The sequence below is a fragment of the Hypomesus nipponensis genome, chromosome 10, assembly GCF_054491055.1.
Source record: "Hypomesus nipponensis isolate SF chromosome 10, ASM5449105v1, whole genome shotgun sequence".
Taxonomy (NCBI): Eukaryota; Metazoa; Chordata; class Actinopteri; order Osmeriformes; family Osmeridae; genus Hypomesus; species Hypomesus nipponensis.
Genome location: NC_140370.1, coordinates 18,536,452 through 18,597,399, shown reverse-complemented (window position 1 = coordinate 18,597,399; position 60,948 = coordinate 18,536,452). Strand labels below are relative to the sequence as shown.

Sequence of the window (60,948 nt, the reverse complement as noted above, 5' to 3'; positions counted from 1 at the left end):
AGGCAGATGAAGCAGCCAGGGGCTGCAGCTCACAGAAGAACAGCTGCTTGTTCTGAGTATCCCCAGAACTCTTACCTTTCACCCACTTAGCCAGTGCTGCAGTCAGTAGATGGTTAACTCTTGGATGCTGCTGGGCTCTGGCTGCAATCCTGTATCCTCCCCTCTCTCTCTTCCTCCCCTCCTCCCTCTCTCTTCCTCCCCTCCTCTCTTCCACCCTCTTCCTCCCTTTGTCCCACTCTCTTGCTTCCATCCTCTCTTTCTTTCTTCCTTCCCCCTCTTCTTCTTCCTCCTCTCTTCCTCCACTCCCCCATCTTCCTTCTCCGCCTCCTTTCCTGCCCCTCTATTCTCCCTTGTTCTCCCTCTCCCCCCTTCCCTCCTCCTCTGTTTCCCCTCTACCCCTCCTTCCTTCTCTGTTTCCCCTCTACCCCTCCTTCCTCCTCTGTTTCCCCTCTACCCCTCCTTCCTTCTCTGCTTGAGGGTGCAGTCTGGGGATGTGGACAGCAGGATAATGTTGGCTTTCTGTGAGCTGTGAACTTTGCTCTACTTCTCACAGTGGTACGGCAGGTCTAAGAGGATCACCTCGGGAGCCCCCCCCCCCCACACACACTCTTCCCCAGCCCCCCCACATACTCCTGACGTCTTCAGGGGGCCTGTGACTTCACCCAGTCACTCTTTGATGCTTGGCTTTCTTACCCCTGCCTGTCTCTCTCTCCCTGTCACTCCCCCTTTCCCGCCTCTCTCTCCCTGCCTCAAGCCCCTTCCTGCATTTCTCCGTACCTACCTCTCTCCTTTCCTCTCCCCCCAGCCTGCCTCTCTCTCTATATATACCTCTACCCTGCCTCACTCTCCCTGCCTCTCTCTCTCCCCCTGCCTGTGTGTGAGAGCTGTGTTGAGACAGTACAGTACAATGTGTAGTAAAGAGATGGAAGACACATCCTTCACTCAAGTAGAAGTAAAGATACTCATGTTTATACTCAATCCACCAGAAGAACATTTAGAACCAAGAGGAACACTCTGCCGGGTTTTGTTCTCTGGTTGTGATGGCACCAGGCAGCATTGTTACATCATGAGGCTCCTCCCACCCTGAAGGGGTTAACAGCAACATGAGAGCCCCTCCCTCTCCCTCAGTGTCAGGCCAATCAGAGCGCCTGCAGGGCTGCAGTGCAGGGCTGCAGTGCAGGACTGAGACAGTATAAAGGAGCGGAGCGTGCTCAGACAGGCACGAGCAGCAGCTCTGAAATCAGACCTCGCTCTGTTGCTCTCTCAACACCATCTCACACACAGAACAGACATGAAGACCAGCCTTGCCTGCCTTACCCTGCTCCTGGCCGTCATCCTGGCCGTGTCAGGGTTCCCCATGGAGAGGAAGGGGGGTGTAGGGGGCCGGGGGAAGGAGCGAGCGGTGCAGTATGCAGCCTGGGAGGACGTCAACGTGATCGCCCACGGCCTGCTGCAGCTGGGCCAGGGGCTTAAGGAGCACGTGGACAAGACCAAGATGCAGATGAGAGACATCTCAGCCCACATGAAGGCCCTGGATGCCTCTGTGTCGCGGCTGGGGGAGGAGGGCCAGAGGCTGCGGGAGGAGGGGGAGCAGCTGCAAGCGCGGGTGCAGGGGCTGGAGCAGCAGGGGCAGGAGCAGCAGGGGCAGGAGCAGCGGAGGCAGGAGGAGGAGGGGCAGGAGGAGAGGAGGAGAGTGGAGGAGAGAATGAGACGCCTGGAGGAGAAGGTGGACGGGATGATGCAGGGGGAGGGGCTGACAGACATCGCCCCGGGCAACGGCAACTACACTGAAGCTCTCCAGGTAGGAAGAACCCTAACCCTCGGTAACCCTGGAGACCAAGCCAAAACCCTTGGTAACCCTGGAGACCTAGCCTTAACTAGCTGTGTGTGCTGTAAAGCATGCAGTTGCTGTGTAGATGGATGATGTGTGGATGAATGGATGATGTGTGGATGGATGAGGTCTGAGAGTGAGGCAGATGAGGATATGTGCTGCTGTTGTCTGGAGCTCCTCTTGGCCAGGTTATGGGTTAGGGTTACGTTTGAATGGGTTAGGGTTAGGGTTACGTTTGAATGGGTTAGGTTTACGTTTGAATGGGTTAGGGTTAGGGTTACGTTTGAATGCTAATACATGCTTATTATTGTACGCTAGCTATTTTGCACAGTACTGCTTACTAGCTATCTTCAGTACACAGAACTGCATGATATTTATCTTACATAGTACCGTATGCTAGTTACTGTAAACAGTACTGTATGCTAGCTACTTTACAAAATACTGTATGCTAGTTACCTTAGGTACACAGAACTGTATGCTAGCTACCTTACGAGTATTGTATGCTAGCTATCAAAGTTACAAAGGACTGTATGCTGGCTTTCAAACTTGCACATTCCTGTATGCTAGTTACCATACCCAGAACTGTATGCAAGCTACCTTACAAGAGGGCAGCAAGGTTAGGCCAAGGAGAGACTGGTAGAGAGAGGGGTAGGGGGAGAGACAGGGTAGGGGGGTAAGGCAGGGGGCTGGAAAGGGGGTGGGGCAGGGACGTGCATTGTGTGGGGGTATGGGGTATACGTGCAGAGCAGCACAGAAGACTGGAAGATAAAAGAACAGTAGCATCTGAGTAGAGAATGTGTGAATAATGTTTTACAGCTGCTTCATATGAGCTGACCCAGTTAAGATGGAGACCTACGTTACGATGCTCCAGAAGATCCTGGCTGCCGAGGAACACTCTTATGTAACAGCTGTGCTGGTTGGGCTCAGAGCAGGGAGAGAGAGCAGGGGGAGGGCTAGGAGGGAGAGCAGGGGGGGGGCTAGGAGGGAGAGCAGGGGGAGGGCTAGGAGGGAGAGCAGGGGGGGGGGCTAGGAGGGAGAGCAGGGGGAGGGCTAGGAGGGAGAGCAGGGGGAGGGCTAGGAGGGAGGGCAGGGGGAGGGCTAGGAGGGAGAGCAGGGGGGGGGGCAGGGGGAGGGTAAGGAGGGAGAGCAGGGGGAGGGCTAGGAGGGAGAGCAGGGGGAGGGCTAGGAGGGAGAGCAGGGGGAGGGAAAGGAGGGAGAGCAGGGAGGGAGGGCAGGGTAGATGTAGCTGGGAGGATCTGGCCTCTGTAACTTGCTACAAAGTATCTTGTGGTTGTCAGGACAAGCATATTAGCATTCAGGGAGCTGTGTATCATGCAGAGCTGTTCTGTGTAAAAACTATAGGCTGTCTAACTAAGAAGAGGTCATTCATAAAGTGTGTGTGTTGCAGGAAACATTAACACAGGTCTGTATGTATATGTGCTGCAGTAGGCATTAACATGTGTGTGTGTTGCAGTGGATGCTGGAGAACCAGAACAAGCGCATAGACGACCTGGTGGATCGTACCCGCCTGCAGCAGGAGAAGCTGGACAAGCAGACCATCCGCATCAGAACCTTGCAGAACCAGGTCAGCTGGTCCTAGCTTTCACACCCTTTAATCTTCATCCTGTCCATCTTCATCCTCTCACCCTCTCATCTTCATCCTCTCACCCTCTCATCTTCATCCTCTCATCGTCATCCTTTCCGCCTCTCATCATCTCATCCTCTCACCCTCTCACGTTCTACCCCTCTCTACCTCTCATCATCTCATCCTCTCACCCTCTCACGTTCTACCCCTCTCTACCTCTCATCCCCTCATAGATCCAGGTGACTAGAGCGAGAGCGTTGAAGCCAGAGGACAAGGTTCAGCCTGGCACCGTGGAGCAGCGGGACACCCCCAACAGTGAGTAACACTCAAGTTCCCGTTAATCCCCGTTAATCACACTGACTTTAAGATCCTGAGACAAGGACTGATGAACCATCTGCTCTCTGAGCTGTAAGCGCTTTACCTCCTCCCCAAGTACAGTTAGACTTACACACGCCTACACACGCCTACACACACCTAAACACACACCTACACACACCCACACACACCTACACAAACCCACACACACCCACACACACCTACACACACCCACACACACCTACACACACCCACACACACCCACACACACCTACACACACACCTACACACACCTAAACACACACCTACACACACCCACACACGTACCTACACACACCTAAACACACACCCACACACACCTAAACACACACCTACACACACACCTACACACACCTACACACACCTACACACACCCACACACACCTACACACACCTAAACACACACCTACACACACCTACACACACCTACACACACCTAAACACACACCCACACACACCCACACACACCTAAACACACACCTACACACACCTAAACACACACCTACACACACCCACACACACCCACACACACACCACACACACACCCACACACACCTACACACACCTAAACACACACCACACACACACCCACACACACCTAAACACACTCCTCCCCTTCACCCATCTCCCTTCCTCTCCTCCCCCTCCTCCCCCTCCTCCCCTACCTCCTTTCCTCTCGTGCCCTCCCCTCACCTCCTCTCCCATCTCTTCTCTCCCTCCTCTCCTCCCCACGACAGCCCAGAGGGCAGCTGGGAGGGATTACACTGAGTGGGGGAGGGGGAGGAGGAGAAAGAGGAGAAGAGGATGGGGGGAGAGGAAGGGAGAACAATTAATTCCCCTCCTTTCCTCCTTCTTCCCCTCCCTCAGTCCCCCACCTCCCCTTCCTCACTCCCATTGATCAATACAAATACCAGTACTAATATATATATATGTGACATTGATAAATGAATATGAACGTTCATAGTCAATAGGATCATTGGTTCATAATCTGAACCAATTAGTGTATACACACACACATCCACACACACACACCCACACAGCAGCAGCAGCCCATGCAGGCATCAGTCCTGAGCATGCGGCGGCCATGCAGCCATGCCTGGGGGACACGTGAGGGAGGAGACAGGATATGAGGAGGGGGAGGATGGAGGTGGGAGGGAGGGAGGAAGGGGGGAGGGGGACAGGAGGGGGGAGGGGGACAGGAGGGGGGAGGGGGAAGTAGAGGAATTTGAGGGGTTTGATGTGTAATCAATAGTCTTGGCAGCTGGGGGGGGGGATGGGAACTGGGGGAAAGGTCATGTTTACTACGACCCTCCCCTCCACTGACACACAGAAGCACCCATGCAGGCATCACTCCCTGAGCATGTGGTTCCCATGCAGGCATCACTCCCTGAGCATGTGGTTCCCATGCAGGCATCACTCCCTGAGCATGTGGTTCCCATGCAGGCATCACTCCCTGAGCATGTGGTTCCCTTGAGGAAGGCATGTCTGGGCTTTCACGTGAGAAGTGTGATGTGTTATTAGCTGGAGAGGGGTGGGGGTTGGGAACTGGGGGAAAGTTCACATTTACTACGAACCCCCCCACCCCCACCCCCCCTACCCCACCCCTCCTACACACATACACACACACTAACCCTACGCACACACCCTACCCCACCCCTCCTACACACATACACACACACTAACCCTACGCACACACCCTACCCCAACCCACCCCTTGGACACACACAACTTGTTTATGAGAAGCTGCCTTAAACATCAGCCCAGTTCCCTCATCATCATCAGGTGGGAAACCTGATCCACAGTCAGCAGCAGGACTAAACCATGTTGTTTTCACACTATGAACATTGAATCACTTTCTGACTGTGATTCTGAGTGTTCAGACCACTGGCCCCGATTGAGCTGGCATGTAGCAGTGTGCTTAGCGTGTTGTTGTGTTGTTGTTGCAGAGCTGGCATGTAGCAGTGTGCTTAGCGTGTTGTTGTGTTGTTGTTGCAGAGCTGGCATGTAGCAGTGTGCTTAGCGTGTTGTTGTGTTGTTGTTGCAGAGCTGGCATGTAGCAGTGTGCTTAGCGTGTTGTTGTGTTGTTGTTGCAGAGCTGGCATGTAGCAGTGTGCTTAGCGTGTTGTTGTGTTGTTGTTGCAGAGCTGGCATGTAGCAGTGTGCTTAGCGTGTTGTTGTGTTGTTGTTGCAGAGCTGGCATGTAGCAGTGTGCTTAGCGTGTTGTTGTGTTGTTGTTGCAGAGCTGGCATGTAGCAGTGTGCTTAGCGTGTTGTTGTGTTGTTGTTGCAGAGCTGGCATGTAGCAGTGTGCTTAGCGTGTTGTTGTGTTGTTGTTGCAGAGCTGGCATGTAGCAGTGTGCTTAGCGTGTTGTTGTGTTGTTGTTGCAGAGCTGGCATGTAGCAGTGTGCTTAGCGTGTTGTTGTGTTGTTGTTGCAGAGCTGGCATGTAGCAGTGTGCTTAGCGTGTTGTTGTGTTGTTGTTGCAGAGCTGGCATGTAGCAGTGTGCTTAGCTTGTTGTTGTGTTGTTGTTGCAGAGCTGGCATGTAGCAGTGTGCTTAGCGTGTTGTTGTGTTGTTGTTGCAGAGCTGGCATGTAGCAGTGTGCTTAGCGTGTTGTTGTGTTGTTGTTGCAGAGCTGGCATGTAGCAGTGTGCTTAGCGTGTTGTTGTGTTGTTGTTGCAGAGCTGGCATCGGACTGCCATGAGGTGTTCCTGAGGGGAGGCAGCAGCAGTGGAGTGTACACCCTCCAGCCCCCCCACACCCTCCAGCCCTTCCAGGTCTACTGCCACATGACCTCTGGTGAGTTCCGGCTCACCGGCCCACACTAACCCCCCCTAGCCCACACTAACCCCACCCTAGCCCACATTAACTCCCCCCCAGCCCACACTAACCCCTCGTAGCCCACACTAACTCTCCCTAGCCCATACTAACTACCCCCAGCCCACACTAATCCCTCGTAGCCCACACTAACCCCCCCTAGCCCACACTACCCCCCCCTAGCCCACACTAACCCCTCATAGCCCACACTAACCCCCCCTTGCCCACACTACCACCCCCCAGCCCACACTAACCCCTCGTAGCCCACACTAACTAACCCCAGCCCACACTAACCCCTTGTAGCCCACACTAACTCCCCCTAGCCCACACTAACCCACCCTAGCCCAAACTGACCCCCCCAAGCCCACACTAACACCCCCTAGCCCACCCTAACCCCCCTAGCCCACACTAACCCACCCTAGCCCACACTAACCCCACCGTAGCCCTCCTTAACCCCCCCTAGCCCACACTAACCCCGCCCTAGCCCACACTGACCCCACCCTAGGCTAGGACACCCCAGACAAGACCTCTGTGACTAAGCTAGAGAACACATTCTCCCCCCCCCCACTAGATGGAGGCTGGACGGTGGTCCAGAACAGACAAGATGGCTCAGTTGACTTCGACCAGCTGTGGTCGGCCTACCAGACAGGGTTCGGGAGTCTGAATGGTGAGCATATCCTCCTGTCCATCATCATCATCACTGGGCCGAGAGGCTCTCTCTCTCTCTCTTTACCTCTCTCTCTCTTTTTCTCCCTCTTTCTCTCTCTTTCACTCCCTCCCTCTCTACCTCTTATCTATCTCTACCCTCTATTCCTCTTCTCTCTTTCTTCTCTCTCAAACACACACTGAGCTACAGTCCTGGCCATCCCATCTATTTCCTGAGTGTCCCAGGGAGGTAGATGAGGAGCACAGTTTGACAGAGGTGGATGAGGAGCACAGTTTGACAGTAATGCTGGGATGCACAGCTCAGGATGGTGAGAGGGAGGGGGGGGCGGAGGCTGGTGTGAGCTGGCCTGGCAGCTCCATCATGTAATCCCCACACAGAGGGAGGGGGGGCAGAGGCTGGTGTGAGCTGGCCTGGCAGCTCCATCATGTAATCCCCACACAGATCTCCTCTTTCTGGTGGATTAGGACGCCCAGAGTGACAGAATCCCATGTCTGTCTCTCAAACCCATTAGTAGATTACCAGTCCTGTCACAATCAAAGATTGGTGATTAAAGAGGATGTAACTAGGCACATGCACACATGCCACCTCCACACTCTTAAAGTTAACCCACCTCCACACCATCTCTGTTCTCCAACAGAATTCTGTCTGGGTCAAGGCTCAGAGTTTAACCCTGTGTTGTTCTCCAGGAGAGTTCTGGCTGGGTCTGGAGAAGATGTACGCTGTGATGAGGGACTCAGACTACCTCCTGAAGATCCAGTTTTCTGATTGGAGGGGCGACTCTGAGACACTGAGCTACAGGCTCCGTCTGGGCGGTGAGGATAGCCACTACGCCCTCCGGCTGGAGCCTGGCACGCTGACCTCTGACCCCGAAGGCAGTCTGCACAGTGCTCTGACCCCGGACCATGCTGGCCTGCCCTTCTCCACCCGCGACCAGGACCACGATCTGAAGAACAACGCCAGCTGTGCCAAGCAACTCTCAGGTTCGAGTCACCTCCACTCTCACTTCCTCCTATCCTGGTCTCCTCCTCTCCTCTCCAGATCTCCTCCTCTCCAGGTCTCCTCCGCTCCTAACCTGGTCTCCTGCTCTCCTCTCCCAGCCTCCTCCTCTCCTCTCCCAGTCTCTTCCTCTCCTAACTTGGTATCCTCCTCTCCTCTCCAGATCTCCTCCTCTCCTAACTTGGTATCCTCCTCTCCTAACCCAGTCTCCTCCTCTCCTAACCTGGTCTCCTCCTCTCCTAACCTGGTCTCCTCCTCTCCTAACCTGGTCTCCTGCTCTCCTCTCCAGGTGTCCTCCTTTCCTAACCTGGTCTCCTGCTCCCCTCTCCAGATCTCCTCCTCTCCTAACCCGGTTTCCTCCTCTCCTAACCTGGTCTCCTCCTCTCCTAACCCAGTCTCCTCCTCTCCTAACCTGGTCTCCTCCTCTCCTAACCTGGTCTCCTCCTCTCCTCTCCTCTCCCGGTCTCCTCCTCTCCTAACCTGGTCTCCTCCTCTCCTAACCTGGTCTCCTCCTCTCCTCTCTTACCTGGTCTCCTCCTCTCCTCTCCTAACCTGGTCTCCTCCTCTCCTCTCCTAACCTGGTCTCCCCTCCTTTCCTCTCCTGGTCTCCTCCTCTCCTAACCTGGTCTCCTCCTCTCCTCTCCAGGTCTCCTCCTCTCCTAACCTGGTCTCCTCCTCTCCTAACCTGGTCTCCTCCTCTCCTCTCCAGGTCTCCTCCTCTCCTAACCTGGTCTCCTCCTCTCCTCTCCAGGTCTCCTCCTCTCCTAACCTGGTCTCCTCCTCTCCTCTCCCGGTCTCCTCCTCTCCTAATCTGGTCTCCTCATCTCCTCCTAACCTGGTCTCCTTCCCTCTCGGCAGGTGGCTGGTGGTTCAGTAACTGTGGCAGGTCCAACCTAAACGGCCGCTACTTCCAAAGCCCACTTCCCAAGCAGCGGCACCAGAGGAAGCAGGGCGTGTTCTGGAAGACCTGGAGGGGGCGCTATTACCCCCTGAAGACCACCCGCATGATGATCGCACCTGCCCAGATACACAACAAGTCATAGAGGGGAGAGGCGCTCCACACTGAACTGAAAAACCCTGAGAGACGGGTTTGCCCCCCGAGGGGCCCCCAGCCCATAACAAAGGCCCTATAGAGACACACCCTCTCAAATGACTGTAGAACTTACAACGGAGAATCTGTGTCTTCTAACCTGTGCTTCTAGAATGTTCAACCCTGCTTCTAGAATGTTCAGTGGTCTAAAGAAACCAAGACTTATGATTCTGCATTGGTGTCTGGTTGAGTAAAGTGTGCATGTAAGAAAGAGAGCTAGAGAGAGAGAGAGCAGCACAGCTCATGATATGACTAGAAGCCAGAATGCTAAAACAGGCCCCAGCCTGTGAGTCTGCCATCTCAGGAACACATGCAGTCTGTTCAGACCTGCCCTACCCAAATGTACAATACCCAACTGTACCATACCCCAACTGTACCCTACCCTACTGTACCCTACCCTAACTGTACCATGCTCTACTATACCCTACCCTACCCTACTGTACCCTACCCTACTGTACCATACCCCAACTGTATCCCCTCCTCCTCTCCTCCCCCTCCTCCTCTATTATCCTGCTCTTCTCTCCTCCTCCTCTCCTTCCCCTCCTGTCTTCTCTTCCCCTTCCTCTTCTCCTCCTCCTCTCCCTCTCCTCTTCTCCTCCGGGTCACGGATGAAAGACTACTGTTCTGCAGTTGTTATTTTGAATCAAAGTAAACTCCACTGTAGTGTGTGTAGGTGGCAGTCCTCAGTCATATTGACTGCTATTAAAGATGTTTCCTTCCTTCTCTATGTACACTGATGCTGCCTGTCCTCAACCCTCACTCAGCCAGAAACCTGCTTCCTGTGTGCCACTATTTAAATGTTTTCTGTTTCCACTTGGTTATAATTTATATTGTGTATTTTAAGTTTTCCAGATGTTCTGTTGGTTCAGTTTTTTAGGAGGAGAAAATGAACCTTTGGCTGGATTAAGCCAATAAAAATGATTTAAAGGAACATCTTGTCTCTGGTCTCGCATAACTCCCTCGTCACGCCATCCAATCACGACTCAGAACTCCCTCCAGCTGTTGTCAGCCTTTTAACCTCTGGCTGGCCGCTGGCTGGCTGGGTGAGAGGAATGTCCTGGCCCTGCTCAGGCCTGTCTCTCCTCCAAGCAGAAACAGACCTCAAGCAGCTGCACAACACAGCCTCCCCAGAGAGAGGGCGCCTCCTCCTGCTCCTCCTCCTGCTCCTCCTGCTGCTCCTCCTCCTTCTGTTCCTCCTCCTCCTGCTCGTCGTCTTGCTGCTCCTCATCCTGCTGCTCCTCCTCCTGCTCCTCCTCCTCGTCGTCCTGCTGCTCCTCGTCCTGCTCCTCGTCCTGCTCCTCTTCCTGCAGGTGTGTGTGGTACAGGAAGACTTCCAGGGGTGTGTGGTACAGGAAGACTTCCAGGGGTGTGTGGTACAGGAAGACTTCCAGGGGTGTGTGGTACAGGAAGACTTCCAGGGGTGTGTGGTACAGCGAGGTCTTACAGCTCTGTGTCCTGAAGGCACATGGACCAGCAACTTCTCCTCTGAGCTGCAGGAGATTTTTTCAGCTCAACTCTCCTGGCCTGCCGCCCCCCCCCCCCCACCAGGGTGAGCTGCCATGTCTCACACCTACTAGCAGTCAGGATTACAGACAAGGTGTTTCAGACTGTGCTTCTCTAGCAGGGAAGGTGACAGGGAAGGTGTCCAAATCCAGGCCAGTGTCAGTGACTGGAGCGTGTTGTTCTTAAAGAGCCTGTAAAGCAGAATTGAAAATTAGTTTTAAGTTCATCACACCACAGAAGTATGTGTTGTTAACTACCCATCCACATTCAAATGGTATCAAAAGATATCAGAACCCTACCTGCAGCCTGGCATCTAGTGTGTAATGCTGTAGGCTGTTTTATGCTTTCAGGAACTCATTTCACACCTATATAATGTACTAAGAAGCAAATCATAGAATTTGCTTTACAGCATCTTTAAATAAGCAGTTGGTACCGTGACTTACCAGAGCTACGCACTCGTCTCAACAGGGAACGTGTCAGTCATCTAGTTGTTATTTATTGAAAACTGAAAGGGAAGGCAGTACTCTACAAAGAGAAGCTTCTTATGAACATAAATCGCTCCCGCCTCCTCCTCATCCTTTTTTACAAGACACAAGCATCATTCATTGGTTACCATGGAAACACTATTCCGAGAACTTTTGTGATAGACTACCAGTATGTTGGTAGCCAATAATGTTATAGCAGACTAGTAGAGCATAGTGCTAGCCTATCGCAAAAGTGGATTGGTTATCCGATATACTCCATTGTAACATGATTGGCTACCAGAATGCTCTGTTCTAACATGATTGGCTACCAGCATGGTCAGTAAAATAAGAATGGAACATCTCATGTAACAACGATCAACAGATTTCTGATGAAACTACCAATCAACAGATCACACAGTGATTATAATGATAAAAGTGAGAATATTTGATAAATCCAGAGTTCCAACAGACAGAAGTTGGATCTGCCCAGAGCCACTCTGATCTGCCATAACCAATCGCTAGCGTTTGCCTTAGCCAATTCCTTCACCACTACTGTAACAGAGCTAGCTGCCGTAGCTGGAAAAATTTCCCGAACCCCGTGGGGAGGAGGGCCACAACATCATGGCCACCAACAAAACTCAGCAAAACTTGTTCTTGCTCCGGCTTTAGCTGTTGGATATTCGGCATCGTTGCCACAACGGACTGAATGGCTTGGCTTGCATCTTTCTCCACCGCCATTACGGAACTACAACACAAACTAGCACACAACATCAACGTCATCGTTCTCAGCCACTCCCTCTGTTCGCTGATTGGCCGGTTAAAAAGTAACCTGCAAAATCTGACTTACCCACTGAACGGCCAGACCGAGTACAGAAGCAAAATCCAAATTGAGCGGAAGTACGTAGGTCGGCAGAATCAGGCTACCTGTTAGGGATCGTTCAGTAAATCATTTAGACTGTCCTTACACAAACACATATTAAACATATAAGTTCACACACATCCATACTACTGAAAACTCACATCCATGTGTGAAATGCAACCCCCCTAAAAACTCTGACTAGGAAGGTGCACATGCATTAAACTTACTCAGTTTACTCATTCTAGTCCCCTCAATGTTCAATAAGAATCATCTGATGCTGGAATATACAGAACAGAAAATACATGGGGGTGCATTTCAGGGCAGGGCTGTAGAAATTAAGCGACCGCCATAAGTCTTTGCACTCAATCAAATTCCAGAACCCTGCTTTCTTTACTTTTTCTAGATCTGTTTGTTTGGTCACCTAGTTATTAAAACTTTTCATTCTAGTTTAAAGCTATTTTGCTCCTGTTTATTTACAATTTCTATACTACTGAAATGCCTTCCGGATAGACTGAAAATGTTCTCACACTCTTACATACTCAAAGCTTCTTACTCATCCTTATGACTTGAACATTTACAACCCCAAATCAAAAAATGTTGGGACGTTGTCTAAAATAAAAAAAAAACAGAATACAATTATTTGCAAATCTCATAAAACCATATTATTCACCATATAACTTATCAAATGTTTAAACTGATTAAAAAATACGGTAATCGGGGTGTGCTTGCCAAACCGTTGTTCTCATATATATTTATTATATTTATTGAGCCTATTATTATTTTCCCACCCTTAACCAAAACTTGAATATTTGCACTAGATAGACAACGTCGGTGTCAAAATGTTCGTCTTGGTCCCGATTGATTTGCTTGTATTCGCGTGAACGTTCTGTTTGTGGCCGGGGTCAGATGGCTGATGGCTCAGATGGCGGTTAGGGAGTCGGGCTATTAATCAGAAGGTTCGATTCCCGGCTGTGCCAAATGACGTGTCCTTGGGCACTTCACCCTACTTGCCTCGGGGGAATGTACCTGTACTTACTGTAAGTCGCTCTGGATAAGAGCATCTGCTAAATGACGAAATGTAAATGTTTGACGGTTTAGGCTTGAATTAATTTTTTGTGGCACAAAGGAACTCAGTGCTAGCCTAACGTCACAACGTCATCACACGTTAGCACACTGTGCGTGTGCACACGTGCCTAATGCTCTCAGTCTCCTGAGCAAATCTCCTGAAAACTGGTTTTAATATTGGCATGCTAAACAGTTGGTGTTACTTTGTAGATATTACAATAGATTTGGCAATGATAGCAATGCTGTTGGACTTTAAAAGCAGTGTATATGGTTTGGCCGGGGCTAGTTTAAGTTTTGATATTGGGCTGGTTTTTGTGCTGGTTTTATTGGCCATTGGGCTGGTTTTGTGCTGGTTTTGATTGGCCATTGGGCTGGTTTTGTGCTGGTTTTGATTGGCCATTGGGCTGGTTTTGTCCTTCAGTAAACTCAATCATCAAAATGACTTGTGCTCCACAATGAGCCAGGACAGACTCAATCAAAATACTCAGGGGCGTTTCTACACAGGTGCCTACAGGGGCCAGTGCCCCTGTAAAAATGTCCCTGGCCCCCCCTGAGCTGACAAAAAAAAGTATTTTTTTGTTTGTTTTTTTAAAACTTTTTTTAAAAACGTTTTTCTTCTTCTAGTAGTCATCATGAACCGAGGAAGGGACATTGCAGCCTTTTTTGCCCCAGTAAATAAAAACGTTAGAGAAACATATCAAGGTATTGAGAGAGTTGAGGAGCTGGAAGAGGGAGAGCCAGATCATTTTGCATAATTCTAATGTAAAGCAAGATTAAAGTATTTAATGTTTAAATATAATTTGTTTCCGTTTTTAATGTGCCCCTCTGATTAAACACTGGCCCCTCCTTGGTCCCCCCCCCCCAGTCAAATTAGTCTAGAACCGCCACTGACATTACTTGCCATTGAGTGTGAAATGCTAAACAAATTGACTTCAAATACATTATAAAAGCCTTTGCATCCAGAAAGACAAGGAAGATGGCTGTATAATAGGTAAAGATGAAGGCAGGTAAATTGCATTTTATACCAGAAAATGTGGTGCGAGTGTAGCAGATCTCAGTGTGTCAAATTGTTATTTTATGTGTGTGTGTGTCTGGCCTGGCGCCACACAAGTTGTTAAGGCTACTCAGTTATATTTATTAAACTTTATTTTTAAATTTTATGTATATAGATGTATTTGTTTTGCTATAATGGAGCTCCCATCACTGAGTAAGTCTCTCTCAGTTTACATATGTTTTATGTAGGAGAGAGAGTACACATGTGCATGCATTAATATAAGTAAAGACCTATTAGGGGGGGGGCATTCATTTGACCTTTTCAGGGGCCCAGCCATTTCTATGGACGGCCCTGTGTGTATGTAAATGTTCAGTAGAGTGAAGGCTGTGTGTATGTAAATATTCAGTAGTATGAATGTGTGTAAACATTTCACATGAATGATGTGAGTTTTCAGTAGTATGAATGTGTGAACATTTCTTATGTGAATGTTTATGCGTTTCATGTGTCTATGTAAAGACAGTTATGTTAAATAAAGGTTAAATAGGTTTTAGGTTAAATAAAGTCTTTAACGGCCCCTCATAAGGCCCTGCCTCTCTGCTGAAGACCAACACTGCCCCCTGGAGGACAAAGAAGCTGCAGCGATGGAGTGTGGTGCGGGAGCCAGTGGCACAATCCCAATCCCACAGAATTTGAAGCACGTTTTCGCTATATCTGTGAGGGTTTAGGGCTGTCCCCCTGTCAAATCGTCTAGTGCACGAGGGTCCTCTTGCAGACATTTTGAGACCTTTATGCACCCATTTCATATGTCCACATTTATGTAGACTTTGAGGAAGACAGAGATCTCTGACAGTCTGGAGGAAGAAACAGATTTGACCTCACCTGTCTTCACACATGAGGGGGGTCAGGGTGCCTTGTACATGTTGGGTCTCCAGATGGACACCATCCATGTGAAGCTCATGTGGTGAAACCTGTGTGAAGAGGGGGAACCCTACAGAACCCTAACACCAGTAGGTTAGGGTTAAGTTTATGGTCACATCTGCATCACAAGGTCAAAACACCTCTTCTCCCACTGATCAGAGATGGTACACTCATCCTTCATTCAAGTAGAATTACCGATACTAATAAAAAATACAGATAATAATAAAAAACCTGTGGTCAAAGTGGAAGTGCTGACAACACTAAAGACACGCAGATCATTTGCCAGGAATCCTTTTTGATGCCCCCTTTAGGCATTGGCCAGCTACCAAGCCAGACATGGTTAGTATCAACTCCATTTAAAACATGCTTTTTAGCGCTCCCTATCAAGCACTGAATTAGTGAATTTGAAATAGGGTTTTGCTAATTAAATGTATCTTCAGTATGTCTGGTCTATGCATTGTATATTATTGAGTCTAATGCATTTAATGGATTTGTGTATGACTGTTGCACCAACTGGACATGTTATATTAACATATACATTTGTTCCAAATGTGCAGTAGTCAACAATGGGATGTGGGACCAGGTGAGGGTCGACCATGGAATAGAGTTTTACCTGTGCCTATACATGCATGAAATCCCCCGAAAAACAATGAAGCTTTCAGCCATCTTGAACTGAATTCCACGGTCAAAATATAACAATAACGAAACAATCAAAAAATTTTCTGTTTTTCAGTTTTGGTTCTGAAACACAAAATCCGCTACAGAACTAGTGATTTCTGTCGTTCTTTCCCCGTTTCTCCGTTCTGGTTTTTAAACAGAAAAAAAAAAAAAAACAGAAAAATGAAAGAACAAAGTGTACACGGATTCATCACTAACCACTATATAATTTTTCAATTAAAAAAAAAAAAAAAATTCACACAGTGAAAGGAGAGAACAGAAAAGCCTAAACAGAGTAGAGTAAAGCAGAGTACAGTAATAGTACAGCAGTGTATAGTGGAGCCCTCATCAATGATGCAAACATTTTGGGGGGAATATCTTTCATCAGCCTTTAGAACATTTGTTTTTTACCTTTCAAACCTTTTTGTTTGAAAGATTGTTTTCATTTTTATCACACACAGTGAAAGGACAGAACAGAGAAGCATGAAAACATGACTGAGCTGTTCCAGTGCTGCCTCCCAACTCTGACTGAGCTGTTCCAGTGCTGCCTCCCAACATGACTGAGCTGTTCCAGTGCTGCCTCCCAACATGACTGAGCTGTTCCAGTGCTGCCTCCCAACTCTGACTGAGCTGTTCCAGTGCTGCCTCCCAACATGACTGAGCTGTTCCAGTGCTGCCTCCCAACATGACTGATCTGTTCCAGTGCTGCCTCCCAACATGACTGATCTGTTCCAGTGCTGCCTCCCAACATGACTGAGCCGTTCCAGTGCTGCCTCCCAACATGACTGAGCTGTTCCAGTGCTGCCTCCCAACATGACTGAGCTGTTCCAGTGCTGCCTCCCAACATGACTGATCTGTTCCAGTGCTGCCTCCCAACATGACTGATCTGTTCCAGTGCTGCCTCCCAACATGACTGAGCTGTTCCAGTGCTCCCTCCCAACTCTGACTGATCTGTTCCAGTGCTGCCTCCCAACATGACTGAGCTGTTCCAGTGCTGCCTCCCAACTCTGACAAGCTATTTCTGCGATGCCTTCAATTGTATTATCTTATTTTAGCATTTTTTGTCTCGCTGTGCTTTTTAATAATTGTGTCATCTCCACTGTACTGTCCTGTCTGCAGTGTTGAATGTATCCGTTTTCAAGCTATTGGTGCAGAACAAATTCCCCTTGGGGCAATAAAGGTTTTAATTCATTCATTCATGAGTGAGCCATTCCAGTGCTGCCTCACAACTGACATGAGCCTCAAGTCTGACATTATTTTCACTAAGTTTCCAAAGCTTCCCATAGAAGCAGTGTTGCTTCACTCCCAGCGGAATGCTGTCACAAGCACCATACCATCCTTAGAAGACAGGGGGCCAATCAGCTTTACAGGTACCTCAGTCCCACTGACTCAGCTCAATCTTCTGTCCAGCCTGTTGAAGCCGAGGGGAGCTCCCCTCCACATTTACCTCTTGATTTTACTTTTCTAAAGCACTGTAACTAAAAACTAGCGTTATAAATCAAGATCAAAACCTTGGGTAAACTCACGCACAAGTTACTGTATCCAAGAAAAACACACCAGTGGAGAAACCAACATTTTATTATTCCACAGACTGCTCTACTTCAGAGGGATGAAGCGGGAGGAGTGCGTGGCTCCAATACCAGGGCGCCCGTGCTTCACCGGCTTGTATGTGATGGAGAACTCCCCCAGGTAGTGCCCACACATCTCAGGCTGGAGGACAGAAGGAAGATGGGTTAGGAACCACAAGACTCACATCAACCACACCTGCTATGTGACTGCTGTTCTACACTCTCCTGTGTTATCACAAGCAGCATCAGCAGGAACACATTTGGTTTCCTAGTTGTTGACATCCTGGCTGATCTGTTCAACCTCTTGTCTGAGGAATGACATCCCAAACTCAGCGGGTCCTGACATATGTACTGTACAGTGTTATATTAGGATTGAGATGTTGACACTCTTAGAACTATACTTTTGACCCGTGTGTATGTCTTTAGCCTTTTCCTCATGCGTTTGTCATACTGTTTTGTATCTGTGCTGTTTGTGTCACTTGTGTGGACTGTGCTACTGCCTCTCGGACAGGTCATTGTAAATGAGAATTGGTTCTCAATTGATTTCACCTTGTTAAATAAAGGTCATATGTATACCCTTGATCTACTCCATTTTCTATTTCTTATAAACCCTTCAAAAAAAGTTCAGAAACATTATTCAGTCAATTATTCCTCCTCTTCAATAATACCAATTGGTATTGTATTTTTAACGTTGGAAAGCCTGATTAGTCACCTTTACAACTTGGAAGGATCGTGCATTCGTAGAATGAGCAACACAGCTATCCGTGTGTAGCCTGGGTGCCAACCGAACTTACCCCGCCCACAAACAAATTTGGTCGCTCGGTTGGGGGAAAACATTGTCCGAACAAGAGCTGTTGGGACCAATCAAATTTTCAGAATGGGCTTTAAACGATGATTGACAGATGATCAACAGTAACGTAGTCAACCACGTCACCAAAGAGCGCTTGGGTTAAATTAGTTTAACAAACATACTACGTTGCTCTGATTCGGGTGGGGATCCGGGTTTGCTTGAAACACGCCCCATACTCACAGCCCAATGGAGCGGTATCAGACTCATTCTAACTAGAATTATAAGTATGACGTCAGGCTAAACCGTGTGGGTAGCGGCCCAAATTTCCTTCAATATTCTGTTGGTAATCACTCTCCTTTTGAGCTTCAAGTGGGACCAGCTTGGGCATGCTGTATGTGCCAGAGTGACCAACGCAAACATGCTGGCTGACTTGCAACAAATCCTGGTCGAGGAATGGGATGCCATCCCACAGCAGTGTGTGACCAGGCTGGTGACCAGCATGAGGAGGAGGTGCCAAGCTGTTGTGGCTGCGTATGGATCCTCCACACGCTACTGAAGTCCCTGACAATTCATTTTACACTAAGTGTAAATATGGCCAGCTTGTTGTTTTTTCCTCCTTCCGTACCTCCTGAATTTACTAACTATGGCTTGGCTGTGATTCGTCAGTATTAAGAACTGCTTGCGTCAGGGGCGGGGTTGCCGTGATAGCAGGACGAACCGAATCATTTGACCGCCATATTTCATCTTAACAGTACATGTATATCAGCATCTGAATTAAAGTTACGAGAAATGGGCAGTGTAGTTGCTGAAAATGTGCGTATTTTATTGACGAAACTACTAATTTGTAAATTTGCGCCGACTTCTCGGTAACCTAGGTAAATAAACACTCAACGACTTCTAAACAAAGAAACAGTGCGTCTCCTACTCTTCAGGGTGAATTGTTCTCAGCACCCACAGCCTACGGAGAACCATAAACGCAGTCTATCAGTCTGTATCCGTGCGCCCGCCCATCCGTAAACAGACGCAGAAGCATATTTCAACCTTTAGCTGTGTTGCTCGTCAACAAATGCACGATCCTTACAAGTTGCACCTCGTTGTAAAGGTGACTAATCCAGGGTATATGCAGGAATCCTGAAGTTAATTTCAATACCTTTTTAAGACTTTTTGAAGACCTCAAAATATTTTAAGACCTCATCGCCACTTCAAGTTCTAATCTGCAAAAAACCTTAAACTTAATAAACAGTTGTAGTTTGCAAATAAATCTGTAGAGCACAACCATACAACAGAACTCAGATAAGCTCGGAAGAAACAAAGCTCAAAATAATAAATTAAAGAATAAAAGGCAAGGTTTATAGAAATATTTGAATGTTTGAGTTCAGTGAGCGGTGATTCACCGCAGTATTGAGACACCAGATAACCTCCGCGCGCATCTTTGATGTGCCACCCATAGCCACCCTGATGTCGGCAGATGATGGGGCAGAGGTCGCTGTCTTAGCTGTTTTGACAAGTTCAGCTGTTTTGTTGGGTGGTGGTGTCGCTGGTGGAGCACAGAAACTGGCAATGGACAGCTGCAGCTGCTATCTGCGGCCAAGACTGCGTTGATGCCCATCGAAGCTACGCTAATCTTTTTACAATATGTACAGTAAGCCTGTTTTCAGGGACAGGCTTCAGCCATTGTATAAACTCATCCTTCTCCAACCAGGAGTCCGCAAATGTACATTTCCCCATTTCTGAGTTTGTTTCGCAACATGTGGAGGGCGACACATCACCTAACCGTGCATTTTGCAAAATACGTGACTCGCTGACCGAGCACGTTGTTGTTTATAAGTCATGGGGAAAATGCATATATTCATGCATTTTTTTGAGTCAAACTCTTTGGACAAAGCGTGAACAAAATGTAATACCTTGTAAAATCGGGATTAAGACTTTTTTTATACCTTTTAAGGGCCTTAACTTTCCCTAAATGGATTTATCAACTTTTAATACTTTGTAAGACCCCGCAGATACCCTGTAATCAGGCTTTCCAACAATATAACATACAAAACCAATTGGTATTGTTGAAGGGGAGGAATAATCGACCAAAATAACGTTTCCAAACTTTTTTTGAGGGGTTTATATTAGGGTGAAAGCATCTGCTATATGACAACATTAAACAGAAAAGGTCAGAGCTCCTCCTGGGTCTCCTAACAGGCCGTACCTCATCCTCACGAGGGGCCTTATTTACAAAGTGTGCACAGGATTCCTTTTTAAGAGTGTGGCATACAAACTAAACACTGCTCATGTACGTTCTCCTGTCAAGAAGGCTGAGGTGATGCAATGTTTACAAGGCCCCTGGACTCTGCCATCACCTCTAAAGCATTCGTTTTGTCCTCCCCCCACTATACCAGATGAACCCTGTCCTCCTGTAGTCCCTCACTTTGACCTCCACCTAGTCTCACCCCCACTCACCTTGATCTCCACCTGGTTGAAGGTCTTGCCGTTGTAGACTCCCACCATGGAGCCCACCATCTCTGGCAGGATGACCATGTCTCTCAAGTGAGTCTTCACCACCTCAGGTTTCTCCATGGGCGGAGCCTCCTTCTTGGCCTTGCGGAGTCTCTTCAGGAGGGACTGCTGCTTGCGGCGAAGCCCTCGGTTCAGCCGCCGGCGCTGGCGGGCACAGTACAGCTGCATCAGCTGCTCACTGGAGGAGGGAGTCAGATGGATGTGTTATTCAAGTGTGTGTGTATATACACACACCCACACACAACTAGTATATAGTGATACAATCTACTCCCAACCTGATACACGTTAATAAACAGTGGATGAAGTGGGAATTAAAACCTTTAAACCGCCATAGTTTATGATGGTGGGATGGAACGGGGGTTTAGGATTGTCTGATACACCAGAAGCTTCCATCATACAGCAGTTAGACTACAGGGAGCCAAGCTGTGCACAGTAACAGTAGCTGGGTGGATAAGCTTTCAAACTGCCTTTATAACTTAATCAGCAGGTTGCAGAACAGACCAGTTCATAAACACACTAACAATTACAAAATTCACGAATTAACAGTGGTTACAAGATTATACCCTCAAACTATTTTAGCTCAGGACTACAGGAGGAACTTCCTAATCTTTGTATCTAGACCAACAGGCCGTACTGGAGCGAGCTGCCTCGAGAGCCTTAGTCCGACCGTGAGGTCCCGAGAGGGGCAGCACTTACTAGGACATGTCCAAGAGCTGGTCCAGATCCACGCCGCGGAAAGTGAACTTCCTGAAGGTCCGCTTCTTCTTGATCTCGGTATCCGCCTGAGGACGGAGAAAACGTTGTCAGGCGAAGGCGCGAATTGACAGCAGACACTAACAGCGTATTCCTTCATTATTGAACCTTCTGCTACATCGTTGTGTGTAATATACGGTTTAGTGAGGCGATCCGTGCCGTACGGAATCTATGTTCTTAGCTTTGAAAGACGAACATGGTGATATAGTTTTAGGCTAGCTAACTAGCTAACCCGTATGACCAAGACTACATCCAATAAATATAAGGCAATCGTAGTCTGTTGACCTAAAATACACCAATAGATAGAACGCTGAGGTATTTTACATTAACTGTCTGGTTTACAGTAACTTTGGTGTTTTAATATGGCTCAGATGAAGAAAGATTTTGATGCAAGGGTGACTGGATTTCTCTGGTACCTACCATCTTGTCTGATATTCCGGAGAAAAGAACATCCGGAAGTCTCGTTAATCCTCATATCGCGCGACCCTCTTTCATATCCGGTGTGTTGAGGTCAACTTCTTGTGTTTCCTTGACTTGGGTTTTCTCGCTTCTCTCTTTATTGCAGTCTGTAGATGGCGATGTTGGAAAATAAATTTACGCTACGTGTCGCGTGTTGTAGGGTTAGTGTGTGTGTGTGTGTGTGTGTGTGTGTGTGTCCAGTCCGGGTGTAGCGTGTTTGTGTGTGTGTCCAGTCTGGGTGTAGCGTGTAGTATATAGGGAATAATTATATGGAAACTTGTTTTTGTGCATTTTAGGAAAGAAACATTGCCTCGGGATTCTTGTGAAGAAATACATCAGGCTTTTCAATGATAAATTACAACAAATGACCATTATAAATTCTTGTAATTTTTTATCTTGAATTTTCTTTTACCTATTTAATTTACGAGAGTAAAAGGCGAATTTAATTGCAGTTAAAAACTTAACTGACCATGAAGATATTAATATAAATGCTTATTAATATGAACGTACTAAAAGTACTGGAGTCTTAACAGTTCTGCGCTTTTTGAAAACATTTTTACCCCTCATTGATGTTCATATGGTGAGATTGCAGAATCTTCCATAAGTCACCTTGAAGAGATGACTCTACACATTGCTGGGGAACTCTGCACTGTAGTCGACTAATGGAACACCCTTGACTCATTTAAAGATGCTAATGGACAAGTTTCCCCAAATTCGTTAAGCTCTTAACATTACATTTATATTTAGTCATTTAGCAGACGCTCTTATCCAGAGCAACTTACAGTAAGTACAGGGACATTCCCCCCGAGGCAAGTAGGGTGGAGTGCCTTCCCCAAGGACACGTCAGGCACGGCAGGGAATCGATCCGGCAACCTTCTGATTACTAGCCTGACTCCCACATGCTTAACGCTAAGAGCTTCTTAGGAGCGTTCTAAGAGCGTTCTAGAGCGTTCTTAGAACGCTCTTAGGAAGCTCTTAGCGTTAAGAGCTTCTTAACTAATCTGGGAAACCCAGTCAATGTCTGTAGTTATACATATACAATAGGCTATTTGTATCATATATAATAGGCATTTGTATCCATATCTGTCTTTGTAGTTTGTAACCAACTGTTACAGGTTGAACTGTGGGTATGGTTAGAGGGGGGAGGGATATAAGTGTAGGGTTGTTACTGTGTGTGTGTGTTACTGTGCATGTGTGTTACTGTGCATGTGTGTTACTGTATGTGTGTGTTACTGTAGGTGTGTGTGTGTCTCTGGCTCTTCTGTGATGTGACCCTCTGACAAGGCAGGCTCAACAGACATCACTTACTGTATTACACTTTATTCACAATCCAACTTGAACAAATGTTCCCATCATCATGTGAACAAATTCATCCATAATAACTCTGACCCCTCCGCTGACCCCTCAAGGTTGTAACAGCTGGCTTCCCTTCTTATGTTTACGGTATCAAACACAAATAATGACTTGATAAGATTCAGTTCAAATGTAATTTTGGTCTCTCTAATCAACCACTGATTCCATATCAAATTACACAACAGAAACTCTTCATGTTCTCCAGTATTCAGGGTGGAATGTGGACCTGTTTCTCCAAACAAAATTTTCTCCATCTTAAGAGCTGTCATTCATGTCAATGAATGCTATACTGAACACAAGGAGGAATAACAAATTCACATTCTTATTCACATATATTATGAAAATATAAAATGTTTACAGTTTATAATATGATTTAAATACAAAGATGAACTTATCTATTCCAGCCATAGACACAGCCACTTTATCATAAAATCTATAAAAACAGCTGTTGGAATCAGACTGGATTAGCACGAGTCAATATGGACCCAGCGAGTATAACTACGGCCTTCATGTTCAAACAGACCCAGAGAGGGGCTGTAGGCCTCTCACCAGAGAGGGGCTGTAGGCCTCTCATCAGAGAGAAGGTCGAGCCTGGTCATAAAATAGTGGCAACATTATAAAAACACTGAAATTACCATGTGTTCAGAATATAAAAATCTACGCAAGCAACCTGCTGTGCATTCCATCTGTGGTACATTTGGAATTACCTTCAATCACATTATCACAGCAGACATCACACACCATTTCCAAATGTTAATTTAACAACAGGAGTATTTATACAGGTTAATCTCTTGAAAGGAGACAAACACAACAAGTAAAATGAAAACTCCCAGTGTTAAATTGACACTCTAAATTGTCTGTGATCAAACACTAATGTTGATATTCTGCATTCCGGAACTTCCTAATACTCTGGCCCCTCCTCCTGGTATACCACCGCCTCCTCCTGCTGGTATCCTTGGTAACCCTCGTCATGGTAGTCAGGGACATACTCCCCGGCCCCTGCTTCGTTATCCTCCCCCTCCTGGTTCTTGGGGCAGTACTTTGCGTTGTAGATCTGGCGGCCCAGCCCAAAGTTCTGTCCACTCTGGCTGGCTCCCTGGTTGGAGCCCATCTGCAGCGACACAGTGCTGTTGTCACACTTATCCGTGCCCAGCTTCTGGTCGTAGATGGCACGCCGTGTCCCTGGGGCTGTCATGCCTGCCTGGGGGGGGGAGGGAGGGGGGAGGGAGAGAGAGAGGTTACCTTGAGGAGTGAGGAGTGAGAGCATGTCCTAGCTAGCAGGCCTACCTGGCTGGCCCCCTTGTTGGTTCCCATCTGCAGGCTGATGGTGGAGTTGTCCATGGGGGGCAGGATGTGGGCCTTGGGGTCGTAGAGGTGCCGCCTCGTGCCGTAGGCATTCATGCCCGCCTGGCTGGCACACTTGTTGGTGCCCATCTAAACACACACACAAACAGTTTAGTTCAGTTCAATCAACGTCCTTTATCCTCGTACAATCAGTATCTACTGCTGTCATCCAATTACACACTGTCTCTTGCCCTGTAGTCCAATTACACACTGTCTCTGTAGTCCAATCACACACTGTCTCTGTACCTGTCATCCAATCACACTGTCTCTGTCTCTGTCATCCAATCACACACTGTCTCTGTACCTGTCATCCAATCACACTGTCTCTGTACCTGTAGTCCAATCACACACTGTCCCGCCTTCATCTTCTCGTCGTTGAAGGCCCTCTCCTGTTTGTCAGCGTACTTTACTCCGATGTCCACTCTGGACAGCTGACCCTTGGTCTTAGCCTGCAGACAAACAGCAGTGTGTTCATGTGTGTGTGTGGTGTTTGTGTGTGTGTGTGGTGTTCATGTATGTGTGGTGTGTGTGTGTGTGTGTCTAACCATGCCTGCCAGGGCCAGCAGTGTGGTCTGGACTTGGGTCATGTTGCCGCTCTCAAACAGGTCGTTGGCCTCAAAGATGTCGTGGGGTTTCAGACCGTACATAGTGATGGCTTTGATGAAGTTGGTCAGGTTCTCCAGCTGCAGCCAGTACACATCATCATCACACAACATCATCATCATCATCATCATCACATCAACAACGCAAACACGTCTACCAACCAGCCACTCAGAGCTCAGACCAGAGCAGAGAGCTAGACTACTTCTTCTCTCTCCACTCGGAAAGAAGCACGTTTTCTCTGGAACACTGAAGTACAGATCTCGAGATAACACACACACACACCCCAACACACACACACCCCAACATGTTCGCACACACACACACACACACACACAGACACATTCACACACAGCTCACCTGGTGCCAGTTCATGGAGGACTGGTTTATCTTTTTCACAGAGCCCGGTTGGAGTTTGTTGATCAGGCTGGGAGAAGAGAGGGGGTGGGGGGAAGGGGAGAGAGAGGTAAGGGGAGAGGGAAGGGGAGGAGGACAGAGAGGGAGTGGGGGGAAGGGGAGAGAGAGGTAAGGGGAGGAGGACAGAGAGGGAGTGGGGGGAAGGGGAAAGGGGGGAGGAGGAGAGAAAGAGGGGGGAAGAGGAGGAGAGAGAGGGGGGGGGAGGGGAGAGGAGAAGAGAGGGAGGGGGAAAGGGAAGAGGGGGGAGGAGCAGAGAGGGGGGAAGGGGAGAGAGGTAAAGGGAGAGAGGTAAAGGGAGAGGAGGGGAAAGAAGGGGGAGAGATGGGGAAGAAACAGGGGAGGGGGGAGAAACAGGGGAGTGAGGTGGAGAGTGAGTGAAGGAGAGAGAGGGGAATAGTTTACTACGTTGAACATTGTTATGTACCAGTGGATGCAACATAATTCAGTACCAGGAAATGATGTAATAAGAGAGGTGAGAGATGAGAATGAGATACAGGGTGAACTACGGGGTGAGATGAGCGATATAGAAGATAAAGAGTGAGAGATTAGTGAGATATAGGATGAGAGATGACAGATATAGGGTTAGGTATTGGGTGAGATGTAGAGTGAGATATAGGATGAGAGGTGAGGGTGCTCACTTGCACAAAATGACTCCATTTTTCAGGCCTTTCTGGAAGTCGTCTCCGACAGAGCAGCCTGTCACGTCCTCAATCCAGACCCTCAACTCCTCCTCCCTCTGAGAGTCGTACTTCTGAGCAATCTAGGGGTCAGAGATCAGTCACTCTTATAAGAGCCCTATTTCTCCGCTCTGCACCTCATCTCTCTCCTCTAAACAGTGAGCCATGACACCATCTCTTTTTGATGCTGGAGATTATTCCAGTCAATATGCTGCTCGATATTATATACTGCTACAGATAATATCAATCTGTATGATGCTAGAGATGCTACTATATGATAGAGATGATACCAGTCTACACTATACATGCAAAAATTTGATTCCCGTTCACCAGAGGTCTACAAGGGGGTCTGTGTTTGTCTCTTAGTCCTACAATACCTCACATTTCACAGAACTTCCTACGTCACACTGACAGGAAATGCCAGAGATGTTCTCCTGTTCTCTGCCCCGCTAACCTCAGCAGCAGGGGAGGGACCAGGAATCTCCTCACATTCAGAACACTTTGTTCTGAGGACCCAGGCCCGAACGGCTTTCTGAGGTTCACATGGGTTCTGGTCTCTACATGTGTGCAGTACTGGAGACTGGATGTCCTTCTAACATCGCTGCAAAGCAGGAGCGAATAGGTTCCCATTTTTGGGGGGACTAAGCCCCTAGATAAAACCTATTATTTTTCCTGTGACCCAGCAAAACTAGGGGGGTCTGGGGGCATGTTCCCCCAGAAGTAATTTTTGAAAATATACTTTTAAAATAGTGTCCTCCAGGGGTTTTAGGTAGAGAAATGAACAAATTTAGATTTAAAAAATGAAAGATTTAAAAAATATATATATATATATATATATATATATATATATATATATATGTAAAAACTCCCAAACCCCCTAAAATTAGGACTAGATACGCCCATGTCAGCAAAGCCGTCATACATATGGGTCGTTGTCAGTGATGCCACCGGGAACTTGAGCGAATACGAACAAATACATTTGCGCTGCGGAAATCAGATCTAGACTTACTCCGTCCAGGACAGCTGTGTCTTGTTATTGTTTAGTGGAACTTCAGAATGACTCACTGTTTATGAGGATTTTAGAATCCCAAGCCTGACATGTACCCCTCCTGCTCGAAGCTTTATAAAAAATAAAATAATTTGAAAGCTTTATCTTCTTTCCCTGTGTCCTTATCTGTTCTAACTATAGCCTAGGTTCATAAATGGGACACCGGGGGAAGATGACGCCGTCATCCTTGATCAGCTGACACAGGTGACTGATAACAAAACTAGCCGTTGTACCGAACACTTCGCCCGCTACCGCGACATTCAGCCGAAACTGCAATTTAAGACAACGCCCATGAACCACTTTTAAAGCACTCACCAATGCGGCCCAAATTCTTCTAAAGCCTAAACTAAAGGACGTTTTCCTTCACACATTGACAGAAAAGTCAACAATTGAATGTTTTCATTAAACGGGACTATGGTAGGCTAGGCTACCTAATAAAACATTTCCTGGTAGACCTGTAGACACGTGAAAGGAACAACAACATAGGCTCTTAATGGATATAATAGTAGGCTATTCTACTCCCGGTCTATTCATTTGATTTAAAAACGGTTAGACTATTAAAACAATTAAACATCCTGTTTTATTTGAACTTTTTAACTAACTTCTGATTGACTTACCTTGCTCTTTACTTCCGCGGAAAACCCATAGGCAGGTCCTCTATTAAAGCCCGACATTTTTTTATTTACTTTTCACTGAACTGTCCTGCTAGTAGGCTGAAATATTAGCGCTTTTTACAAAGATGGAGGTCAACTTTTATTTTTGTTTCTCTTCCAATGAAACTCCGTGAGTGAATTAAATACTTCCTTTCTCTTTTCTTTCCACCAATTAAAACTCTTACCGGAGTTAGAACGCTTCGTTCATCGATCCGAGTCTCCGCCTCCTCCTCAACTCGCGCGCTGTGATTGATATAAAAAACTCCTTATATGGAAGGAAAGTCCCGCATTCCTGACTGGTGGGAGTATCCTCGAAGCCCGCCCGACCCGTCAGACGGGGAGCCGGGGGGGGGGGGGGGGGGGGGGGTCAGGAGAATTTGGAGTAACTACCGAAATACAAAAGCTACTGACGTTATGATATCACCATTGAACCTTAGTGTAAACAACACAAGAGGCGGAACTCATTCCAGCGCTGTGAGCCATTAGGGAATGATGAGAATGTTGTGAAATCAGCATAAAATGTGTATAACGTTTAAACATGCATTTAGATATGAACATGTTGAGGCTAACTTTGTGAACTAGCCAGTTGAGTTCCTTGTCACATTTCTATCAATTATGGAACTTGGGCCAGATCCAGACCTGTACAGGCCCAGCTATGCTCTCAACACCAGCCACACCTTGTATGTACAGCCACCACACATAAATTAGGGGAGAGGGGGAGGAGGATAGGAGGTGAGGAGGATAGGAGGTGAGAGGAGGATAGGAGATAAGAGGAGAGGGGTAGGAGGATAGGAGGTGAGGAGGATAGGAGGTAAGAGGAGGATAGGAGGTGAGAGGAGAGGGGGAGGAGGATAGGAGGTGAGAGGAGGATAGGAGGTAAGAGGAGGATAGGAGGTGAGAGGAGAGGGGGAGGAGGATAGGAGGTGAGAGGAGGATAGGAGGTAAGAGGAGGATAGGAGGTGAGAGGAGAGGGGGAGGAGGATAGGAGATGAGAGGAGGATAGGAGGTAAGAGGAGGATAGGAGGTGAGAGGAGAGGGGGAGGAGGATAGGAGGTGAGAGGAGGATAGGAGGTAAGAGGAGGATAGGAGGTGAGAGGAGAGGGGGAGGAGGATAGGAGGTGAGAGGAGAGGGGCATAGGAGGTGAAAGGAGAGGAGGAGGAGGATAGGAGGTGAGAGGAAGGAGAAGAGGCACTGGGAGGAGTGGAAATGAAGAGAGGAGATGAAGACATGATGATTAGGTGGTTAGGGAGGAGGAAAGCAGCTGGGAGGAGAGGAGGAGGTGAGGAGAACAGGTGAGTATGTGTGGTGATGATGCATGTGTGCTTCATGAGGTAATGTCTTGTTTCACATCAGACAAGATTTCACCCAGGCAAGTTTGCATGACATCAGGATAGCATGATAAGTTCAGGGAGTCAGGTGGCTGAGCGGTTAGGGAATCGGGCTAGTAATCTGAAGTAGGGCTGCAACAACGAATCGATTAAATCAAAAGTTTAGTTGAGCGCGGAGCAGAGCGGAGGTTGAGGAAAGGCCATCGGAGAAAAGTTGTTGAGTAACGTTGTTCTGAAACACATGGCGGAGAAATCAGTACGACCTAAGTCATCCAAGGTGTGGGAGCATTTCACACTAAATACATAGAAACAATGTGTTAATTGCCCGAGGTGAAGTTAGTTTTCCTATTCGACATTCGTCTCACATTCGGAAGACGCTATTTTGCAGCGTTGCGCTAGGGACTGGGTGAAAACTACCCATACCATTTAGAAAAATTATGACTTTTAGAAATATTTTTATGAATATAAAACCTCAGACAGACACCACATGAAACAATGTCTGGTATACTTCCACAGCCTTTACTTTTTCAATTAAGTTTCTAATAAAATGATAGAAAATCACTTATCTTTAAAAATAGCTTAATCCTCGCAAGTTTTCAAAGTTGTGTCAAAAGGTTGTGTCAAAAAATCTAACATATACACCAGATTATTCTAATAAAGACTGGTCTACTTCCACAACCTTTCAATTTTCAAAAATGTTTTAAACAAAACTCAAATTGCTCATCTCTGAAAATAGCATTTAATCCATGCTAACATTAATAACCTTTTCAAAATTGTGTGTCTGTTTGTGCACATTCTGAATATGTTTTGCACTGTCAGTACTGTTTTAGAATAAAGGGTTGGAAATTAATGCTTAAGTTTTTAGTTTTTTAAATTTTTTCAATTAATCGAAAAAATCGCTCTGGATAAGAACGTCTGCTAAATGACTAAATGTAAAATAATCGACATCAATTACTAAAATAATCGTTAGTTGCAGCCCTAATCTGAAGGTCACCAGTTCGATTCCCGGCCGAGCCAAAGGACGTTGTCCTTGGGAAAGGCACTTTACCCTACTTGCCTCGGGGGGAATGTCCCTGTACTTACTGTAAGTCGCTCTGGATAAGAGCGTCTGCTAAAATGACTAAATGCAATGTAAATAAGTTAGCCTGACATCAGGATAGCATGATAAGTTAGCATGACATCAGGATAGCATGATGTTAAGCTAGTCATGTTAATTATGATTTCAGGTTAGTATGACATAAAGTTAGCATGTCAGGTTATTGTGACATTTGGTTTATGAGTTGTAATGGTCATTTTGCTGAAACCCTACCCACCATACACTTCTTAGAAACTGCAAACCCAAAGGCCTCCCCCCTGTGGACTCCTACAGTACTGCACAGGTCTCTCCTCTACTGCCTCACTTACTGGTAAACACACTCGCATCTCATAAAGACAGGCTTCTAATGGATTAAGTGTATCAGCATTACAAAAAACAACCAACCAACCATACCATGAGAGAATTTAGATTACTTTATTTTTTCAAAACAACAGAAATGTTGAACACTGAACAAATAAAGAAATCTCAAACTGAGCTGCTCAGGAGGGCGGCGGAGGGGGGGGGCGGGGTTAGTCCACCTTCTGGTCACACCCCCAAGGGGGGGGGGGTCTGGTCACACCCCCAGAGAACAGTCTCTTCCTCTGGCAGTGCCCCCCTCCCCCCAGGGCAAAGTCCCCCTCCCCCAGGCAAGCGTTGAGCAGAACGGTGCATTCCCCAGGTGATCAGACATGGCATTAGGAGTCAGAGACCTGGGTCTTGGCTAGGTAGCTCTGTGGAAGCAAATCCAGACATGGAAGGCACATTGGTAGGAACACACACAGCAGCCCTCTGGGACACAGCCCCCCTCTGGGACACAGCCCCCCTCTGGGACACAGCAGCCCTCTGGGACACAGCCCCCCTCTGGGACACAGCCCCCCTCTGGGACACAGCCCCCCTCTGGGACACAGCAGCCCTCTGGGACACAGCCCCCCTCTGGGACACAGCAGCCCTCTGGGACACAGCCCCCCTCTGGGACACAGCAGCCCTCTGGGACACAGCAGCCCTCTGGGACACAGCCCCCCTCTGGGACACAGCAGCCCTCTGGCCATTTCTCCTTACATCACACAAACCGTGACCCAAAAATCCTCTATGTAAACGAAGAAATCGGTCAGTTTTACAACGGTGATCTTCATTGTTCAGAAATCAAAACATTCTGACATTTATCAAAGGTGGAAGGATGAACTGATCACTTTTTGGAAAAAGAAACATGGTTGCTAGGGCATCATTGGTGAGGAGTAGCTGGCTGTAGTTGCTAAGCGCTGTGAGGAGAGGAGTACACCTGGCCAACCCTAGAGACAGCTGACACAACGCCTGCTGCAGGTGAACACAGAGATTATACAGCTCTAACAGGCTTGAATCAGTAAACCATTAACCTAAAAAAACAAAGAAAAGGTCAAATAAATAAATGATACATGATAAGAACTTATAATTTATTCTTTATCTCACATAAAGCTTCTTGTAACTGCAGTAAGCCCACCCCCCATTCACTAGTAGCAGCACTCTGCAAACCGGGTGCCTCATCACAACAGAAACAGCCCTTATTTGACAACAAAACAGTTCCTCTTCATCTCCTCTTCCTCCTCTCCTCCCAGCCCGTTCAGACACTCTGGCCAGGGTCAGGCCAGGGGTGGGTCTAACCCTAACCCAGGGTCAGGCCAGGGGAGGGTCTAACCCTAACCCAGGGTCAGGCCAGGGGTCTAACCCTAACCCAGGGTCAGGCCAGGGATCTAACCCTAACCCAGGGTCAGGCCAGGGGTCTAACCCTAACCCAGGGTCAGGCCAGGGATCTAACCCTAACCCAGGGTCAGGCCAGGGGTCTAACCCTAACCCAGGATGTGGAGTCTGCTCTCGGCCCCGTCTCAGTCCAGGCAGACGTAGGGCAGGATGTGGAGTCTGCTCTCTGCCCCGTGGGGGTCCAGGGAGATGCACTGTGTCCAGTCGTACCAGACCTCTTGAGTGTCGTAGCAGCCGTTGACCCCGGGCCAGTGCTGCGTGTGCACCCTGCTGACCTCCTCCCCAGTCACCTCTCCCTCCTCCCGCCCAGAGGCCGAGCCGGTGGTCTGCAGCACGTGGGTCTTCCTGCCCTCCCGGGCCTGGCTTTCCTCCTGCCGAAGGCAGCCAGATAGGAGGGCGTGAGTGCTGGGAGCCCCGGAGGAGGTGAGGACACTGCTCTGGAGGCTCAGGTACGACCGGATGATCTCATTACGGGAAAGCTCCTTCCAGTTTGTGTGTTGGAAGGTGCTGGGGGTCGGGTCGGGGGCAGGGGGATGCAGGGGCCTCTCTGTCCTAATTTGGAGTTCTGGGTGGGGCGGGCTGGGGGCCACATTTGACTGGGAGGGCTCTCTGTGCACCATGGGCTTGATCTGTCCCGTCACAGGGTCAAAGGTGATCCTGCGTTCCTTTAGCCTGACGGGCTTGGTGGCATCTGTGTTCTGGCCCCCCAGGTTCACAGAGTAGTCTCTGGAGCGGTACTTCCTCCTCCGCTTCCTGTCTGAGGGGGCAGGGCTCCCGGAGGAAGGGGGGGGGGGCGAGGGGCGGAGGGGTGGATAGCCATCAGGCGTGTGTGAGGAAGTGGGGGACAGGGAGACAGACGGGGGGTCCAGTGTGGTGGTGCTGTAAGGGGAGTTATTGTCTAAGGAACTGGACCAGTGTGTGTGAGTGGGGGCTTCGGGGGTGCCCTCCACACAGGGCACCCTGGCAGGGGAGGCTGAGGGCTGGGAGGGGCTCGGGCCTCGGGGGGTGTTGGTTAGAGAGCATTTTGACAGAGTCTCTTGTCTTGCACTGCGGGGGCTGGAGGAGAGGCAGCGCGGGCTACGGGCCTGATAGGCCCTGCCCCCTGTCTGACAGGCCCCGCCCCCTGTCTGGCAGGCCCCGCCCCCTGTCTGGCAGGCCCCGCCCCCTGTCTGGTAGGCATCCCCCCTCTCGTCCAGCGCAGCTGTCGGCAGGGCAAGGGCACCAGGGGCCCGAGGGCTGCTGGGGGAGCTGGGGCGCGGCTTCACAGCGTTCACTGGGATCCTGCTGTAATTGTCAAGGTCAAGCTGTGGTTCCGTCCAAGCCTGGTCTTGGTCGAGGGGCAGTTCTTTCCAGGCCTGGTCAAGCAAAGCCCCCTCAGGCGGAGCCCCGGGGCTCCTGGCGACCCCATTGGTCAGTGACAAGGAGGGGTGCTCGAGGGTCTTGGGCAGCTTGGCAGGAGGCGAGGCGCCCCGATGCTTACAGCTCGATTTCTCCGCCTTCGGGGAGTAAGTGTTGTGAACGTCATGTCGGACTCGCACCTCTGGCCCGCCCCTTCCAGCCAGCGACACACCCCTTCCTGCCAATGATACGGGGGGAGGGACTTCTGTCCGGCAGGGGTGAGCCCCGCCATTGGCTGAGGAGGTTGTAGAGGCTCCTCCCCCTCGGGCTGGCTCCGCCCCTGGCTGGATCAGCCTCTGCCAGCTGCGCAGCAGCTTCTTGGCGCGGCGCGCTAGGTCCTCATCTCCGCTGCACTTCCTCACATCGTTGATCAGCTTCCCCAGGCGCGTCTCCTGCAGAGGGATGTTTACATCAACCTGTTACCACCCTCAAAACTGGCGCTAGACAACCATCATGGGTATAGTTCAGTGAAATGATTATTCTGAACCATCAGAGGGCTAAAGGGCCTGTTGTCTCACCTCAAGTGCTTCTTTGGTAATGGGGTACTTCTCCAAATAGGTGATTACTTCTAATACAGCCACCATGTTGTGAATCTGCAAAAACACATTTGACAAGATAGCATTTTGTATCATTTGTAGCATAAGACAAGTGTGTGCTGATCACAATAATCAAGGACTCCATTTCCTGTAGCTATGAAGAGGAAGTTAGCTAACTAGGAGTAAACTTCTGACCACACACACGTTCACTTGGTTAAACTAGCTTGCAATACCTTAAGTAGCCTGGTAAACAACATGCTAATCGGACAACTGTTCAAATAGCTATATATCCCATAGTAATATCCTGTCAGACAACTGATCAACGACAACATTACCTAGACGTTCTATACAGACATGTTGAGTTGAAGAGCTTGCTAGTAAGCTAACTAGCTTTGTCAACTCCATAATTAACAGATGTTTGGCATCTCATGAGTCATGACTCCCTCGTTTCACAACGTCACTTAAAACATGGTAGGAAATAAACAGTCTGTGGTGTGTTCATGTAGTAGTTTCACCTTCTGATAGCATCCAACCAAATGTGTATAACAGGAAAAGTCAAGTGTCAACTTGGGATGGGCGGAAGGTAACGTTAGCGCGTTAGCTAGCTAGTGATGGTAAACATTTACGCCCATTTACATGTTTTAACGTCATTTTAGGTAAATTAACTAGCTAGTTCAATACCGGTTTGGTAAATACGTTGCCAGGCTTACACACCTTGTCAGCTAACTAAGGAATTTAACAAATCTAATACAATAGGTTTGAACGAGGAAAACAGCAGCTAACCTGGGTATGCTACGAATGCTACTCTAATCAACCCAGGTCACCCAGCACAGCGGTTAGCGAGCTCACTGCTTTGCTAGCTAGCATAACTAACGTCAGACAAGTGTCAACTCATATTAACGTGGCTAGCCTAACCATTGCCACCTAGTTAGCAAGCTAGCTTGTTATGATATAACGGGACAATCGTGTGGTTTTTCACTCTCACTGTCAAACTACTCTTTTTTAATGTTACATTATAACTAAGCAAATAGCTTATACCGGGGCTAGTTGAGGAGACGCTTGCTTACATTGCTGTGGCTATCGATGGCCTGAAGCAGCCGGTCTCTCATCTGCTGCGGAGTTGCTGAAGCCGTTGTCATTGCCTGTTCGGTACGATACGGCGGACGGGGGAGGAATCCTCCAAAATGAAGACTGGGTGATTCGAAGACACTCAAAAGCCTCGATAGGAGTATGCAGGAACCCCGAGCTACATATTAAAGTGATGTCTGTGCTTAAAGGTTCACTGTATAGTCACATGGAGTGGAACTAATGTTTTGCTCTCCGTCTCCTGTTGCCGCCGCGGCTCTCTGGTAACGAGCTCGAGCTCCCAGCTGCTGCTCACAGCGGCCGCAGTGCATGCTGGGAGGTGACGTCAGAGCCACATACACCTGGTTCAAGTATTTAAAAAGTCAGGTTCTAATAGGTGCGTTCGACTTCATGCAGCGCCGGTGTCGCCTGCAGCCCGGCTGACTTGAAGCAGCCAATGGCATTCTCAGCTTCAAGGCAGCCGACTGCAGCCGACTGTCGGCGCCGCAAGAAGTCGAACGCACCTATTGTCTAGCTCTCAAACTACCGTCAATGTTATGTATCAGAGTCTGAGACCAGTTGAAATACTTAACACCATAGGCGTCAGCAGCATTTTGAGAGTGGGGGGGACACATTTTGCCAGGGGGTTTCTCCCCAATAATTAAAAAAAAGATGTACATGCAATTTCCCGCATTCTGGTGCATTTACCACAACTATTTACCATAGTTGTTATACATATACTGAGGGGCTGGACATATTTTGAAAACTAAACTTCCCAATAAGCAATGGGACATCTTCAACAACCTGTCACCTTTTAGCACTCACCTCAGCAAGAGAGCTGTCTCCACTGCCCCTGCATGCTGTCCCTGCCTCTGACTCACTCTTAACCACCTAGGCTATATCAGGAGACATGGAGATGCACTGAGTATTCTTTCATTTTGATAATTGAAATAAGTTTAATGTAGATTATTAATATGAAGATTTCTGAGATGTAAATTGTGTTATCGGCATATCAAATTCACAATTGGTATAGGTTTAGAAGCCTAATAATTATGTAGGCTACATAAAAAAATTTGCATCTCCCTAAAGCATGACTGGACAGTTCAGAAATGGTCAAATGTGTGTTCAAACCTGTAGTCTTTTCCACAGATCACATCCTTAGGATGTAAGCTTTCAGAAAATACATGGTTTAGGTGGTTGAATCAGTTTCCCTAAATGGCACAGCCCAAAAAATGTATCAGCCATATACTCCATTTACCAATACCGAATGTATTAATCATGGGCAGCATACTAATATGGAGAGAAGGACGTGTCTCTTGTCTCATTAGATAACATCCTGAGGGTATAAGCAATCAGAGGATGTATGGTTTTAATGGTTGAATCAGTTTTGCCTTTGTTACAGACTAACATGTAGCAATGAAATTCTGCGAATTGCCAAAAGTTGAGCAATCTTGTTTAATTTGGAAGACAATTATGAAATAAAGTATTTTTTTTTCATTTTTTTTTTCAGTTAGCATGTTAGCTAAGGTTAACTCCAGATTAGTTCACGGTTGTTATGCTAATAAAAAAAACACCAGCAGTTTCTTTTGTAGCTACTTGGAAAAACCATCCTTGTCATCTCTTTCTGCCTGAAACAGACACCTAGGTCTGAACACGGCCAATAGCCCAACATATTTCATACCCAGATTAAGAAATCAACAAATGATGTTCCACTTGTAATGGGTAAATAAAGTATGATATTGTGCTAGATGCATGACGTGCAGTCACTGTTATGTTTTTCAAACATAATTTTTTTTATTAAGTCATTTTATTTAATAAACATGTATTTGGATTTTTACTGATTATTCTTGTGATTTATATATGCAATATGTATGTAATTCCAATTGTTTAGACGTTAAGATGACAAATGTAGCAGTTATGCATAATCAAATACAAAAAAAATAGTGGAATAAGCAGTACTTTAACTGTCAATTAATTGTGGACGACAAGCGGCAGCGGTGTCTGCCGATATCAGAGTTGAGGAATTTCTCCAAGATCGATTTTATTCAAAAAAGGTGTTAAGAGCAAGAGGGAGGTGTATTCCAGACTTAGATGGACTACTGCAGCAAAAGGGACAAGATGTTTTCGATCTTTTCAAACAGACTGGTATGAAAAGATTGGCTATGTGGCTGTGCTAACATTCAGCAGCTGTAAGCTACTGCCTACTGTTTACTGCAAGTACTGTTTTTACATATTAGCCTAACAATAAATTAGGTAATCTGGCTTCCAAACTCTGACATCACCGCACGTCATGGCTAGATGTAGGTAAAAAGCTTGCTTATAGCTATAATCATATTGTTTGCAGAAGGATCTTTGTGGCTTAACTAATGCTATTATAGTCAGAGAATGTCTCATAAGGGTGCTTTGGCCACTGAAGGGAAAACTTGGGCAACTCTGACTTTCCTCTTCCTCAAAAAAAACCTTATGTCCATCTCGTCTGTGGAACAGTCATGTCTGAAGTGCTAGCTGCAAGCGCGATGCATCGATCAGAAAGTGTGGGAGTTAAATCTGCGTGCGTGATGCTGTTTGTCTAGACAACACAGAGTGGAATTCTATTGCTATGGGTATTTTACCTACTGATGAAGTGGAACAGATTTGATTGTGAAGCAATGGAAAGCTCGCTGGACTAGTAGACCAGTCAAGCACTAACATTTTGATCACAAATGTGGGGGGGTCCAAACGATTTTTAAGTGAGGGGGACTTGACCCCCCCAACTTACATTGCGGTGACGCCCATGGTTTAAACACATGAAAAAAAGCCAACTGATATTTTAGCAGGTGTCACGTGCATTCGTTGTTAACTTGGCATCAGGTAACGCCGGCAGGTGGAGACTCAGCCCAACAAACTTTATTGAAGCCGAAGGAAATTCAAAACATTGTAGGCAAGGTGATGGGTCATATCTTTGCTTTGATTTATATTTAATATAATTTCATTTACAAATAGTACTGCAAAGATACAAAGACAGAAGCCTTTACACAAGAAAAATACATAATTATACTATGAGCTTGACATACTTTTTTAGTTGTAAGCACATAGGCCTACACTGTACAGGCAAGGGTTTTCCGTCCGTTTTTTTAAACGTTTTTATATAAAAAGCTGAATTGAAAGAACTGTTTTTGATCCACATATCTTTTAAAGGGTTTAGCTCATCAAACGTAAGGGATTGCCAAGCTGTGCGGCTGAAACTGGTTTTGCATATTTGAAGCATAACTGTGTCTCGTTCCTGTGTAGGGTGCCGACATTGCAGTCCAATGCACGTGCAACGTTCATGAAGCTACTCAGAAATCAAATACAGTATATTACAATATAGCTGCCGTGGTTGGAGAACACCGTTGCTGCCTAGGGGCAATGTCCTCAAATACACATTTCAGAGTAGTAGTAGTTGCCTTAGGTCCGGAGCGTCCTTCCTGTTGACGCTCCAACAATATCTGGTGGGCTTTCCTTTCACGCCACTACAGTAACCAAATCCCACACTGCGTAATGTCTAAATAGTGTCTCCTTATGCAGGGTACACAAGGATATTTTTTTAACTTTTAAGATTTTCAAAATTTGAGAGACCACAAACATGCGGACAAAAAACATCCTAGATGTAACCGTTTTGCTCCCCCCACACATCAGGATTTTTGATTCGCGATCGGGGCGGCTCCGACGTTCTTCGAAGCGAGTTCGGTCACTCTTAACACAACTCACACCGAGGGAAAATCTGAAAATAATCTGTAGATAATCGGGACATTACCTCGGATTGTCGGAAGGGGGAAATCGCCCCCAAATCAGACCGATTATCTTGTCGTGTGTACCCAGCATTAGGGAGACAGTTTGGATCTGACTAGTTCTCGTCTACATCCCTTAAGAGGGTTCTGCTTCAGATTACAGGTGCATGTATATTTAAATAGCCTTCTCAATAAAAGCAAAACATTTAAATTACAGCAAGGCTTGTTGAAGTGCAGAGTTTGTAACATGCAAAGAGAATCAGGTAAAACAGTCCTCAATGACTATCTTAAACAATCAGTTTCATTACAACTCATGAATGACACAGAACCTAGCAGTCAGGGAGTCAGGGACAGAATCAACACACTACAAAATCTGAATCAGCTGGAAAAGCAGAAAGCCATCTGATTCAGATATTGAAGTGTGTTGATTTTGTCCCTGACTGTTAGGTACTAACACCCCTCAAAGCCAGGGCTAAAAGGAAGCCCAGGGTCAGGGGTCAGACCAGCTGGGTCCTCTAGACCAGCCTGCTGAATATGAAGACTCTCAAGAGACATGCTAGGTGTTTCGGGTTCCTATAACAACATGTTTTGTGTGTTTTAGTAGTGAAAGCCCTGGCGGCATGTTGCCACAGACACACATGGCAGTTGGTGGGTTAGTACCTGGGCCCAGCTGGTGGGTTAGTACCTGGGCCCAGCTGGTGGGTTAGTACCTGGGCCCAGCTGGTGGGTTAGTACCTGGGCCCGGCTGGTGGGTTAGTACCTGGGCCCAGCTGGTGGGTTAGTACCTGGGCCCAGCTGGTGGGTTAGTATCTGGCTGGTGGGGCAGTACCTGGGCCCAGCTGGTGGGTTAGTATCTGGCTGGTGGGTTAGTACCTGGGCCCAGCTGGTGGGTTAGTACCTGGGCCCGGCTGGTGGGTTAGTACCTGGGCCCAGCTGGTGGGTTAGTATCTGGCTGGTGGGGCAGTACCTGGGCCCAGCTGGTGGGTTAGTATCTGGCAGGTGGGTTAGTACCTGGGCCCAGCTGGTGGGTTAGTACCTGGGCCCAGCTGGTGGGTTAGTATCTGGCTGGTGGGGCAGTACCTGGGCCCAGCTGGTGGGTTAGTATCTGGCAGGTGGGTTAGTACCTGGGCCCAGCTGGTGGGTTAGTACCTGGGCCCAGCTGGTGGGGCAGTACCTGGGCCCAGCTGGTGGGTTAGTATCTGGCTGGTGGGGCAGTACCTGGGCCCAGCTGGTGGGTTAGTACCTGGGCCCAGCTGGTGGGTTAGTACCTGGGCCCAGCTGGTGGGTTGGTACTTGGCTGGTGGGGCAGTACCTGGGCCAGCTGGTGGGTTAGTATCTGGCTGGTGGGGCAGTACCTGGGCCCAGCTGGTGGGTTAGTACCTGGCTGGTGGGTTAGTACCTGGGCCCAGCTGGTGGGTTAGTACCTGGGCCCAGCTGGTGGGGAAGTACCTGGGCCCAGCTGGTGGGTTAGTATCTGGCTGGTGGGGCAGTACCTGGGCCCAGCTGGTGGGTTAGTATCTGGCTGGTGGGGCAGTACCTGGGCCCAGCTGGTGGGTTAGTACCTGGCTGGTGGGTTAGTATCTGGCTGGTGGGGCAGTACCTGGGCCCAGCTGGTGGGTTAGTACCTGGCTGGTGGGTTAGTACCTGGCTGGTGGGGCTGGCAGAGGTGAGGTGGAGCAGGACTCCCTGCTGTGCGGAGGGATTGTGAGGAGGGCTGCAGGTCAACAACACAGAACTGTAACAGGAAGTGGAACGCTACGGAGACAGACTGCAGGACATTTCAGAGCACCAACAACATCTATCACTTGGACATCATATCACAGAGCACAAAAACAATATTTCTACCAAGAAAGCAGTTAAAACAGCTAGTCTGTACACACAACAAACTGAAGAGGATTGAGTGGGTCAAAGAGGGGGATGGGGTTGACACAAAGTAACAGGCAAGTTCACTAATGTGGCTGAAACTGAAACAAACATAACATACCAAACATAGAAAACAAAACTGGAACAATATCTTTAAAAAAAGTTATTCAACTTCTCCGTTGGTCTGGTAAAGTTCTTTGACGTTAAAGCAGCAGGAAAACATGAACTTGTCTCTGGGAACTCATGCAGTTACAAAATAAGAATTGAAGGAATTGGGTTCTTCACCACGGATACACAAAAAAGCAAACACACATACAAAACAAGATCAAACACAGAAACAGGAGCACTGGACTAGTACGGACTAGTACGCAGGGTTTCCAGCAGCACTTTTCAGTTAAGGCGGCCGCCTAAGCAACACACGCCTGCCGCCTTAACTAGGAATCCCCGTAGTTTTTATATTAACAATATCCACCGTTGTCCTGTTTTCTCCCTTCCATTCCAAACCGTTACCAACGCCAGTCCCCCTTCTCCGCAGAACGGATTAGTCTATCGCACAAACCCCCCCCACCCCCTCCCGGTCTGATGGCAAACCCAACCCTACCCCCTCCCGGTCTGACGGCAAACCCAACCCTACCACCTCCCGGTCTGACGGCAAACCCAACCCTACCCCCTCCCGGTCTGACGGCAAACCCAACCCTACCACCTCCCGGTCTGACGGCAAACCCAACCCTACCACCTCCCGGTCTGACGGCAAACCCCCCCCACCCCCTCCCGGTCTGACGGCAAACCCCACCCCCTCACGGTCTGACGGCAAACCCCCCCCACCCCCTCCCGGTCTGACGGCAAACCCAACCCTACCACCTCCCGGTCTGACGGCAACCCCCCCCACCCCCTCCCGGTCTGACGGCAAACCCCCCCCACCCCCTCCCGGTCTGACGGCAATCCCCACCCCCTCCCGGTCTGACGGCAAACCCAACCCTACCACTTCCCGGTCTGACGGGAAACCCAACCCTACCCCCTCCCGGTCTGACGGTAAACCCCACCCTACCACCTCCTGGTCTGACGGAAAACCCAACCCTACCCCTTCCCGGTCTGACGGCAAACCCAACCCTACCACCTCCTGGTCTGACGACAAACCCAACCCTACCCCCTCCCGGTCTGACGGAAAACCCAACCCTACCACCTCCCGGTCTGACGGCAAACCCAACCCTACCACCTCCCGGTCTGACGGCAAACCCAACCCTACCCCCTCCCGGTCTGACGGCAAACCCAACCCTACCCCCTCCCAGTCTGACGGAAAACCCAACCCTACCACCTTAACTAACACATTTTCTGTGTGAAACCCTGGTATGGGAACAGTGAACATTTGGATTGTTACCAGGTGTGAGTCCAATAAAGGAGGGAGGGGGGCTTACAGGCAGAAGAGGACCACTAGAACCTGCCAGAACTAACAGAACATGCTAGAACTAACAGAACCTGATCCAACACCTTCATACCAGCAATCCCAAACTGGAACATCGTCAAGTCAACAATATTAGACGCCTAAAAAAAATAGTCAAATCTTCTTCAATAGGATATACACGTTTTCAAAAAATACTCTTTTCTTCCTCAAACAAGAAGGCAAGTTTGACCAGATATATGGCATAACAGTCACCGGTGTCCTGTGATTGAGGGTCCTGTGAATGAGGTTCCTGTGATTGAGGGTCCTGTGAATGATGTTCCTGTGATTGATGGTCCTGTGAATGAGGTTCCTGTGATTGAGGGTGGGGTGTCCTGACAAAGAGAGCTACCACTCAGATCCCGTATATATACCTATTCTACATGCTGCTTCCTGTCCTGTAGATATTGTGATTCTACTCCCTGTCCTGAAACATTTAGGATGCCATCTTCCTCAAGTAATTCCAATATTCATCCAATAAAGTATGGACCAAACATTTCCAAAATACCAACATCATATATAATATCAAAACTATCTTCTTCACACAACCAGTTTCTTATTAGCTCAGATGATGATGTTGGTGATGTAGCAAGATGACTGTTCAAGCTTGAGGGCAACCACAGCCAGGAAAGGGGACAGTATCCTATGCTAGGGTCCAGGGTTAGGATTGCGGTCAGGCCAGGGTTACGGTGAGGCCAGTCAGGTTTAGGACCAGGGGCTAAGATCAGGGTTCAAGGGTCAGGGTCATAAAGTCATGGCTCTTTTCCATCTTTACAAACACCAGGCTAGAAGGGATTTTGCATGTTTAAAATAAGAACAAAGAAGGGCTCTGATGTCTGTTTAGGGTTAGGGTTAACCCAACTGGTCACAACAGACTGCCTGCTTTACAAACACCACCATGTGACCAGAGAGAAAGAAAGGTTACTAAGGTAACCATCCTCCATATTCATTCTTCCTTTCACTAGCCTATCCATCCTCAGCTCTTGGAATGGGTAGCTGGTGGGAGTGCGGCCTGGATCCTGTCTCATCCTAGGTCTCGACTGACTCCTACACTCCAGAAAAAGGCTTTTCTCTTAGGATAGGTGCCCCAGCCTCTCTCCCCAGGCCTGCGCTGCGCTACAGGCGGTCCAGCCGGAAGGTGTCCTCAGTGGCAGGGTCAGCCAGCACCATGTCTGGGTCATGGAGCATGTGTAGACCATCCAGAGTCAGAGGGTCAATCTTCAGCTCATCCAATGGGAATGCAGCATCCACATCGAAGCTGTCAGATGACAAGGAGCTGGCGAACTCTTTAGACAGGTGGCTGGCCGACTCCTCGGTCACTACGAGAGGGAGAGAGAGAAGGAAGAGAGAGGTGCAGAGAGAGGAGAGAGAAAGAGGAGGAAAGAGAGAGGAGAAGAGAAAGGAAGAGGAGGGAGAGAGGTGGAAGAAGAAAGAAAAAGTAGGAGAGAGAGCAGGATAGAAGAGGTGGTCAGATGAGAATGAGTATTCACTCTTAATGGAAAGAGGAGAGAGAGAAGAGAGAGAGGGGGGGGAGGGAAAAAAAGGATGATGGGAGAAGAGGAAAATAGGAGGAGGAAGCTAGAGAGGTATAGAAAGAGGGAATAGGCTAATAGGAGGAGAAAAGAGAGTGAGATAGAAGGCTGTGATGTAACAGACCTGTCAGGATGATGTTGGGGATGTTGCCATGGCTACTGTAGCCCAGTTGCGGGGATTCCTGCAGGTTGCCATGACTACCGGTCAGGCCCATCATGGCAGCCTGGGTGTAGTTGAGGGTGGAGGCGGGTCCATAGAGGGAGGCAGAGCCTAATGAGCTGTCAATCATGTTGAACTGCTCAAGCTGAAGTGACAGAATACATAAACATCACATCAGAATCAGATTCAGAAGGGATTTTATTCGTCATGAATGTTTGCACAAACAAGGAATTTACTTTGGCAGGGAGGTGCATACATTAAACGTATAGGCATCTTGAAACTTAAATATGTGGTCTAACTATTCAAAAGGAGCAAAGTCTTGCTAATACTAAGGGGATTTACAATAAAAAAAATAATATAAGTAGCCATAATTACAATCTAACCTAAAAATACAGATAGTGCAAAGAAAAGGATACAATAGTGCAAATTTCAATGTGCACGGTGTCATTATGCAGATTGTGATTTAAAGAGTCAAAGACTTGTGTTCCCAGCTTAACACACTGCTTCCTGTCAGACAGGAAGTCTTTAATCCACTTGGGAGAGCTTGTCCTGGAGCAAAGCAGGGATGATGGTGTTGAAGGCAGAGCTGAAGTCCACAAACAGGATCCTGGCATAGGATTCTGGGGAGTCCAGATGCTGTAGTGTGAAGTGGAGGGCCATGTTAACGGCATCATCTACCTCTGGCTCTGTAGGCAAACTGCAATGGGTCCAGGAAGGGGTTTGTGATGGATTTGAGGTGTGCCAGCACAAGACGCTCAAAAGACTTCATTACCACAGAGGTCAGGGCGACGGGTCTGTAGTCATTAAGTCCTGTTGGCCTTGGCTTTTTGGGCACAGGGATGATGGTGGAGGACTTGAGACAGGCTGGCACATGGCATGTCTCCAGGGAGGTGTTGAAGATGTAGGTAAACACCGGAGACAGCTGGTCAATGCAGTGCTTGAGGGTGGCAGGAGAGAGAGAGTCCGGCCCAGCTGCTTTGCGGGGGTTCTGCTTCTTGAAAAGTCTGTTAACTTCCCCCTCCTGAATGGAGAGAGTCGTCACTGTAGAGGGGGGAGGGGGGAGGTCACATGGATGAGACGGGGTAGTTCAGGACTGTCCAATTGTCTTTCAAATCTGCAGTAGAACTTGTTCAGGTCGTTGGCCAGGCGGGAGTCGTTGGTGTAGTGGGGGACTCTGGGCTTGTAGTTGATGATTTGCCTGAGCCCTCTCCAGACAGAAGCAGAGTCGTTAGCTGAGAACTGATGCTTCAGTTCCTCAGAGTACAGTCGTTTAGCCTCTCTCATCGCCTTGCTAAACCTGTTCTTCGACTCCTTGAATCTGTCTCTATCCCCACTCCTAAAAGCTTCCTCCTTCTCTGACCTCAACCTTCTGAGCTCTGCTGAGAACCAGGCTTTGTCGTTGTTGAAGTTCACCCTGGTGCGTGTTGGTATACAGCAGTCCTCACAGAAGCTGATGTATGATGTCACAGCCTCAGTGAGTTTATCCAGACTATTGAAAGCAGTCGTGAACATATCCCAGTCAGTACAATCCACGCACGCCCGCAGATCCTCCATAGCCTCACATGACTGGATCCCAGAGAGTTGATAGGCTACAAGACAGTTGAACTGGCTGAGGGTCCAAAAACAGAAATCCTTCCACTGAGGATGTTCCACTGACGTGTTGGTGTAGTGAGAAAGTGAAGGGTTAGGGTCAGGGCTAGGGTTAGGGTCAAGGCCAGAGCTAGGGCTAGACGTGTGAAGGTGTGCTGCACTGACCTGCAGGGAGAGGGCGCTGGTGTGCCTGGAACTCATCTGCTGGTCGTACAGGTCAGAGAACACACTGGCCAGAGATGAGCTATGCTGCAACACACACACAGCCCTGGTTAACACACACACACATCCCTGGTTAACACACACACACACACATCCCTGGTCAACACACAAACACATAATCTCTAATGGGTTCAAACAGGTCTACAGGTAAAAATGTGACAGGTCACGGGTGAAATGTTGGACGGCACACATCGTAGGAGCAGAAACGTCACAAGGCTGACAACGTGTTTGTGCTGAAGCATCTCCCTGGGTTCCCTTGTGTATCAACTAGTGGTTCAACCCACCCTAACCCTAACACACTAAGCACAAAACAAGCACATACAAGGCTGGAGTCTAATACAAGACTTGGATTGATACATTTCTTCTGGATGTTTTAGACAGGGTAGACTGGGGAAGGCAGGACTACACAGCTACAGGACCACGGAGGAGGTAGACAGACACACACCAGCCAGCCAACCAGCTAGTCAGTCAGTCAGACAGACAGCCAGTCTGCCAGCCAACCAGCAAGTCAGTCAGACAGACAGCCAGTCTGCCAGCCAACCAGCAAGTCAGTCAGTCAGACAGACAGTCTGCCAGCCAACCAGCTAGTCAGTCAGTCAGACAGCCAGTCTGCCAGCCAACCAGCTAGTCAGTCAGTCAGACAGCCAGTCTGCCAGCCAACCAGGTAGTCAGTCAGTCAACTAGTCATTCAGTCAGACATTCAGACAGTCACCCAGCCAGCAAGCTTGTCAGTCAGCCAGCAAGCTTGTCAGTCAGCCAGCCTGCCAGTTGGTCAGCCAGTCAGCCAGGTGGTCGGTTGCCCTTACTTGAGGGGAGCTGCCAGGGGAGAAGGCTTGATTGGAGACGGGAGATGTTGGAGACGGGAGCGCTGAGGACCCTAGCCTGGAGCGGTACTGAGGGTACAGCACTGCAGGTTAGACTCTAGCACGGGACTAGACTAGTACAGGACTGACACAGGAGAGGGGATACTGACAGTAGAACAGGTTAGACTTTAGTGCAGGGCCAATACCCAGAACACTCTAGTACAGGGCTAGAATAGAACACTCTGGTTCAGGACTACAATACCCATGAACACTCGTACAGGACTAGGGTGCTCAGAGCACTAGTACAGGACTAGGATAGCCAGAGCACTGTAGTACAGGGGTGAGAGGATGTTCTAACCCACACCTCAGTATCTCCTTCAGCCCCATGATGGATGTGCAGTTCCATCCGGCACCCAGGTGTTGCCTAGGCTACAGAAACAGCTGCTGCCTAGGCTACAGAAACAAGTGTTGCCTAGGCTACAGAAACAGGTGTTGCCTTGGCTACAGAAACAGGTGTTACCGAGGTTACAGAAAAGAGAAGGCCCAGGCGCTTTGCAGGGCAGCTCAACAGGCTCAGCCCCGTAGAGTTAGTAACCATGGTAACCAATGTAGACAACTGAGCCATGTTGACAACATGATGTGCTGCAGGCTGCTGTAGTTTGCCATGTGCTGCTGTAGATTGCCATGTGCTGCTGTAGTTTGCCATGTGCTGCTGTAGTTTGCCATGTGCTGCTGTAGTTTGCCATGTGCTGCTGTAGTTTGCCATGTGCTGTTGTAGTTTGCCATGTGCTGCTGTAGTTTGCCATGTGCTGCTGTAGTTTGCCATGTGCTGCTGTAGTTTGCCATGTGCTGTTGTAGTTTGCCATGTGCTGCTGTAGTTTGCCATGTGCTGTTGTAGTTTGCCATGTGCTGCTGCTGTACCGATGGGGAGAGAGCGTACCGAGCTGTTGTCCATGCTGCCGGAGGCTGGATTCTGGGAGCTAGTGCTGAAGGAGGGCAGCTGGTGCAGGAGCTGGGCCAGGCCAGGGGGGGTCTGGCTCTCGGTCATGTCCTGGTCCTGGGCAGTGACTGGGAGGTAGAAGGCATACTGGGACAGATGCTGCTCCAGAGTCATGGTGTCGATAGCCTGGGTACACAAACACACATTCAAGACTGAGGGAAGGCTCAGTGTAGCTTTGTGTGTTTCTGGGGGGAAGCAGGTGAGGGTGAGGATTACCCTAACCCTCACCCAGTCCAGGGTGAGTGTACCTGGGAGAGGGTGAGTGTACCTGGGAGAGGGTGAGTGTACCTGGGAGAGGGTGAGTGTACCTGGGAGAGGGTGAGTGGACTTGGGAGAGGGTGAGTGTACCTGGGAGAGGGTGAGGGGGGGAGGCAGGGCAGGGGAGGGCTGAGGGCCATCTGTGTGCAGGGTAGCAAGGTCCCCGGTGCTGTTGGAGGAGCTGCCCTGCTCCTCTGGGTCCAGTGGGGGGTGCAGCGGCGGGGGGAACTGCATGGTGGTGAGGTCGGGGAGGGAGCCTCCGGTACCCGGGCTCGCCGACACCAGAGAGGTTAACCCTAACCCTAACATCTCCTGGTCCGGGGAGAGGAAAATGCTGCAAGAGGAGGAGGAGAGACTGTCACACAACCTACCCAGAGAACTAGGAGAACAGGTCGGAGCTAGGAGTTTGGAGACTCACTTTATCCCCGGAACTTTGCAGGGCTTGGAGCGGGCGATGCTCTGTAGTGGATGAGAGAGGGTTAGGAGTTATCAGAGGGGTTACATTCTGTGCTGCTGTAAGTGTCCGCGCAGTCAAGGAGGAAGCAGGAACCAGCCAGGTGCTGGAGCTCGTTAGATCCATCGCTCGTTAGCTAATTAGCTCTTAAGCGTATTAGCATGCCCTCTGATAAGTAATGCTGGGAACACACTAAACGATTTTTTTAACCTTATAAGATCTTCAAACTGTGAGATACCACAAACATGAGGACAAAAAATCCTAGATTTAGCCGTTTTGCTCCAACAGTGTGTGGTGTGCCATGATTTGACAAAGAAACCATACCACACACAAACAGATTTTCAACCAGTGTCCTGACTGTTAACACAACAAATCTCGCAAAATCTGTCGAGACTTAAGAATAAGCATGGCAGACTATATGCAGGAAGAAATTGCGATGATAGTGTTTGGAATTATTTTCATGGAAAATTCACAGAAAAAAGAAAAGGGTTTGCTGTTGCCTCAAATCAATTCCATTTAACTTTGTGTTGCGCCATGACTCTGTTTGTTATGCTTCTGTCTTCTCTCAGCTTGCTTTCTGATTGGATATTGTTTCGTTTCATGTGATAAACTCGGGGTTTGTCCTCAGGGATCCCCCCACACATCAGGATTTCTGATGGTAAATATTCAACATGTTGAAATGCTTGGGGTCCCTGAGGACAGGGGTCCCTGAGGACAGGGGTCCCTGAGGACAGGGGTCCCTGAGGACAGGGGTCCTTCAGGACAGGGGTCCCTCAGGACAGGGGTCCCTGAGGACAGGTTTGAGAACCACTGCCGTAGTGTGTCCCCAGCATAAGGCAGAGCAGCCATGATAGCTGCAGCTAGCTAGCAATACGGTAGCAGAGGACGGCTAACATTGCTGCTACACGGACATTCAAACACACATGTACACTCACAAACACACACACCTGCACATTCACACACATGCACACTCACTCACACACATGCGTAAATACACACGCACACACACGGCAGACCACTCACCTTCTTGCCATCCCAGTGGTGATTCAGTTCCTCGGTGTGGTTAGGGTTAGGTGCCTTGTCCTGCTCGTTAGGTACCCTGAGCAGAAGCACTGAGGGAACACGACAGCATCAAACACATTTCAGTTATTTAAAAGTGATGCATAATATCAAAATAGTCACATGTATTTAGCACTTCTGCACCAAACGACTCATTGCCATTGAAGTGATTGGATAAAGCCCTTTACTGACTCTGCCCTCAAAGAGACTCAGGCCAGCATCAACAGGCTCCATTAGGGTTAGGGTTACCACTCTAACCCAACAGGCTCCATTAGCTGGTTCTCAGTGGGGTGAAAATTTCCTTCAGGCCTCTGATCATCAGACACAGCTGGTCTGTCCTCTCAGACACTAACAACCTGGCCTGCTGTTTTTGAACAGTTGCTGCCTTTTGAAACAGAAATCAGTTACCATATAATACAGTACCAAATACATGAAACTAACAATAACCGTGAATGTCTAAACTCTTTCTCTCCCCTGTCCGAGGCAGAGCTCTCTGAACTCATTCTCTCCCATCGCCCCACCTCCTGTCCCCATGATCCAGTCCCCTCCCCTCTCTTTCAAACCATTTTTGCCATTGCATACACCATCTTTAAATTGCGGCTTATAGTAAAATTGGTTAATCGCTGCATCCCTACACACACTACACACTGATGCACACTACACACACACCACAAACTACACATCCCTAGTACAGACTAGGCTCATCAAGACAGAAAGCATGACCACTAACGGTCTCATTCAGATTGAAGAGCATTGTTCTGTGTGTGCTCTATTGTGTAACTGTACTTCAGGACAGCACAAGGGGTCTGGAGGAGGGCTGAACACAAGGAAGTAGGATGCAGGATGGTAGAGAGGAGACAGGAGAAGAGCTAGGAGGTGTAGAAGGGTCCTCACCTCGTTTGGACGGCAGCTCCTGTGTGTCGTCAGCCTGCAGGGCGGGGCTTAGCGTGCTCTGGTGCAGCGCAGAGTCCGAGTTGGTCCTGAAGCACAGCAACACAAACTGATGCACACTACACACACACTACACACACACTACACACATACTATACACACACTACACACACACTACACACACACTACACACATACTACACACACACTACACACTTTCACAGTTGGATGGATGGACGGATGACTCACCTTCTCCAGCTTGTGTCTGGTGGAGGTGACAGGTAGACTGAACCATAGGGACAGCTGTCTATGTGAGAGCCCATTAAGGAGAAAGAAACATAAGACGTGAACTTGGATATGACAACAAATCTCTGCAGTGTTCCCAGTGAGGGGCTGTGTATAATAACTGGCCATGTTCATCAGTATTTGAGGGAAATCCCACAAATATTTGCCAAAAATCCCCCACCCATAATTTTCATCGGAAACCCAGCAAGAACCCAGCGGGGACCCAGCGGCCCAGCAGGAACCCCGAGGCCCAGCAGGAACCCCGAGGCCCAGCAGGAACCCAGCAGGAACCCCGCGGCCCAGCAGGAACCCAGCAGGAACCCCGCGGCCCAGCAGGAACCCAGCAGGAACCTCGTGGCCCAGCAAGAACCCCGTGGCCCAGCAGGAACCCAGCAGGAACCCCGAGGCCCAGCAGGAACCCCGTGGCCCAGCAGGAACCCAGCAGGAACCCCGAGGCCCAGCAGGAACCCCGCGGGGACCCAGCGACCCAGCAGGAGCCCCGCAGCCCAGCAGGAGCCCCGCAGCCCAGCAGGAAGGATATCTGCCGGCCGTTCTTGTCCAGCGCCAGGGGCCGGCGGTGTGGAGAGGTGATGCGACCGCGGTCCCGGTACACCCGCTCCACCAGGCCGTGGCGCCGGGTGCTGCGGCTGCTGTCCTGCCCCGCAGGGAGAAATGCTGTCTGGAGGAAGGACACACCAGGGGCATTACACACCAGGGGCATTACACACCAGGGGCATTACACACCGGGGGCATTACACACCAGGGGCATTACACACCAGGGGCATTACACACCGGGGGAATTACACACCAGGGGCATTACACCTGCTCTGGACCTGTTTTAAACATTATCATTATGACTCCCTGCGTGTCTCTGTTTACAGATCAGCAATTTACATTAAAATAGCTATATGATTATGGTTAGGCATATGATTAGGGATATGATTAGGCATATGATTAGGGATATGATTAGGCATATGATTAGGGATATGATTAGGCATATGATTAGGGATATGATTAGGCATTTGGTTAGTGTCAGGGTGCTTAGGGAGACCACACTCACGTACCGGGATCAGGGATGGAGCTAGGGATCAGGGGTCAGGGGTCAACGACAGGGTCACACACAGACGTTCTGACCTGGAAGGGAAGGTCGATGGCGCCGCTGCTGATCTGGTTAACGTTGGGCAGAGAGCCGCCGTAACACTGCCCTCTACTGGATCCCAGCTGCAGGTACTGCATATTCTGCCTCTGCAACTGGAACAACAACACATTAAACATATTGTGCATATTAAACAATATTTAGACATACTGTACACATATTTACATATTGTCTTATACACATTGTTCTAAAGATTACGATGTGCAGTACTTCCCCCTTCTTGTCAGCCCAGAGCTCACCTCACTCCTCTCTTTCCTACCTCCCTCACTCACCTCCCTCACTCACCTCCCTCTCTCACCTCCGTCCTCTCTCTCTCTCACTCACCTCCCTCCCTCACTCACCTCCCTCTCTCACCTCCGTCCTCTCTCTCTCTCACTCACCTCCCTCCCTCACTCACCTCCCTCTCTCACCTCCGTCCTCTCTCTCTCTCACTCACCTCCCTCCCTTACTCACCTCCCTCTCTCACCTCCGTCCTCTCTCTCTCTCACTTACCTCCCTCCCTCACTCACCTCCCTCTCTCACCTCCCTCCTCCCTCTCTCACCTCCATCCTGTATGAAGGGTTTGCCAGAGGAAGGGGGTGTGGCAGTTCATACACACACACACATACAGTTACAGGTCCTACCATTCACCTCCACCTCACATCATTACACCATCACATTACCAACGGTAAATGGACTGCATTTATATAGCACGTTTTCTGCAGTTTTGCCTCTCATTCATCCATTCATACTCACACTCACACATACCAACTGCAGTTAGCTGCCATGCAAGGTGCCGGCCTGCCCATCGGGAGCAACTTGGGGTTCAGTCTTACTCAAGGATACTTTGGCACATGGCCTGGGAGGAGTCGGAGATCGAACCGCCAACCTTGCGATTAACAGACGACCCTCTCTACCTCCTGAGCCACAGACTGGAGCATGTTTGTAACCAGTCTGCTTGTGTGGGCTTTACATGAACAACATTCTGATGCAGAATCTTCATTAGAAGGGCTTACATGTTACATGTCACACATTATCTCTTCATTAGAAGGCTTACATGTTACATGTCACACATTATCTCCTCATAAGAAGGCTAACATGTTACATGTCACACATTATCTCTTCATCAGAAGGCTTACATGTTACATGTCACACATTATCTCTTCATTAAGAGCTTATATGTCGCACCATATCTATTGTGGCACGCAGTTTATGAACATAATCTCCCCTTATCTCTGATTTGCAGTCAGTCACACACCTGGCCCCCTGTCTGTCTGCCCCGTCTGTCTGCCACCTGTCTGTCTGAACCCTGTCTGTCTGAACCCTGTCTGTCTGCCACCTGTCTGTCTGAACCCTGTCTGTCTGAACCCTGTCTGTCTGCCCCGTCTGTCTGCCACCTGTCTGTCTGAACCCTGTCTGTCTGCCACCTGTCTGTCTGAACCCTGTCTGTCTGCCACCTGTCTGTCTGAACCCTGTCTGTCTACCCCCTGTCTGTCTGCCACCTGTCTGTCTGAACCCTGTCTGTCTGAACCCTGTCTGTCTACCCCCTGTCTGTCTGAACCCTGTCTGTCTGCCACCTGTCTGTCTGAACCCTGTCTTTCTGAACCCTGTCTGTCTGAACCCTGTCTGTCTGCACCCTGTCTGTCTGCCACCTGTCTGTCTGAACCCTGTCTGTCTGAACCCTGTCTGTCTGCACCCTGTCTGTATGCCACCTGTCTGTCTAAACCCTGTCTGTCTTCCACCTGTCTGTCTGCCACCTGTCTGTCTGAACCCTGTCTGTCTACCTCCTGTCTGTCTGAACCCTGTCTTTCTGCCACCTGTCTGTCTGAACCCTGTCTGTCTGCCACCTGTCTGTCTGAACCCTGTCTGTCTGAACCCTGTCTTTCTGCCACCTGTCTGTCTGAACCCTGTCTGTCTGCACCCTGTCTGTCTGCCACCTGTCTGTCTGAACCCTGTCTGTCTGCCACCTGTCTGTCTGAACCCTGTCTGTCTGCACCCTGTCTGTCTGCACCCTGTCTGTCTGCACCCTGTCGCACAGTGCTGGAACCTTTGACTTTAACAAGTTGCTGTACATTTCACAGACTGAATACAACCTGACACTGGAATACTACCCTGAACTGCCTGTTTCTCTGACACTGAATACTACCCTGAAATGCCTGTTTCTCTGATCCTAATTAGAACCCTGAACTGCCTGTTTCTCTGACACTGGAATACAACCCTGAACTGCCTGTTTCTCTGATACTGGAATACAACTCTGAACGCCTGTTTCTCTGACACTGGAATACAACCCTGAACTGCCTATTTCTCTGATACTGGAATACAACCCTGAACTGCTTGTTTCTCTGATACTGGAATACAACCCTGAACTGCCTGTTTCTCTGATACTGGAATACAACCCTGAACTGCCTGTTTCTCTCTGGGGCTCTGACCCTGAGCTTTGTTTTGAATGCCGCTATCAAACACGCGAGGACGCCCCGCAAGCACGCCCCGTAATATCACGGCTGCAGGGTGATGGTGTCCAACTTTCCGTGACAACGAGCCCAGTAATATTTTCAACAGCAAAATCAATGTGTTTAACCGTCTGCATAATTCCAGCACGTTTATAGCTGGCACTGGAGCCGTTTGTTATTGTTTACCTCGACAGTCGAGCTGTATAAACACCGCACATTTTTATTTATTTATTTATGATTTGACAACAAGCAAATTGTGTTAAAATAGGCAGCCTTACCCTCGCCGCTCGGGTAATGCTCAGGTCTTTCATCACTTCGTCAAACGCCGCCGTCTCCTCTGCTTGCTTCTGGGTGTGTAAAGCGATTTTCTCGCTGAATTTCCGTGGATTATTCGATGTCGCCATGTTTCGCTTTTCTGCTCCGCTTTCCCTCTGCGCTGCGTGCCCACGTCCTTGCTTGCGCGTGGGCGCTGTCAGTCCACGCTCACATCTGGATCTCCCGCATTCTGCGGCTTCCTGAACAGGGATGGTCCACGCGCGACCCCGGGCTGACTAATGTAGCAACGTGCTTTTTCCGTTCCTCCAGGGGTACATAACTGTAAAGATAAAATATAACTTTTTAATTACACAATCACGATGTTACATGATTACGTATTATGGAAAATACACACACATATACATAGCCTAGTCACACACATTCACGCATGTAGTCACATACGCACAAACAGACACGCAGTCACACACACGTAGTCAAACACACACGTAGTCAAACACACACACACGTTGTCAAACACACACACGCATAGTCAAACACACACACACAGTCAAACACACACAGTCAAACACACACAGTCAAACACACACACACACACATAGTCAAACACACACACACATTCGAGCGAAGGACCCAGAGCACAGGGAGCCCCCCCCCCCTTCTTCACAAGGCCACAGGTTACCTAGGAAACCACTGATGTTAGGTTACCTAGGAAACCACTGCAGACTGCTATGCTGGGGCCACAGAGGAGGCGTGTGGTGTGTGTGTGTGTGGGGGGGGGAGTTAAGTATGTATCTGGGTTAAGAATAAAGGTGAGGGAGGTGAGGGTCTGGGTGTGTTTGAGGACTATAACACATTCAGGCACACAGACAGCAGGGGGAGCTACACTAACACTTTCCTCCCCTGGTTTTTTTATCTCTCTTGTGCTCTCTCTCTCTCATTTTTCAATGGTCTTTATTCGCGTTAAGAAACAAACGTTCATATTGCCAAAGCAACGTTGGAATTACATAAATAGTATTTACATTATTATTATTATTATGGAGGTTGGGATATTATTTATGTTACTAAATAATCTGATATAAATTAACTATGGTAAATTCAGTTGAAAGATTAGAGCAGGAGAACTTTAACATAGCATTAAGAGTGATTCATATATACATGCACACATACACATCAGTCACACACACAGTATATGTTGTCTCTTTCTCTCTCTCTCTCTCCCTCTCTCTGTCTAACACTTGCTCTCTCCATCTCTTTCTCTCTCTCTCTCTCTCTCCCTCTCTCTGTCTAACACTTGCTCTCTCCATCTCTTTCTCTCTCTCTCTCTCTCTCCCTCTCTCTGTCTAACACTTGCTCTCTCCATCTCTTTCTGTCTCTCTCTCTCTCTCTCTCTCTCTGTCTAACACTTGCTCTCTCCATCTCTTTCTCTCTCTCTTTCTCTCTCTCTGTCTAACACTTGCTCTCCCTTTCCCTCTTTCTAGCTCAAAGTAGATAAGAAAGCTAAATAACGCTAACCCTCAGCCTGTCAGTCTGTTTCTCCACAGCACGCCCGGTTTGTCGGTCTGTCATGCTTGCACCACCCCTGGTTCTGATAGGGATCAGTCTGTAAGTCTCTCAGGATGTGGGTAACTTTCAGAAACTGGGCCTTTCCAGAAGTAGACTTTTTCTCATCTAACTTCCTCTTGCTGGGCTGCTGGATGCGGCTGAAAACCACCTCCATCTCTCCAGGTGGTTCAGCACTCTCTCCTGTTCTCCTTCCCCAACCTCTCCACTCATCCCTGGAGTGAAGGAGGGATTATTTATCTCATTCATTTTACTTTATCTTAACTACCACCAAGTTTATTGATTCACAATTCGCAATTCACAAATTCTTACAGGAAGACCACATTTCTGATCATATTATTTGTCAAGTTCCACTATTTCAGAAAGGAGAAGTGTGGTGTTTCCATGCTAAGGGATGAGGAAAGTGATCGCCCACCACTGCTGTCAGACAAGTGAGACTCCTTTAGCCCTCTGGACAGATCTGAAGAAGAAGCATTTTGTTTATTTGCCATGTATGTTACACAAACATGGAATTTACTGTGGTAGGAAGGTACAAACAATAAACATATACAGAACTTAAATGAAGTAAAAGTACAATAGTTTAACTAATTCCAAGATCTAAAAATAAACAATTTAAAATACATATAAACATTAGGGCTGTCAAGCGATTAAAATATTTAAGCGCAATTAATCGCATTATTTCATTTACATTACATTTATGCATTTAGCAGAACCTTTTATCCAAAGTGACTTCCAAGAGAGAGCTTTACAAAACAGCATAGGTCACTGATCATAACAACGAGGTAGTCCCAAACATTGCAAACAGCCAAAACATGAAGCATACATTGTGAAAAAACTAATAAGTGTCAAAGGGAAGAACCATATAAGAGCATGCAGTTAAACAAGTTACAATTAAACAACATGAAACCCAAAAAGTGCAAGAGTGTACCTGTAGAAGAACAATCAAGAGTAAAATATTTCACAGCGAGTACAAAAGTTTAAATACGTTATAACTAACCAACAAGAGCAACAAGTCTCTCAATAAGAGTCATTGTGAACCTGGAGGAAACTAACATCAGGTACAGCCAAGCATTCTTAAGTGCCGTTGTACTCCCGGAACAAGTGCATCTTGAGCCTTTTCTTGAAGGTGGGGAGACAGTCAGTGGCCCTGATGGAGGTGGGGAGCTGATTCCACCATTGGGGGGCCAGACAGGAGAACAGCTTGTGTTGGGATCGGGCACTCTTGAGCGGTGGGACCACCAGACGGTTGTCAGAAGAGGACTGTAGGTGGTGGTGTAAGGCTGGAGGAGAGACTTGATGTAGTCGGGTGCAGTCCCGTTCACCGCTCGGAAGGTCAGTACCAGGGTCTTGAATTGTCGGTCTACCAACGCTGGACCAGGTCGTCAACCGGAAACCAGTCTCCATGATGGCCAACAGCGAGTTTCCAGGTCCCATCCAACGTCTATAAAGCCGAACAATGGATTTTGGTGTTTAAAAACCCATTGACATTGTATGACTATGTTTAGCTTGTGTTCTGCTTCTCTCTCTTACCAACCGTCTCTGGAGGAGGGGATCCCTCTCTGAATTGCTCCTCCCAGGGTTTCTTCCATTTTTTCTCCCGTTGGGAGTTTTTCTGGGAGTTTTTCCTTGTCTTCCTAGAGGGTTTAGGTTGGTTGAGGGGCAGTTCTATGTGCGTATGTGAAGCCCTCTGTGACATGCTTGCGTGTGAAAAGGGCTATACAAATACATTTGATTTGATTTGAATCTGGTGCGGGTCGTTATGGGTAGCCAGTGGAGGGAGATGAGGAAGGGGTGTAACGTGGGAGCGTCTGGGTAGATTGAATACTAGACGGGCCGCCGCGTTCTGAATCCTCTGGAGAGGGCGGGTTGCACATGCTGGGAGACCGCGAGCAGCGAGTTGCAGTAGTCCAACTTTTTTTTTTTTTTTTTTTTTTTTAACTTTATTTTTATTTATTTTGCATTTTTATGAAAACAGACATGTAACAAAAAACAAGCAAAAAGCACAGCAATAAAATGGGTTGAAAAAAGGTCATAGAGTCACATTATTATCAAATAACTAGCTTGGGGGGAGGGGGGGTACTAACCAGTGTAGGTGTTTCGATCAAGTCCTTAATATATAACCACTTTTCCTAGGGTCCATGTTAAGAAATAGGGCCCGACATTTGGCCCAACAATGAGTATCACGGGGGCATTTCTAGAAAAAGGTCCGAAGTGAAAGTCCATTGTCCAGTTGTACACAGAAATTCTTGATGCTCGTTGAAAGGGGGCACTATATTCCGCAGGCATACAAAGGGCAGCAGACCTATGTTTTTATCTGTATTAGACAGGTGGATATACTTACATGCATTGCATACATATACATCTTCATGAATTCACACACAATTTTCTACTTGTATACCTATCAGTACCATGTTATCTAAACAATTTTAAAATGAGTTGACCATTTTCTCCATCTATTTGTGAATTTGTCCATACATAGGTTTAAGGAGAAAGTCAGCCTTTCCATGTGATACATTTCTTTTACAATTCCAATCCACTCCCCTCTTGTCGGGGGTTCTTTGTTAAGCCACCTTTTTGTAATGCATTTTTTACTAGCTGCCAACATTATTTTGAGCAAATACTTATCGCTAGAGTTGATTATGGACGAGATATTCCCAAGATATATTGTGCGAAAGTCACGTTTGATCTCGAAGCACATTATAACGTTAATTTTCCCTACTATTTCCAACCAGTAGGGTCGGATATTTGGGCAGTCCCAGAATATATGGAAGTGGTTAGCCTGGGTGTCTCCGCACTCCCTCCAGCAGTGCCCATACTCTGGCAAACCCCTCTGCAGTTGCTTTATTCTAGGGGTGATAAAAAATCTAATCATATTTTTCCACACAAATTCCCTCCACTGTCCTGAACTCGAAGTGCTCCGATGGGTTTCACAAATGTTCAGCCAATCCTCTTCTGAAATAGTTATTTTAGATTCCTTTTCCCATTTTGATTTAATATAAAGGGTGGATGTTCCGTTATGTGACTGTAAACATGAATAAATTCTAGCGATAAGTTTTCTGTTGAGTTTAGATTTGTATGCATCAATCAAGATGGTTATTAGGTCTGTGTTGCATTCTTCTGTTGTTTTTATATTGCTATTAAAGTGAGATCTAACTTGAAGATATCTGAAGAAGTCTTGCTTTTCTAGATGGTACCTATCACTAAGTTTTTGAAAGTCAACCAGTACACCGCCATCCAAGATAAGACAATATGTTGTAATGCCTTTAAAGGACCAATACTTATATCTCCCATCCATGTGGGAAGGTTTAAAATCTTTATCGTGTGCAACCCATCTTAGAATTTTGATATGATTTTCAAATTTTAATTTCCGACACTCACCAAACCAAATGTTGAGGGGTGTTTTTGTCCAGCAATTTAAATTTTCTTTAACAGATTGCAGTAGTCCAACTTTGAGAGGACAAGTGCTTGGACTAGCAGCTGGGTGGAATGCTCAGACAGGTATCTCCTGATCTTCCGGATGTTGTAGAGGGTGAATCTACACGACCGGGAGACCGCAGCAATGTGGGCTGTGAGGGAAAGCTCGTCATCCATGTTCAACCCGAGGTTCCTAGCCGAGGATGAAGGGGTCACCGTAGCCGATCCCTGGGTGATTGACAGATCGTGGGAGATTGAGGGTTTAGCCTGGATGATGAGAAGTTCTGTTTCGGCGAGGTTCAGCTGGAGGTAGTGCTTGGTCATCCAATCGGAGATGTCTGTGAGGCAGGCCTCAATCCAAGCTGAGATCCCCAGATTAGTCGGTGGGAACGACAGGTACAGCTGCGTGTCGTCAGCATAGCAGTGGTAGGAGAAGCCAAGGGAGGTGATGATTGGTCCAAGTGGGGTGGTGTACAGGGAGAAGAGGAAGGGACCAAGGACGGAGCCCTGTGGGACACCAGTAGAGAGCTGGGGTGGGGGCCTTACTGTTTGCTTCCCCAGGAGACCTGGTAGGATCTTCCCGACAGGTAGGATGACATACACTGAAATGCAGTGCCAGTGATGCCCATCTCAGAAAGTCTGGCGAGCAGGATTTGATGGTTAACCGTATCAAAAGCTGCAGAATGGTCCAGTAGAATGATGACGGATGACCTGGAAACCGCTCTGGCAGACTGGAGGGCAGTGGTGACTGACAGGAGGGTAGTCTCTGTGGAGTGGCCAGTCTTGAAGCCCGATTGGTTGGGGTCAAGCAGGTTGTTCTGAGAGAGAAAGTTTGACACTTGGTTAGATACAGCGCGTTCAATTGTTGCGATTAATCGCAAAATTATTCAATCTATTTAATCTGTTAAAATCTTACCCCAATTAATGTTTTTTATTGGTTGAAATAACATTAAAAGGGTGTACTTAATTTTGAATAAGCCTAACTGGACGATAATGTCCATACAAAAAGTTCAAATGGAACACAATTTAAATTGTCAGGGAGTTTTATTCACTCTCAAACTATACTGCTGTATAATAAACATCCACAAAATTAGACTTGTTCAGCAATATAAAATGCATTTAAGACATGTTGTCTCATAGCCTATTACAATATCTTGCTCCATAATATTCAAATCTCACTCAAACAACATACTTCAGATACTAAACAACCACAAATTGACCTTAATATTGAACATACAGTTTGTATTTTGTTGAACCCAGTCAGCTGCTCCCTTCTTTGACGAGTGTTGTCTGCCATATATTACCGGAGCTAACGCTGCTGCTGCTGCCAGCTGTGTGCTTTGCTTGCGTGATTTAAGCAATAAAGGCCGATTTATACTTCTGCGTCTCCGTTAACGGACAGACGCACGCACGGAGTAGGACGGAGTCGGACGGACTGGTTGAATGTATACTACTCCGACGGCTCTGCGTGCTGAAAGCAGTTCACAGCCAGAACAGTAGATGACGCTGCACTGCGATGCTAGCTAGGTTATCGAAAGGTCGGAGCAAATTTACAAATGAACCATTTCATCAATAAAATAAGCACATTTTCAGCAACTCCACTGTCCATTTCTCGTCACATTTTAATTCAGATGCTGATTTACATGTACTGTTTAGCTGAAATAAGAGTTGTAAAAACTTACAACAATGGCGGTCAAAGGATTCTGT

At 48.1% G+C, this 60,948-nt stretch overlaps 6 protein-coding genes across 7 annotated transcripts; 1 reads left to right on the top strand and 5 right to left on the bottom strand.

Moving 5' to 3' along the window:
• The first annotated feature begins 1,217 nt into the window (after positions 1-1,217).
• Positions 1,218-10,270, top strand: angptl4 (angiopoietin-like 4). Its single transcript, XM_084708132.1, has 7 exons — positions 1,218-1,801; positions 3,306-3,416; positions 3,650-3,731; positions 6,452-6,568; positions 7,158-7,253; positions 7,940-8,233; positions 9,108-10,270. Exons 1-7 carry the CDS (start codon positions 1,292-1,294, stop codon positions 9,290-9,292), a joined length of 1,395 nt encoding a protein of 464 aa, XP_084564258.1. The 5' UTR covers positions 1,218-1,291; the 3' UTR covers positions 9,293-10,270.
• A 7,089-nt stretch (positions 10,271-17,359) lies between these two features.
• Positions 17,360-21,974, bottom strand: rps15 (ribosomal protein S15). Its single transcript, XM_084707892.1, has 4 exons — positions 21,836-21,974; positions 21,359-21,444; positions 20,606-20,840; positions 17,360-17,509 (listed from the first exon to the last, which is right to left on the bottom strand). Exons 1-4 carry the CDS (start codon positions 21,836-21,838, stop codon positions 17,396-17,398), a joined length of 438 nt encoding a protein of 145 aa, XP_084564018.1. The 5' UTR covers positions 21,839-21,974; the 3' UTR covers positions 17,360-17,395.
• Positions 21,975-23,178: 1,204 nt separating this feature from the next.
• cnn2 (calponin 2) lies at positions 23,179-28,157 on the bottom strand. Of its 2 annotated transcripts, XM_084708121.1 has the most exons (7): positions 27,931-28,153; positions 26,227-26,348; positions 25,532-25,598; positions 25,117-25,254; positions 24,904-25,020; positions 24,515-24,661; positions 23,179-24,428 (listed from the first exon to the last, which is right to left on the bottom strand). In XM_084708121.1, exons 1-7 carry the CDS (start codon positions 27,985-27,987, stop codon positions 24,129-24,131), a joined length of 948 nt encoding a protein of 315 aa, XP_084564247.1. In that variant the 5' UTR covers positions 27,988-28,153; the 3' UTR covers positions 23,179-24,128. The 2 variants fall into 2 exon arrangements, with proteins under 2 accessions (XP_084564247.1, XP_084564248.1); XM_084708122.1 differs by lacking the exon at positions 24,904-25,020 and having other exon boundaries at positions 27,931-28,157.
• A 2,624-nt stretch (positions 28,158-30,781) lies between these two features.
• crsp7 (cofactor required for Sp1 transcriptional activation, subunit 7) lies at positions 30,782-35,521 on the bottom strand. Its single transcript, XM_084708435.1, has 3 exons — positions 35,106-35,521; positions 34,021-34,095; positions 30,782-33,894 (listed from the first exon to the last, which is right to left on the bottom strand). The coding sequence occupies exons 1-3, from the start codon at positions 35,175-35,177 to the stop codon at positions 32,230-32,232; spliced, it is 1,812 nt and encodes a 603-aa protein (XP_084564561.1). The 5' UTR covers positions 35,178-35,521; the 3' UTR covers positions 30,782-32,229.
• Positions 35,522-41,993: 6,472 nt separating this feature from the next.
• crtc1a (CREB regulated transcription coactivator 1a) lies at positions 41,994-54,641 on the bottom strand. Its single transcript, XM_084707722.1, has 12 exons — positions 54,270-54,641; positions 51,541-51,657; positions 50,619-51,085; positions 50,126-50,211; positions 49,196-49,284; positions 48,137-48,177; positions 47,833-48,052; positions 47,401-47,586; positions 46,464-46,550; positions 45,601-45,684; positions 43,810-43,990; positions 41,994-43,472 (listed from the first exon to the last, which is right to left on the bottom strand). The coding sequence occupies exons 1-12, from the start codon at positions 54,393-54,395 to the stop codon at positions 43,270-43,272; spliced, it is 1,887 nt and encodes a 628-aa protein (XP_084563848.1). The 5' UTR covers positions 54,396-54,641; the 3' UTR covers positions 41,994-43,269.
• Positions 44,120-45,519, bottom strand: LOC146272188 (uncharacterized; the record flags this gene model as incomplete). Its single annotated transcript, XM_084707538.1, has 1 exon — positions 44,120-45,519. A coding segment is annotated over one exon (636 nt), but the record flags the coding sequence as incomplete, so codon positions are not given.
• Positions 54,642-60,948: the final 6,307 nt, after the last annotated feature.

Excerpts from the sequence above, each read along its gene's own strand:
- crsp7 (XM_084708435.1), bottom strand. The coding sequence starts at position 35,177 with ATGACAACGGCTTCAGCAACTCCGCAGCAGATGAGAGACCGGCTGCTT. Across the intron at positions 34,096-35,105 it reads CCATCGATAGCCACAGCAAT|ATTCACAACATGGTGGCTGT; the intron begins GTAAGCAAGCGT and ends GTGTTTTTGCAG. Across the intron at positions 33,895-34,020 it reads TTACCAAAGAAGCACTTGAG|GAGACGCGCCTGGGGAAGCT; the intron begins GTGAGACAACAG and ends ATCCCTCTGCAG.
- cnn2 (XM_084708121.1), bottom strand. The coding sequence starts at position 27,987 with ATGTCGGGCTTTAATAGAGGACCTGCCTATGGGTTTTCCGCGGAAGTA. Across the intron at positions 25,599-26,226 it reads AATGGAGTCATTTTGTGCAA|CCTGATCAACAAACTCCAAC; the intron begins GTGAGCACCCTC and ends CTCTTCTCCCAG. Across the intron at positions 25,021-25,116 it reads TGCTGGCCCTGGCAGGCATG|GCTAAGACCAAGGGTCAGCT; the intron begins GTTAGACACACA and ends GTTTGTCTGCAG.
- angptl4 (XM_084708132.1), top strand. The coding sequence starts at position 1,292 with ATGAAGACCAGCCTTGCCTGCCTTACCCTGCTCCTGGCCGTCATCCTG. Across the intron at positions 6,569-7,157 it reads CTACTGCCACATGACCTCTG|ATGGAGGCTGGACGGTGGTC; the intron begins GTGAGTTCCGGC and ends CCCCCCCACTAG. Across the intron at positions 8,234-9,107 it reads CTGTGCCAAGCAACTCTCAG|GTGGCTGGTGGTTCAGTAAC; the intron begins GTTCGAGTCACC and ends CCCTCTCGGCAG.
- crtc1a (XM_084707722.1), bottom strand. The coding sequence starts at position 54,395 with ATGGCGACATCGAATAATCCACGGAAATTCAGCGAGAAAATCGCTTTA. Across the intron at positions 51,658-54,269 it reads GCATTACCCGAGCGGCGAGG|TTGCAGAGGCAGAATATGCA; the intron begins GTAAGGCTGCCT and ends TTGTTGTTCCAG. Across the intron at positions 48,178-49,195 it reads ACCACTGGGATGGCAAGAAG|AGCATCGCCCGCTCCAAGCC; the intron begins GTGAGTGGTCTG and ends CATCCACTACAG.
- rps15 (XM_084707892.1), bottom strand. Across the intron at positions 20,841-21,358 it reads CAGCTCTTGGACATGTCCTA|TGAGCAGCTGATGCAGCTGT; the intron begins GTAAGTGCTGCC and ends TCCCTCCTCCAG. Across the intron at positions 17,510-20,605 it reads TCAACCAGGTGGAGATCAAG|CCTGAGATGTGTGGGCACTA; the intron begins GTGAGTGGGGGT and ends TCTGTCCTCCAG.